The sequence below is a fragment of the Siphateles boraxobius genome, unplaced genomic scaffold (assembly GCF_051911475.1).
Source record: "Siphateles boraxobius isolate OS27281-9 unplaced genomic scaffold, OSU_SipBor_1 13, whole genome shotgun sequence".
In the NCBI taxonomy this organism is placed as follows: domain Eukaryota; kingdom Metazoa; phylum Chordata; class Actinopteri; order Cypriniformes; family Leuciscidae; genus Siphateles; species Siphateles boraxobius.
The window spans coordinates 3,845,882-3,917,970 of NW_027508733.1; the positions used below are offsets into that span (position 1 = coordinate 3,845,882).

A 72,089-nucleotide genomic window follows, 5' to 3' on the forward strand; every position below is an offset into this window, starting at 1 on the left:
TTATCCATCACCATTTTTTATTTTACCCAAACAGTAACTTCTAATTAGACATAGTAAAGAGCTATCAAATGAACAAATTAGACAAAAAAGACACATAACACACAAAGACACACACACCCACACATTAATACAAATGCACCCCCACATTGCCAACATTTGTTAACAGCAACTAATAAGATGTACACCAACTCAGACAAGCCTACTATTATATACATTACTTCTATGGTCATGAAATCATATCATAAGTCATAAATCAAGCCATCCACTTAGTCTTACTATAACCATTTAAACTGATATAATTTAAACCAAAGTACTGAGAACATATACATTATAATTAGAGCTTCAAAAAGCAGGCATAAATATGTCTAAAGATTAGGTTAAAGTCTGTACCAGCGCTTGACCATCAGTGTTCATTCGTTCTTCCTTTGCATCTCAGGTTCGACCATAGTCTTGTAAAATGTAAAACGTAACGTAAACGTAAATGTAAACGTAAAAAACGTATTACGCAAGATACCATGTAATGATCAGTGAGATCGTCACTTTGCGGTATAATATTTATATCAGTTGGATTGGTTCCATATGATATAATTAAATCTAGTGTATGATTTAGACCAGGGGTTCCCAAACTTTTTCATTCTAGGACCCACCTAGACAAGTATATTGAATCTCAAGACCCACCATAAAATGTTTAAATGGAAATATGGGGAAAAAACACATCTTCATTTAGTAGTAGAGAACAGTTTTTATTTTCCTATTAATTTAATTTATTTTCATATGAATGAAATATATAATTGATTGCAATACCAAAATGCTTGAAAGAAATACAGAAAGTTATAACCATTCAGATGTCAAAACAGCAGCCTAATTGTTATGTTAAGGTTATGAGAGGAATAGCTGAGTACTTCTGTTTAACAAAAACATGTACAAATCTCAAGAACTGAAATATTGTGTTTAATAACTACTTCAAGCTTAAGAGTAAGCAAGTGAAATGTATTAGTGTGAAGGGTGTGCCTGCTTCTTTGAACACAACACATCGAATCTAGGAATTATTTTCGACAGACTGACACGCATGTCTTGTGATGGTTGTAGCCGTGATCTGTATTTTGTTTTCATTGCAGTCAGAGCAGAAAATCCACTCTCACATAGGTAAGTGGTAGAAAAGGGTACCAAAACTTTGAGTGCAGCAGCTCCTAATGTGGGGTATTCCTTGGCAACAAACACCCAGAACTGTCCAAGACTCTTTGACTCTCTGAAAAGCAGTTGAAGGCTCCTGTCTGAAGCCACATCTATCAGCTCCTCCTCTGCTCTTCCTGTTAGGACACAGTGCTCTCTTGTCTCACTACAAAAAGGATCCCGTATCCAGTCCCATTCTGTCATATCTACAGATGATTGATTTGATAGAAAAAAATAAAATTACTATTACAATGAAGTCAACTGATAAGAGTGTTTAACATGTATAAAATAATAATAATAATAATAATAGAACTAAATATATATATCTTACCTCTAATATCAGGAAAATACTCGTGGAATTTCTGAATGAGTGCGCCGAGGTGAGAATGTACAGTGTCTCGGATGCGTTCACCGTCATTGGCGCACACTTCGCACAGTGATGGAAACATGTCCCACACTCCTTTTTCCACTCGGGATCTCCACAATTTCAGCTTGCTGGTGAAAGCTGTGATCTTGTCCATATAGGTCAGGACCTTGCATGCTTTCATTCAGTACATTTATATGAGTGAATATGTCCGACAGATAGGCAAGCTTCGCGCACCATTCTTCATCTGACAGATGTACAGCAAGAGGAGAATTAACATTTGCTAAAAACTGCGAGACCTCTTCTCGCAGCTCAAGCAGACGAGTTAACACCTTACCCCGTGATAGCCACCTGACCTCGGCGTGAAGCAGGAGGTGCTGATGTTCTGAGCCCATTTCAGTGCATAACGATATAAAAAGTCGTGAGGAGAGTGCCCCGGCTTTGATAGCATTTACTATTTTGATGGCAGTCTGCAACACATCGTTTAACTCCGGGTGCAGTTTCTTACTGGCAAGGGCTTCTCGATGTAAAAAACAGTGGGTAAAAGTAGCTAATGGGGCCAGCTCCCTTACTCGAGCAACAAGACCACTTTTCTTGCCTGTCATTGCAGCCGCACCGTCCGTGCAGAGGCCCACACAGTTTTCCCACTGGAAGCCCTCGGACATTATGAATCCATTTAAGCAGTCAAAAATATCTGCTCCTGTCGTTCGTTCTTTCAGTTCTTCACAAAACAAGAAGTCCTCAACGATGTCAGTGGAGTCAACGTACCTGACATAAGCCAGTAACTGTGCACATTTTGCAACATCTGTGCTTTGTCCAGTTGTAGAGCAAATGCAACACTACTCCGGATTTTGTCACTTGTCTGTTCGCGTAAATCTGAGGACATTTCCTCAATACGCCGTTGTACTGTGTTATCAGAAATTGGAACTTTAGCGATCTTTCCTGCAGCTTCTTTACCCAGCATTTCCTCAACGATGTCTATGCAGGCTGGCAGCAGAAGCTCCTCTCCTATGGTGTACGGCCTTTTGGATTTTGCGATTCTATATGCAGCTAAAAATGAGGCTCGCATTGCTTTTTCAGGGATGCTGGCTGTACCTTTAATCAGTTTTTGCTGACGAAGATACTCTTCTTTTTTTAGAAGAAAATACGATCGCCCCTTGTTGGCGTATGCAGAGTGTTTTGTTGTGAGGTGCCGTTTAAGTTTTGAGGGTTTCATGATAGCACTGCCCAACCTTTCTAAGCATAAAAGACATTGAGGGACTTCCTCACCGTCTGGACCTCCGCAGGCAATAAAACCAAGATCAAGGTAGGACTGGTCATATTTTCTGCGTGGCTCCTTTTTTGATTTTGTTGTTTCTGACGTCTTCTCACAAGTCTGCGATGCCTTTAGTTTTAAAAACTTTTCCATTTTTTTACATACGCTATGCGGAGTGCGTGGTCATTGAATGCTGTATTTGTACTGATGTAGACACGTGACGTGACGCGCTCGTCACCGTTCAGGATCTCGGGAATCTGTGCAGCGACATCAAGAACACGAGCACCAGGAAAGCAGTGAGTGCGCACCTTACGCTTACCTGAGGTAGCACGGACATGACGGACCATGGAAGTGCCGATGATCACGGCGGCGTCACGTTCTGACTCGCGAAGAGGGGAGAAGCGGTTCCGGGTGGAGATCTCGAAGACTGGGAGGGGCGGGGAAGTCCTTGGTCTGGTCCTGGCTCGTGTCTTCCGCTGTGGGATCACCCAGGGTCCATGGTGTTGCCTCGGTGCCGGAGTGAATGAAGGCAGAGATGATCGCGTCCTCCTGGGCAGAGAAACGCACGGAGTAGACGAAGTCGGAGTCAAAAAGTTACTAACCACTGACTTGTGAGCATCGGCGCGTGACGTTTCAAGCGCTGATCGCCGATCTCGCAGCTCGGCTTGCTTCACCAGCAGAACACGGATCTGCTTCTCCACCGACTCCAGCTCCAATCGTACCGAAAACAGCACGAATGTGTCCTCACCTGCACTCAGAGGTAACGTTAGACACACATCCGATATGTTTTCCATTATAACAGATGAACAGTAAATTAGTAGTGATACTACCAATATCACTACTAATTTAGGACTGAAATGATGGATATAACCCGTATCCTTTCAGTGAAACGGGTGTAAAATGAGAGGGTCGATAGGCGCGAGGCCACGCGTGAAATGCTAGCGGGCTAAAGGATAGTAGCCGAGATTCGGAAAGTTGGATCTAAGTAGCGATATCAAAGCAATCCGATTGTTTCTTATAAGGAATAGTGTCGAGGATAAGTTTACATGATATAAAAATAGAAAGTGCTTGTTTATAAATGAATGGTAAAGAAGAAAATCAGGGATTAATGAATCAATTCGACGGAGCTCCAAACACAAACACAAAGACCGCACGCGCATGCGCATATATATAAAAATATAGCTGCAAGCAGCGATGAAAGGGCCAAAGCCGGCCGCACCGGGGTTGCGGTGCCACTGGCTTGGGCCCGTCATCGCTGCTTGCAGCTATATTTTACTTCTGAACCTTACGGGACACTTTTGAGATTAGAACCTTTGAACAGGATCTACAGGAAGTTTCAACTTAAAGTGACACTCGAATGATGAGTGTTGAATAATCAGTAAACAAACAAACAAACAACGATGGTCACAGATGGGCAGTTATTTTTGCTGACGGTAGTTTCAGATCATTTTACTAAAAATCAGCTCTAACATCAGAGGATCTGTCATTTTATCACTGAAGCAGTTTTGAAGAGTTTGTCTTTTCATATTATTGGACTGAAACCGATGAAGATGTTTCTCTAGTTAGTTTTGCTCTGTTTGTGTTTGTGCATTTGGTTGGTGAGTTTTAAATGTGTTTTTATGACTTCAGTTGTTTCAGTTCTGATACCATGTGATAAATTACTGATTAAATTAGTTTGAGAGGATCAACATTCACTGTTTTTCTCATATAGAAATAATTCAACTGTGATTTTACTGTCAGATCAAGTTTGAATTCAAATATGAATTGATTAAAATAATATAAATATGAAGCTCAGATAATCAACAGCATTAGTTTTAGTGTGACGTTAAACATTAAAGTAAAAGTGTATTTTTTAGTTTTTGTTCAATATATAAATATATTTCTCTTTTCATTCATCATCTTTTGTCTTTGTACTGCTGCAGAATATCATTAATTTCACATTTATTCTGTGTGTGTGTGTGTGTGTGTGTGTGTGTGTGTGTGTGTGTGTGTGTGTGTGTGTGTGTGTGTGTGTGTGTGTGTGTGTCTGTGTGTGTGTGTGTGTGTGTGTGTGTGTGTGTGTGTGTGTGTGTGTGTGTGTGTGTGTGTGTGTGTGTGTTTCAGGACTGGAGTCAGTGATTGAGGGAGATTCAGTCTCTCTAAACTCTGATCTTACTGAAATGAAGGATGATGATGTGATTCAGTGGAGGTTTGGAGATGAAAACACATTAATAGCTGAAATCAATAAACGGGCCGACAGCATCACTGTATATGATGATGTTCTTGATGGGAGATTCAGAGACAGACTGAAGCTGGACGATCAAACTGGATCTCTGACCATCACAAACACCACAACTGAACATAAAGGAGTTTATGAACGACAGATCAACAGTGAGAAACAGAGTTTCATTCTCGCTGTCATTGGTGAGTTCAAAAACGTTTACACCTGTTTTTTAATAAGACAATTTAAATGAATTCATACACAATTTTGTTTTTGTTATTTTATATTGTTTATTTTTAATGTAAATTTTAAACAATTCAATTTAGTAAACCATTATAAAGTTATTTAACAGTATTCATCTCTGACAACCCCTGTTTCTGTTTGTTCTCTGTGTGTTTGACAGATGAAATTAAGTCAGTGTCAGTGATGGAGGGAGATTCAGTCTCTCTAAACTCTAGTCTTACTGAAATGAAGGATTATAATGTGATTCAGTGGAGGTTTGGAAATGAAAACACATTAATAGCTAAAATCAATAAATGGTTCGACAGAATCACTGTATATGATAATGATCTTGATGGGAGATTCAGAGACAGACTGAAGCTGGACAATCAAACTGGATCTCTGACCATCACAAACACCACAACTGAACATACTGGATACTATCTACTACTGATGTTTTCACAACAACGAATAATTTCAAACAGTTTCTCAAAAGCATTCAGAGTTTCTGTCTATGGTGAGTAGAGATCATTTGTCTTCTCCTTCAAATATTCTTATTTACTATTTACATATTGAATTGTTGAATCGTTTATAGTTCGAGATGATAGACCGTATAAAAACTCACTTGGAACCGAATATAATATTGTTGATTAGATTTGGTCATATTTCTGTTTATTCAGAAATATTAGTTAATGTCAGCGCTGATACTAGTGTTTATTGACTGATCTGATCTCAGTTTGATGTGTTTTTTCCTCAGCCTCTGTTCACTGTTGTGGTCCTACTGAAGCTGTGATCCGATTGGTCCTCTCTGCTCTGGTGGGCGTGGCTACTGTCATCATTCTGGTTTATGACATCAGATCCAGAAGAGCTGAACGAGATCAAGCACATATTCACACATCAGGTACATGATTGATGATGTCATTTCTCACAAACTGATTTTGCATATATTATTATTTGTGAGATTTATTTATGGCTTTATATGTTCATCTTTTCCAGGAAGTATTGAAATCTAAAGCAGAACGCTGAACTTTAAAGGTTCTTCAAATTTGATTTTTAATGTGCTTGTGTTTTTGTCATATAAATACTGATGATTATTTCATATTCTGCTCTCTTTCAGCGTCAGTTTTTTAAAAAATCCTATTTGAACAGCTTTGTTTATATTTCTCTTTGATACAAAAAAAAATGCTTAAAAAGAGACACACAGATATCACTTTACTACTGCTGTATATTTGTCATATGTATTTGCTTGCCTTTATCAATAAAGTTTTTCACTTTTCAATAGAGTCTCTCTGTATTTTTTAGCATTCATTATGTTGAGCGCCTCCTGGAGGAATATAGACTTTGTGTACATTTTAAAGAGTTCAGCACTGTGCCAGGCTTAAACTTAACTCAACAAAAACAAATGGGTACAACCACCACTCAAAACCAAAATAAACAGTGTTCCAACCAATCACTGACAGGGGCGGGTGTTGTGAGGTTTTGCGCTCGTGCACGGCTGGACGCGAAATCGGAACAACACCCGCCCCTGTCAGTGATTGGTTGGAACACTGTTTATTTTGGTTTTGAGTGGTGGTTGTACCCATTTGTTTTTGTGTGCAGATCTCAGAGCCTAAGCTGCCTACAGAGACGCGGTTTTTGGACGGCATGCTTATGGGGCGAGCAGCTAGCGGATCGTAAGGAAAGATTAGACATTTATTTTTGGGCCAGAAATCACTGATACAACCTTTAAAGCTGCAGTCCGTAGCTTTTTCCCTTTTTGTCGCCATCTCTGTTCGAAATCTGTAACTGCAGTGATTCGCAGAATTATCATCTTTATGTGGGTTGTAAATCGGCATGAAACAGCGCGAATGAACACAGTGTTTTGAGGCGAGTGCTGCTGTCAATCACCGCGCTGTGTGGATACTGTCATTCAGAATCACAGATTCACTTTTTGAAAGTTTGACCGACATAAGAATTTTCACCGGAAAATGTATTCTGAACAAGTAAGTAACATCCATTTTTGTTCTGATCAACTAAGGGGGGGGGGGGGGAAAGCATTCGACAAGCGATCGTTAGATTTAATCAGCGCGATTTACAGCAACCGTGCAAATCATAGCCTACTTTGTTCTCAAATTGTTCATGTTAACAACATCAGCATTGCGTGACTTAACGTTATTTAATGTGTTTTATGATTACCTGTGTAGTTCAGAATTCATATTCTCCATAATAGCTAAACGAGAAAGGCACAACAAAGGAAACTCCATAACAGTGAGAATTAAGAAAACGTACCGTTACACGATTGAACTGTTGAAATGTCTTACTTGTTCAGCAGAAAAAGCTGTCTCTTCTTCCGTTTCAAACCCCTTCGGGAGTTCACGCACCTTTCAAAACCGATGTGTATCGATGTGTATCCTTGTGTTCGCATGAGACGGTTTCTTTCTCTTTCCACCTTAAATCCGAAGTACAAAGTCTTTTGGGTTTTATAACTGGTTAATCTCCAAATCGCTGCTCCATTTCCTCCAACAGGCAATGATAAAGTCTTTAAATCTCAAGTGTGATTTGTCTCTGTGGTATCGTCTGAGGAGCAACACCTCCATCTAGTGACTCATCCTGAACTGACATGTTATCAGGAGTTATTTACTCAGTCTCTGTAATGAGATCCAGTGATTTGCTCAGTCTCTTCGGTCACTAGCTACGTTTCATGGACACCTTTTGGTTCAATCGGAATGAAATTAATCCGATTGATGAATCCGAACACGGTGTTTACATGAATGATATATAAAGTAATACGGTTGATGTGTGCGTTTATAAGTTTCAAATCGGAATTGATTTTTTAACATGCGCACACTGCACGAATACTGCCGCTGTTCGCGCATAACTATTCTCCATACTTGGCCATCACATGTCACTTTCTTTCACTTTCATATGCACCGTTGTGCCGCTGCTTATATTGATCACGCAGTAAAACCCCGCACCCAAAACCAGAGTCGTTGTGGATGAGAGTCTGAAACAAGGACTGGTGGGACGTTGTCCTGCTCCACTTCACAGACGCCTGCTCCTAACCCTCCTACGCACTTCCGCCTCTGCGACGCTCTTGACTCTCGACGGCGCAGAGGAAAAGGGGTATGAGAAACTGCCCCCCCCTAGAGGAAGCGGTGGTCGTTGGATTGAGGTCTAAAGTGACTCACCCATCCCACTTCAGCTCTCGCCAGCCAAGCCTATGTGTCCGCTGGTCAAGCTACTTCAGCCCTGCACACTATGGTGGTCCTCCAAGTGTTCCAGACGAAACTCCTCCGCTTCATGGACGAGTCTGGACCGGACCCCGCGATGTGCGCAGCGTCACTGACCTGGCCCTGTGCGCCACAAAGAACCACCGCACAGGCCATTGGAAGAAGCATGGCCAGCCTGGTACTACTAGAGCGCCACCTGTGGCTTAATCTCATGGAGATAAAGGACGGAGACAAAACTGTCTTCCTGGACTCCCCAGTTTCTATCACCGGCCTATTCGGTCCCGCGGTGAAGGGCTTCGCTGAGCATTTGTTTTCTGGTGCCAGCTAAGCGCTTCCTGTAACCGAAACGCCAGGGCCCCAGGCCTAGAATGACGCTGGACCCTGAGCCTCGGAAGCCTTCCTAGTCCAAGGACAAAAAGGAAAAGGAAGGTGCTAAGTCTCGCTGCGGCCGGACCACCCCTAAAAAGAGCTTGCATGCTTCTTCCAGACCCATTTTCAGTTCAGGTGGCTGAAAATGTTATAATTGCAGCCAAAGGGCCAGTTCACGCACCCTTGCAAACAAACGCTGTTTCAACAGCGACAAAAATAAAGCACAAAAATTCTCAGAAAAAAAGAGCGCATGTAAAGTACCACTGGTACTTTCTTTTCTACAAGAGCTACTGGACGCGGGCTATATCCCCTCCACACTCAAAGTATACGTGGCGGGCATAGCAGTCCTCCATGCTCCTGTGGCCGGCCAATCCTTAGCAAGGAACGACCTGGTCATACACTTCCTCAAGGGGTCCAGGAGGCTGAACCCGCCTCGTCCTCCCCCTATACCCTTATGGGACCTATCCACAGTCCTCAGGGCCCTTAGGGGACCCCCTTTCGAGTCGCTTCAGTCGGCTGACTTAAAGCCACTTTCGCTCAGGATCGCACTCCTGCTAGCCCTAGCATCGGTCAAGCGAGTGGGCGATTTACAAGCGCTCTCCATGAACGCTTGAGTTTGGGCCCAATGACTCCAAAGTCATCCTCAAACCGAGACATGGCTATGTACCCAAGGTGCTCTCGACTTCGTTCAGAGCCCAGGTCATTTCACTATCTGCCCTTCCCAGGTCGGAAGACGATAGAGCATTAAAGTCTACTCTGCCCCGTCAGGGCTCTCAGAGTTTATTTATAGCGTTCTGCCCCGCTCCGGCAGTCGGAACAGCTCTTTGTATGCTTCAGCAGCCGCACCATAGGGCTCCCGGTCACGAAGCAAAGATTGTCACGATGGATAGTAGATGCCATCTCTTTAGCCAATGACTTAATGGGCCTTCAATGTCCCATAGGCATCAGGGCTCATTCCACAAGGGGCATGGCCTCTTCATGGGCGTTCTCCAGTGGTGTACCAATTGAAGACATTTGTGTGGCGGCCGGCTGGTCTTTGCCGTCCACATTTGTGAGGATTTACAACTTTGAGGTGCCGGATCTGCAGGCACGAGTCCTTTTAAATAATATTCTTCTACCACTACAAACATTATTTTATTCATTATTATTACATTTTTATTTTGTGCCTCTGGCACAAACTGGAGTAAAACATACACATAAACACATCAACAATATATTATTTCCACGTCTTTCCAAAAACAGAGAAAAATATAGAGAGATTGATTAGATTGAGTCAGATGAAAGAAAGATGGTTAATTCAGTCACTCCCTCAGCATCTGTATTAGAAACACCCTCACAGCAGGGTTTACTTGTGCTCTAAGGTAATATAACAATGTATAGTGTCATGATGTGGTACACAAAGTAGGCCTACACAATTATGTGTAAATTAACGATAACGAATGTAGATTGAACTACATGGACAAAAAGCGGAAAAAAACAACAAAAAAACAAAACAAAAACAGAATACAGAATCGCGCACGCACATGTGTCCATATCAGCAGAGGAGCTGTGAAAGACCAGGGGCCTTAAGCAACAAAAATTAAAAGGAAAAGTACAACACTGCCCACCTCTGTATCACTGCTTTATGCAGAGACTCTTCTGTAGGTCTTTCTGTAGATTTGGACTCCTGCAACTCATATTGCATTCAGAAATAATAGGTACTCAAGTGTAAATTGAGTAAAGTTATTTATGCACTTACAGATACTTTCTCCAAAAGACAGTCACCTGAGAGGGTTTCTTCACTGTCCTGTGCATTGGGGGGGAAATGGGCATTACAAAGTGTTGTACTTTCTTCCCTTTTGATGTAAAGTTAGAAAAAGTCCACTTACTGCACATGCTTCAGCCAGCACTTGCTTGGGAACAGGTGAAAGTGTTGGTGTATTGTTTAAAACTGCACAAAAGAGGAAATCACAATTTCATTACAATGAAGTACACTGGGGGGAAATGTGATCAGTAACTCATGGCAACATTTTTTTTTTTACATTAACTACATGTAGTTTCGTCTCGGTTACATGTGTAACCCTCGTTCCCTGAGTAGGGAACGGAGACGTTACGTCGGATGACGACGAATGGGGGTTTCGCCTAGAAAGCCAATCATCTTCGTGTATTATAAAACGAGCCAATGGCGATGAAATGCCATGGGTCTGCGGAATTTGCATAGCGTAACTCCGCCCCACCTCGTGGGTATAAAAGGAGGACGCTCGGCAACATGCAGATATGTCTTCGCTGAGGAGCCGAGACTGAACTCAGGCGTCTACCCAGCGGTACAGCGGAAGTGGCAGGGAGACGTAACGTCTCCGTTCCCTACTCAGGGAATGAGGGTTACACATGTAACCGAGACGTTCCCTTTCGTAGTCACTCCGAGTTACGTCGGATGACGACGAATGGGGGTCCCCGTGAAATCACGCCACCTTCACAGCTGTCTTCCAGTGCCCTGCGAAAGTCTGATCCCCCTGTCGTGATACTGGCACAGACGAAGGAGTCCTACTTAACACAGGAATACCAAGGTACACTGGGAAGCATATCTCAGAGGAGATATGCCGCAGCATGCCTACCCGCAGGGAGGACTTAAGATACGCATATGGCCGGAGGGCTACATATGGAGGAACACTGGAGTGACCAGCCCGAGGGGTGGCAACTTTCAACTCCAGGAGGGCAAGGTGGCTTGCCAAGGGAAAGACACATGCTCAAGGAGGCTTACAGCGGAAATACACATGTGGGGGTTACTGGGGGAGGAACCATGCACACGGAGGCACCTAGCCGACGCCCAGGCAATAGACACTGGCGCCAGCATCAACAGTGCTGGAGGAACTCAGGGCTTCAGAGAGGAAGGCTCACCTGAGGAATAATCGCACGTATCCAGTCCGTGGAGTGGAAAGGCGAGCAAGCGAAGACACCTGAGCGGGTCCAGTACTAGCTGACTGAAGCGAGTACACGAGAGGACACAGGCTCCACTCGGAGATTATAGAATCTGGCGAATGTGTTGGGTGTCGCCCAGCCTGCAGCTCTACAAATGTCTGCCAGCGAGGCGCCATGCGCTAGAGCCCAAGAGGAAGCCACACTCCGGGTGGAGTGGGCTGTCACACCAAGGGGGCACGGTCGGCCTTGCTGTTGGTAAGCCAAAGCAATGGCGTCCACTATACAGTGAGACAACCTCTGCTTTGAGAGAGCCTTTCCCTTCAGTCTCCCACCATAACAGACAAAGAGCTGGTCTGAGGTCCTGAAACACTGCGTTCTGTCTACGTAAGCGCGGAGAGCGCGTACTGGACAGAGCAGTGCCAAGGCTGGGTCTGCCTCCTCCCGGGGCAGCGCTTGCAGGTTCACCACCTGGTCCCGGAAGGGAGTGGTGGGAACCTTGGGCACATATCCAGGCCGGGGTCTCAGGATCACGTGAGAGTGACATGGCCTGAATTCCAGGCACGCTTCGTCAACGGAGAATGCGTGGAGGTCCCCTACCCTCTTGATGGAGGCCAATGCAACCAGGAGCGCTGTCTTCATAGACAGGAACTTAAGCTCCACTGATTGCAGAGGCTCAAAGGGAGCCCTCTGCAGGGCATTTAAGACCACTGAGAGGTCCCAAGAGGGAACGAGAGGAGGACGAGGAGGATTTAGTCTCCTCGCTCCTCTCAGGAACCTGACGATCAGGTCGTGCTTCCCCAGAGACTTACCTTGAACTGCTTCGTGATATGCGGCGATAGCGGCCACATACACCTTCAGGGTGGAGGGAGACAGCCTTCGCTCCAACCCCTCTTGCAGGAAGGAAAGCACGACAGAGATCGAGCATTTCCTGGGGTCTTCTCGACGAGAAGAGCACCAGTTGAAGAAGAGGTTCCACTTCAACGCATAGACATGTCTCGTGGACGATGCTCTAGCGGAAGTGATGGTAGCCGCCACCGCTGGTGGCAGGGTACTCAAACTTGCCTCGTCCCGTCCAGGAGCCACACGTGGAGCCTCCAGAGATCGGGTCGAGGGTGCCAAAGGGTGCCCCGTCTCTGAGAAAGGAGATCCTTCCTCAGAGGAATTGGCCAAGGAGGTGCTGTCGCGAGGAGCACCAGTTCGGAGAACCAGGTCCGGGTGGGCCAATACGGCGCAACCAGAATGAGCTGCTCCTCGTCCTCCTTGATCTTGCACAAGGTCTGTGCGAGAAGGCTCACTGGGGGAAACGCATACTTGCGTAGGCCCCGCGGCCAGCTGTGCGCCAGTGCATCCGTGCCGAGGGAGCCCTCGGTCAGGGAATAGAACAGGGCGCAATGGGTCGAGTCGTGAGAGGCAAACAGATCTATCTGTGCGTCCCCGAACTGGTCCCAAATCAGCTGAACCGACTGGGGATGGAGTCTCCATTCGCCGGAGATGGGCCGAAACCGTGACAGCTCGTCGGCTGCAAAGTTCCGATCTCCCGGAATGTAGATAGCACGAAGGGACCTCAGGTGCTTCTGACTCCATAAGAGGAGGTGGCGTGCGAGTTGCGACATACGGCGGGAGCGTAGACCACCCTGACGGTTGATGTACGCTACAGTCGCGGTATTGTCTGAACGGACTAGTACGTGTTGACCCCAGAGCAACGTGAGGAAACGGTGCAGGGCAAGGCGCACTGCCAGCAACTCGAGGCAATTGACGTGCAAAAGGCGCTGGGGTCCTGTCCAGGAGCCCGCGGCAGCATGTCCGTTGCACATGGCGCCCCAACCCGTGGAAGAGGCATCTGTGGAGACAACAACATGCCTGGAAACTCGTTCTAGGGGAACTCCGGCCCGTAGAAAGCTGAGGTTCCTCCACGGAGTGAAGAACTGACGGCAGGTCGGAGTCACTGGGACTCGGAACGTGCCGTGATGCCATGCCCACCTCGGGACTCGATCGCGAAGCCACAGCTGAAGCGGTCTCATATGAAGCAATCCGAGCGGCGTTGCTGCGGCTGCGGATGCCATATGCCCCAGGAGCCTCTGAAACAATTTCAGTGGGACCGCACTCTTGCCATCGAACTGTCGAAGGCAAGTCAGCAGCGAGTGTGCGCGCTCGCTCGTAAGCTGCGCGGACATGGCGACCGAGTCGATCTCCATACCGAGAAAAGAGATCCTCTGCACGGGGCAGAGTTTGCTCTTCTCCCAGTTGACCCGAAGGCCCAGACGGGCTAGGTGCCGAAGCACAAGATCCCTGTGTTCGCAAACCTGGTCTCGAGAGTGAGCTAGGATCAGCCAGTCGTCGAGATAGTTCAGGATGCGAACCCCGTGTTCCCGAAGGGGAACAAGGGCAGCCTCGACGATCTTCGTGAAGACGCGAGGAGACAGGGCTAGCCCGAAGGGGAGAACCGCGTACTGGTATGCCTGCCCCTCGAAAGCAAACCGTAGGAACGGTCTGTGTCGAGGTAAGATGGAGACATGAAAGTAGGCGTCCTTCAGGTCTATGACTGCAAACCAATCCCGTGGCCGCACACATTCGAAAATGCGTTTGGCCGTGAGCATCTTGAACGGCAGCCTGTGAAGGGAGCGGTTCAAGACGCGCAGATCCAGGATCGGCCGTAACCCACCGGATTTCTTGGGGACAATGAAGTACGGGCTGTAAAACCCTGACTTCATCTCGGCTGGAGGGACAGTCTTGATTGCACCCTTCGCCAGCAGGGTAGCAACCTCCGCTCTCATGATAGGGGCATTGCCACCGACCATAGTGAAGCGAACTCCCCTGAAGCGGGGAGGAGACCGTGCGAACTGAATCGCATAGCCGAGCCTGATAGTTCGGGCGACCCAGCGAGAAAGGCTGGGAAGCTCCAACCAAGCTGTCAGATACTGAACCAGCGGGGTCATACGAACCACAGGCGTCCCCCCGGAGGGGCAGCGAAGCGGAGTGACCTGCCCAGGCGAGGGTGGCAAAGCGGCCCGGAGCGGGGGCGCGGTCATGCTCCGCGTCCTGACAGAGGAGACCAGGGAAGGACCAGCGTTCCACGGGGGTCTGCTCTGCCAGGGGTCTGGCGATAGAGGGGGACGAGAGTGGTGAGGTCCGGAGACGGCACACACTGTCGCCCGCACCCTCCGGGACAGAGGGGGACGGGAGTGGCGAGGCCCGGAGGCGGCACACACTGCGGTCCGAGAACTCTGTGACAGAGGGGGATGAGAGCGGCGAGGCCCGGGGGCGTCGCGCACTGTCAACCGGCTCTGTGTGCTCAGTGATGGGTGTATTGATTCTTTCTTTGACCACAATAGGGTACTGCCCACCCGTGGCTCGGAGAGCGAGGTCAGTGGCGGCACGCAGCTCATTGAAGAGCCCTGGGTCAGTCCCCGCCTCGTGCATATCTCTGAGCAGCTGGGCCTGGTAGACCTGCAAGGTGCTCATCTAATGCAGAGCGGCAGCCGCCTGTCCTGCAGCTCTGTGAGACCTCGCCACTAAGGTGGACGAGAATCTACAGGCCTTGGACGGGTGCTTAGGATTACCACGAGATGAAGCACTCTGAGGACATAGTTGCATGGCAACAGAGCGTTCAACCGGGGGAATCCCAGTGTACCCATGGGCGGCTGCCCCATCGAGGGGAGGAAAAGCGGAGAAAGCTGACGAACGTACACGGGAGGTCAAGGGAGCCTTCCATGATTTCGTCAACTCCTCATGCACCTCCGGGAAGAATGGCATTGGGGTTGGCTGTGGCCGTGAGGCGGCAGCCGCACCCAAAAACCAATCATCCAACCGCGAGCGCTCAGGGCAGGGCGGAGGGTTCCACTCAAGCCCGATGCTCGCGGCGGCCCGGGAGAGCATGGCCGTCATCTCGGGATCTGATACGGGCAACGCTGGAGCTCCAGAAGGAGGCAACGCAGTCGCATCGTCACTTCCCGATGACTCTTGCCCGCCTTGTGATGCCGCGATCGACATCGAGTCTTCCTCTGGAGCGCCGAATGAAACACGCGGGGCATCGAAGGATGAACCCGGTGGAATCACCGCGGCACTCGCGGGTTGCAACACTGTAGAGGGGGGCGTGGTCCGAGGACGCATCGTCGGATTGTCCCACACCGTAACCCTCAGATCACCCTGTCCACCAGCCGAAGTACAGCCTCTCGTGGAGGATGTAGATCGGCGTGTGGATGAGGGGACTCTCTCCCGAATGAGATCATTGAGTCTAGACCTCAGTGTTGCGATGGCCATGTTCCCAAAGAAGGAACATGAGTCATCCACAAGCGCTGCTTTAGCGTGCTCTAAGCCCAAACACGCAAAGCAGCGATTGTGCCCATCAAAGGAAGACAGGAAACGACCGCACCCAGAAGAACACGGGCGAGACATCTTTAAAAAGACGTGCCACGTGCAGCTCTTTTAGAGAAAAAACTCAGCGATGCTGAGGCGACCAGGGAGAAACACACAGACTGGCAGATCACTGCTCAGATCGCAGGCAATGTGAACTCGCTGGGTACCGCCGTCACACCAACACCGGAGAGTTCGCTCGTCACAGAAGATGAAGTCAGGATTGGCTTGTGGAGTGAAGAGAAGCTCTTGGCTCCGAAGCGAAAACATATCTGCATGTTGCCGAGCGTCCTCCTTTTATACCCACGAGGTGGGGCGGAGTTACGCTATGCAAATTCCGCAGACCCATGGCATTTCATCGCCATTGGCTCGTTTTATAATACACGAAGATGATTGGCTTTCTAGGCGAACCCCCATTCGTCGTCATCCGACGTAACTCGGAGTGACTACGAAAGGGAACACATGTTTCACAAGTCAAAGCAGTTCATTACTACTCAAGAGCCCCTTTCACACAGCGCGTTGATCCCGGGAAATTGCCGGGAAATTGCCAGAACACCTTCTGTGTGAACGCAAACACGACCCGGGTGATCTCGGGTTGGGGACCTTTTAACATTGCCGGGATCAGTCCCGGAACGCGCGCTGTGTGAACAAATGCCGTAACCAAATGCCGTGTCGTAATGATGACGCTGAAGTGAAGTGAAAGCAGGCTAGTAAAATGGTACGTAATGTGCTAGTTTATGATCGAATCAGAGAAAAAAAATGCCCAAGCGTGGTTTCTCGAGAGAAATCGCAGCTCATAAGCAAACTATAGACGCTGCTGAGACATTACATGTCACATCGATGTCACGTGTCTTTACGGGATTTTTACGGGTTGTGTGTGAACGCACTCTCTGATTCCGGAAAATCACTGGCAGTGTGAATGAACCAAAATCAAACTAACCCAGGTCAAATCCCGGGTCACTTTATCCGTGTATTTTCCGGAATCTCTGTGTGAAAGGGGCTAAGGTTTAACAGTCGATATGACTGGACCAGCCATTTTGATTATAGGCCTACTTAATTTAATGCAGCAACAAATTATTTTACAGTGTACTAAGATCATTTAAAGTTCATTTACCAGTAATGAAGGTGTTGCTGCTACTGGTCCTGCTGTGTGTCTGAGGAAGAGCTAAACTATGGGTCATTTCACATTCAATCCAAGGGCCAGCTCTTCTGCCTGGGTATACTTGGGGGTGCAGGACCACCACCTCTTTGTTTTTCTTTTCTCAGCCTTTTTCTTGTTTGCTTTTATAAAAAGGCAAACATTTATTAACAGTGCCTTTTTAAAAGAGACTAGTATAAGTAAGTACAAATTACCATTATGTAGAATATTCTAGTACTTCACTTTTACTTGTAGTGGATTGTGACTCTGACATTACAATGAAAAAGTTATTAATTATTTAGAAATTATTAAAATACAAAAATATATACTGTAATAAGTTATAAAAACATCTAACATGGTCACTACAAACTTAATTTGTTTGCTACGTTTTGCCAGCCCTCTCTCCTGGCTTTTGCACACTTTGAGGTTTTCCTGGCGTTTTAACTAAGATTTAAAATTCTGCATATCCTTCAAGCAATAACTCTTGCTCTGATGTGGAGAAAAACTGAGCGCCCTCTTTGGCCACGGTGAGCAACCAATAGCAGCGTTGCTGATCAATGTTTCTACTATCGATACATATCCCGGTTTCACTTTATTTTGATGGTCCCTTTAACACATTCTGTTGTCTATAAGTAAAATTGCACCTTCATGTCTACTAACTCTAGTTAGAGTATTAACCCTCATGCATGAATTATGATAACCTCAGTCAGGATTTTTCTTCCTATGTGTTTTTATATTGCTCTTAGGCATGAAAAACAAGATTTTACTTTTTTTTTTTTCACATATTTTTCAAAGAGATTTTCAGATGTCCGCTTGAGTGGACAGCATGCGTTTATGGTTTAAACTGAAGAGATACTGTATTAAACATAATACAATAATAACACAGCAATATTGTGTGTATTTAACAAACCAATCAATAAAATTGTATAAAATCATGTGAAAACTATAAAATATATACCAAAAATACAAATGCGAAATATTGCAAAGGCAATTGAACTTCATACAAGTTGAACTTCGCATATCTTTGATTTTCAGAACATGAGGATGTAATTCCATCAGAAATCTTTACAGCCTGTCAAGGTACAACTGTGGAAACCATTCAGATGCTCCCTCCAGTGTACCAGAGTATGTCAATTTACCCTTATTAGCTGATAATTCTGATTATGTTCAAGATGGACACATTTCTAACATAGCCCTACTCTGAGAAAACCTAGTGATCAGGTGTTTTCAATCTCATCTGCAATGAGCAGTGTTGGGGGTAACGCATTACAAGTAACATGCATAACGCAATCAGATTACTTTTTGATGTTACTAGTAAAGTAATGCGTTACAAGTAACGTGAATTATGTAATCAGATTTTTTAATGTTACGAGTAAAGTAATGTATTACAAGTAACATGCATTATGTAATCAAATTACTTTTTGATGTTACAAGTAAATAAGCGCATTACAAGTAATGTGCATTATGTAATCAAATTACTTTTTTGATGTTACAAGTAAAGAAACGCATTACAAGTAACGTGCATTACGAAATCAGATTACTTTTTGACCTAACAAGTAATGCATTACAAGCAACATGCATTACTAAACAGATTACTTTTTGATCCAACAAGTAATGCATTTTGCATTACATTTACATTACAGTTACATTTATTTACAGTCGAAAAACAAGTTACTGCAGAAAAAGTATTTTCAAAAACAACATTCACAGTATAAGTACTGTTTGAATTGTAGCTGAAATATAGCCATTGATGCATGAGGTCCACTATAGTGGACAGATGATTAATCAGAATTTTCTCCCAATCTAAAATCAAAACTTGGAAAATTTAACTGTGATATGACTCATTAGATATTGCTTGATGCTACAATATTTTTTTACCTGCAAGAATTTTCTAAGATAGAAGGAATGGGTGGATATTCCGGAGCAACTTGGCAGTTCTGACTGACCATTGGCCATCTTGGTTTGGAGGGGGAAAAAAATTGACACACAACGGCTTGCAACCTGGTGGCAATGTATAGGATGATGCACCAGGATCCTCTGTAGAGATTGACGTGCAAGTATGCCATCAAAACCCGTGTAAATTCAAGAAAATGATATTTTAATAGCTGTCCACTGTAGTGACCTCTATGCATGAAAGGGTAGAGTATTAGTAGACTGGTAGGGTAGGGTTAGAATAAGTTGACATGTAGTTGCAAAGTTACTTATAGTCAGTAGAGTGTCTGTTGGAGGACCATCACAATAAAGTGTTTGCAGATATGAAGCAGACAGTCTACTAATACTCTAATGACAGTTAGTTGGCATGTAGTTGCAAAGTTACTTATAGTGAACAGGACGTTCAAAAAGGACCATCAAAATAAAGTGTTACTGATCAATGTTTCTACTATCGATACATATCCCCTTTTAAACCAGCGCATGAACGCGCAATTATCTCAGATAACTCAATCCAGCTATACTAATTGTAACCGGCAGGAGTGTTCGAAGAACCTAATTAGCCGGCTCAAGATGAGCACAATGATGTTATCTTGGATGTCTCGTTTGATCTCTGATGTTTTAAGCAACGTACGAAGTACGGGCACCAGGGCCAGAATTCATTTGAAAATTTAAGTTCAGCAAAAGTTTGTTGATTTTCGTGATGTTAAAGGAGACGGATGTGTGAGCGGAAACTGACTGAGGTTGGAGGTAGTTGTCGCGTCAGCATCTGCAAACTCAAACATGTGTAAGTACCAATCTTTTATACAGCGATTATAAGGACATGATTGGATAGATGTGAAGGTAATAAATGACTAATAAGTCTTCCTGGCAGAACTTATGCTAAAGCTTTCATATCTGGGAGATGAAGACCTTCTCTGCAGTCATAAACTAGACGGCTATTTAAAACCGCAGCCCGACCCGTGAAAGTGGTGTCTGTCGAGGTAGTCTTGCGACTACAACACAAGTGTGGGACTCGAGGTGATACCAGGGTCTTCCACAGAGAAAGAGTACGAAGCATCTGTGCGCAACCCTTATGTCTCACAGATAGTTGCTCAGAGGGAATTCAAGTCTCTGCTCCTGAGTAACCAGAAATGGCTGCAATATGTCCTGGCCTAAACTGGGTCAGACTGAGGGCGACTCCATACCAGAAAGATTTGCTCCCAAAGCAAACTTGAAAGTCTGTGTCTATAGACTCATCCCCCATATCACTGTAGACTTCTAGGAGGAGAACATTAGGCAAAGGCCTTTGCTCCAAGAAAGAGGCTCTTACCTGATGAGTGCATAATAAAATGAGGTGGACTGATGCCGAACTAAGTCCTATAACTTCATTCCATGACCTGCCGATTCCACAGATATAAAATGGCAGAAGTTACCATTATTCTGAAAGCATTGATCTAGACTTCTACACTTCTACACAAGTCAATTCACCTTTATTTATATAGCATACAAAAGATTGTTTCAAAGCAGCTTTTTAAAAGAGAAAATAATGATTAATGGATGCAAACATAATTAATTTATGTTGTACAGCAGCTCTAAAAAGACAATAGTGCCAATGTTCAGCTGAAGTCAGATCAATGAGTCTCTCTCTACCTCTGGAGGTGGAATATCAGGATAAAAACACCTACAGCTGTGTGCTGAACAATCCCATCAGCAACCAGACCACACATCTGGACATCAACACACTCTGTCACACATGTGCAGGTACGACAGCACTGATGATATTAGTTGATGTCAGCGCTGATATTAGTGTTTATTGACTGATCTGATCTCAGTTTGATGTGTTTATTCGGTAACACTTTACAATAATAGTACATGAATAATCATGTACTAATACCTGAATTAATAATTACTTTACTATGAACTAATGATGAGTTAAGACATGTACTAATGAGGAACTAACCTTAACTACGACATGAGTCATATGAGTTCCTGCATGAATATACCATCTTAACTACACATTAGTACATGCTTGTTAATTAATGCATTAATTAACATTACAGGGTAAACTAAATCAAAGTTGCTCTAGAAAATGGACACATTTTGTGACCCAAAAGAAGAGAACCATAACTGACTAACATCCAACTGCATTATGATACAAAGACAGTAAACCAATCCATAAAATAACCACATAAATAACCATCATCTGTGCTAACACTGATTTTAATTTAGCAAATTGCATCTGTTAATGAATATGTTAGTGTAGGTATTTCACTCTTGATGGCAGCAGTGGAATCACTTAAACAGAATGAGATTAAATTGTTTTTAATGATGAATGCATCATTGTGTGTTCAATGAGTAAGGTTTAATGTAAATATTGCAAGACATCTAGTGTCATTCACTGATGTTTGTGACAGTTGCTGGTGACAAATTTATGAACAATTTTACATTGTGTCCTTTTAGTTCATATTTCTTCTGATCTAGAGCATGTTTGATTTAGCTTACCCTGAAATGTTAATTAATGCATTAATTAACAAGCATGTACTAATGTGTAGTTAAGATGGTATATTCATGCAGGAATTCATATGACTCAGGTCGTAGTTAAGGTTAGTTCCTCATTAGTACATGTCTTAACTCATCATTAGTTCATAGTAAAGTAATTATTAATTCAGGTATTAGTACATGATTATTCATGTATTGTAAAGTGTTACCGTTTATTCCTCAGACAGACTACTGAAGCTGTGATCCGATTGGTCCTCTTTGCTATATATATATATATATATATATATATATATATATATAAACTCCTCCATCTAGTGGCTCACCCTGAACTCACATGTTATCAGGAGTTTTCTTTGTCAGCTCTGACGTCACAGTCTTTAGCAGCGTTTCTGAGCCGTGTGAGAAAGTGTTGCACAGTTTCACAGTGTTTTTGTGTGTGTCTCACTATTATATTTTTCACTCTGAACAAAGTAATCATTTAGAGCATCACAGCAGCATCATAATCCAGAGCTGCTGAATATTAATCATGTGAAGATATCAGAGGACACTTTCATACACACAGTTATAGCAGGCGATCTGTTCCTGCTCCATAAAACCATTAGAGAAACTCTGAGATCAGTCTGAGAGGAGAAACAATCAAGACATTTGATAAGAAATGAAGAACAAATGTCCTGAAGAGAGTTACAGGAGAGAGCAGAGACAAACACTCACAGGATCTCATGACAAGATCAAACTTTTTAACATGTTCCTGGTGAGTTTATTTCGGTTAAAAAATAATGTCATTGACTTTGAAGTTGAGGCGCACTGGAGCTCAAAGTGTGAATGATGAAAGTGTGAATTAATCATCCAAAATAGAGCTAGATGGTCACATGCATTAACACTGAATAAATAGGCAGATATTTTAACTGTGTGCAGAGTTTCACTTCACTTTACTACAGAGCAGCTTCACATCAGCGCGTCTGTCATTTTATTACTGAACCATTTTTGAAGAGTTTGTCTTTTCATATTTGTGGACTGAAACCGATGAAGATGTTTCTCCCTGTTTTGCTCTGCTTGTGTTTCTGGCGTCTGGTTGGTGAGTTTAAATGTGTTTTTATTACTGTTTCTGTTCTGGTAACATGTAATAAATGTCTGGTTAATTTAGTCAGAGAGGATCAACATTCATTGATACAGAACAGTACTGATAGGGGGGAATACAAATTATAAGGGTGAGCAAACGCAAACCGACAGAAAAAATCCAAACTCGGCAGATGACAAAAGTTATTTATACTGTTTATTCAAGAAAATCTTCCAACATGTAATCCTGGAAACAATAATTAAATAAATATACTAAATCCACTACAGACACAGAAAAGAGTCACAGTTGTGTCTAACATATGGAATGTCACTGGGGTGGCTCCAGCCTAAGACGGGGGGAGACACACCGGACAGTTTAACGTTACTATAAAAACTAGACAGAGGCAACATAGTCACACTTAGCCGCTTCACGAGTTAATATTGACGCTCAATCCCATTAAGTAGGCAGGGAGAACACTCAGATCTGCAGATAAACCTGCAGAGCATAGCAATGTGTAAAAGAGAGTAACATTACTAAAATCAACAAAGCTATAATTATACATACCGCGGGATGGTCAATGTAACCAAACCATTCATGGTCGCACACCATGCGGGAATACAGCCACTCCATTAGAAACATAATCGCTGTAAATGACATGCTATAAATATTTCACTGTGAATAAAACGGACAGCAGCTAAACAGGGTCAACACTCATTTATGACACGGCTGAACATACCTGTGACAAGTAGGCAGCGAGCGCACCGCAGACACGAACAGTTTGAACCGTCGGCGGCAACAGATGACGTGACATCACGGCAATACCAAGACGCATATCCGGTCGCCCAAGCCCACTTCTTTTATACTCCATACAAGGGCAGCCAATAAGCCACACGCATGCGCACGATCTCCCAATAGGTGGAGTTATTCCACCTTGCTACGCATACATTTATAACTGTAAAATAAAGAATTATTCAGGGATTGACATGAATGTTCTCAGCTTAAATTGACTTCAATTAATAAATTATGTAAAGTTATAAGTTAAAGGTAAATGATGTCAAGGAGGCAGTTTAACAGATTCTTAACTTTAGTTGGCGTGTGTTAATGTCAATCCCTGGTGTCGTCTGACAAAACAGTTCCCTTTCAGTCGATAACGTCGGACGTAGTCGACGCGACTGAAATGGGATCACGCTAGGGAGCCTGTCTTCTTCGAGTACTATTGAACGAGCCAATGTAATTGGCGTGCGTGATTCGCATCACACACTCCGCCCCGCGGCGCGGGTATAAATACGGAAGTGGATGCACGCACTAGTTGCCTTTCGCTTCGGAGCCGATCGTTTGATGTCTCTGAGAGTGCTGTTGTCTACAACGAGCGAGTGTGTCGGTGTTCTTCAGGAAGACTCTCCCAGTGCTGGTGTTCTACAGCGCGAGTGCAGCGGTGATCGCGAGCTTTGAGCTCTCAACTGCTGTTTTAACAGCAACAAATTTCTAAATGTTTGTGTGTGTTGATGGCTGGTTAGTGGGCGGAAAAGTGAGTGCTTCACTGTTTCAGTTCTCTGTTCAGTGTTGCCGCGGTCATTCCCCTGTGTGCTCCGGCACTGGTGACGGTCCTATTTTCTGAAAGAGCAACACGGGTGCGTTTGCGTCTTTTTCAAGATGTCATTCCGCCCGTGCGTTTCTGGGTGCGGTCGTTCCCTGTCTCTCTCTGATGGTCACAACTGTTGTGTCACGTGTTTGGCTTACAGCACGCTGAGACAGCTTTTGTGGACAGCTCATGTTTTCACTGTGGAAACATGACTGTCGCAGTGTTGAGGGCGAGACTCGCCTTCGTTCGCGGAGAGCGAGTCCCCATTACCATGCCCCACCCTCGGGTGCTGTGTGGGATGGGTGACCGGAGGATAGTGTTGGATGTCCCGCCCGGTAACCATTCCCTGTGGGCTCCTCACTCCTCCCTTCCACTGCAACCACTGGAGCCTCCTGTGTTGTCTGCTGGTCCATCTGTAATGGGTGGGCCAGCGGTTTCACTCGGGGCTCCCCTGGAGGACAGGACGCCGATTGCAGCATCGGAGGGTGAGCTGACTTCTAGAGATGATGACTCGGCTGCATTGTCTCCCTCCGGGAGTTCAATGTTGCCCGAGCCGGATCCAGAATTATCAGCTATGCTGAAACGGGCCGCCGAGGCTGCCGGGCTCGAGTGGAACCTCCACCGTGTCCCGTTCAGTCTCGGTTGGAATCTGGAGTTTGGTATCTTGGGGCGGGCCGCGCTGGTTCTCAGCTCGCCGCCCCAGTGCCTTTCTTTCCCGAAATGCATGGAGAGCTTGTCAGGTGGTGAACAGCATCTTTCTCTGCCAGAAACTGCCTGACTAGCTTTTCCCCCTCATTACCCTTGATGGAGGAACGGTGAAGGGTTGCGAGGTGTCCCTCCATTGGAGCGGTCTGTCGACACAGGTGCACCTGTGTCTGGCGGCCGCTGCCTTTTGGGGGGATCCTCGTCTCCCCCCTAAGGCCTGTGAGTTTCGTCTGCTCCGACGGGCAGAGCTTACAAAGCCTATGGGCAAGCCCCTTCCTCTTGCGTGCCATGGCGTTGCTGCAGGCTAGGGCACCCATGGCATGCACAAGGGTAATCCAGACCGTGCGCTCATAGGTGAGCACCGCACTGCATCCGACCTCACCCTCCGGGGTACGGGTGTCGTAGCGTGCGTGATCGGTCTGGCGATGTCCACCTTGGTGGTCCAGTGGCGCCTTCGTTGGCTCAGCCTGGTTGGTATGGCGGATGCGGACAAGGTTCGGTTCCTGGTCTCCCCAATTTCCCAGGTTGGGCTGGTCGGCGACGCGGGGGAGAACTGCATCAAACAGTTCTCTGCCGCTCAAGCGCAGACGGAGGTCATCCGGCACATCCTGCCCCGGTGGCCAGCTGCTGCTTCCAACCGCCGCCGGTGGCAGCTCCTCCGCCTGCTCGTCGCCGTGGGCGTTCTCCGGCCGCCGCTCCTGCTGGCCCTCCGCAGCAGCCTCCACCCAGGCCTCAGCATGGAGCCGGCCGCAGTTGAGACGCCCAGCCCGCTCCAGGCGCTGCCAAGCCAGGTGGCAAGCGACAGCGAAAGCATTCCGGAGCGGGCCGCCCAGGAATGGATGAGATGCTCTTGGAGTGGCACGATCACTCCCTCCCCCCGGGTGAGGGCCGGGTGGAGCCTTTGTTTGTGTGTGTGTCTGTTCCGCCGCTGGCTCCCTAAAAAAAAAAAAAAAAAAGCGGAGCAAGCGGTACCCACACTTCAAAGAGAGAGCAATTTCATCTGTTCCTGGGTCCCAAGAGGGCCAGTCTGGCGGGTGTGACCCTGTATAGCCTTACACCCCTCAGCTCCCCCTTGGTCGCCAGCAGGCAGCTTGGTGCGTTCGAGGACCCGGTCATCCGCCTTCTCACGCGCCCCCTGCCGCTTGTGGAGACAGGTAAGTGTTGCACAGCACACTAACACCACTCTCTCTACTTTGCTGCCCCACCTCAGGCTCGGCTACCCCGCTCAAGTCAGTGATAGTCATCACATTAGGTGTTGAGCAGACGTGCTCCTGAAAATTCAGTGATATTCATCACACCGAGTGTTGAGCAGTGCTCCTGACTTGTGCGTGCTTATCTTATCCTGCTGGCGAAGGATTTGATATAGCCGCTCCTCCAGCCGGTACGAAGGCCAGTGTAAACTCGTTCTTCGTGCTACTAGGGGGTGGGTCGTGACCATCTTGGCCCAAGATTGGTCTGCAGCTTTGACCTGAAAGACAGGTGCTTCAGATCTCTACCTCCCGCACCGCAGGCCATCCTGTGTGTTGCGTCTAAGGGTGGAGTATCAGTACAGTGTCCTTCCCCTCGAGTGCTCCAGAGCCCGTTGGGTCTTCAGGTCAACTGGAAGAGAGTAATCTCGCCCACGGGCTGAGTATCTCTTTTCTAGTTTTGGAGAGGTACTCGGTCCAACATGTCTCTCCAATGAGAATGTGTTCAGCTGGTGTTGAAGTGAGAAAGGGTCCCACTGAAAGAACTTTCAGAGGCTCCTGGGGTATATGGTAGTCGCAGCCTTTGGCTCCCTCCATATGTGACCGCTTCAGCGCTAGCTTCACGATCGAGTCCCGAGGTGACCGTGGCAGAGCAGCTCACCCTGTGTGACTATAGTTCATCCCGGTCTGCTGCCAAACCCTCTTCAACAGAGGGGCCATGTACAAAGGGCGTGTTTTAACGGGGGCCTGGGCGACCCCCGACTACACGGGCATTCGTGCCTCGAGTTGTTAGACATTGCGACCGTTGCGCAAGGTTCCCCTGCATGTCACAAACTCACCCGTCACCTCCTCCTTGGAGTCAGACGCTTCTGAGGGCGCCTTGTTCCACTCCTCCCGCTTACTCAATCGTGCCGCCATCGAGCCTCACGACAGTTATAGCCAGGGCAAGTGGAGACTCCATCCCCTGGGTCCGGCTGGGTCATGACCATTCCGGGGCCGCTCAGTTGCCCCCCCGGTTTTATTTTTCCGCCAGTGTTTGGGTAAACCGAGCGGACTACCCTTGGACAAACACTGGGACTCAGCTGCCCCAGGGGCCCGCAGAAATGCGTTTAACCCCAGTGAGCCTTCTAAAAGTGACTGCGACTCATGGTCGCCTGGCGCCTGCAAGTCAGTGAAATCATCACTCTTCATGTTGAGCAGAATTGCTCCTGAAACTCAGTGAAGTTCATCGCACTCAGGTGTTGAGCAGCAATGCTCCTGTAGCTCAGTGAGTCCATCACAGGTAGCACAGTGAATTCATCACACGCAGTGCTGAGCAGAAATGCTCCTGGTGCTCAGTGAAGTTCCTCGCACTCAAGTGTTGAGCAGAAATGCTCCTGAAGCTCAGTGAGTTTATCACACTCAGGTGTTGAGCAGTAATGCTCCTGAAGCTCAGTGAACTTGTCACACTCAAGTGCTGAGCAGAAATGCTCCTGTCGCTCAGTGAGGTTCTTCGTACTCAAGTGTTGAGCAGAAATGCTCCTGAAGCTCGGTGAGTTTATCACACTCAGGTGTTGAGCAGGAATGCTCCTGAAGCTCAGTGAACTTGTCACACCCAAGTGCTGAGCAGAAAATGCTCCTGAAGCCCAGTGATCTTCACATGTTGTGTTGAGCAATGCTCCTGTCTTTTGCGCCCGTCACTTGCACCTACGTGCCATGTCAGGAGAGGAACAGGTCTTCATAGTTGCCCCTTATTGGCCCAACTAGACCTGGTTCCCTTCAACAGCCTTCCTGACTTCCCCTGGAAACTCTTTCGGGGACGGGGCACGATGGCACACGCGTTCTTCCCCCGGAGATTCCGGGCGGTCTTACATCTGAACGCGGAGGTTCAGGTGGCTATCACAAGAACATGTGATAGTTACCATCACTTCTGCGAGCACCCCCTAGAATTGGGTAGCGTGCTTACGCCTTTAGAAGTGGAACCTAGTCGTTGAGTGCGTCTTCCCTCCAGAGGAGATCCTGAAAGCTTTCGATCACTTCAGTGCTCTCTTTCCTGCAAAATGGGTTGCAGTAGGCTGTTTTCCTAAATCACCCTCAAAATGATGTTGCCTCGGTGTTTAAACGACGCTCATCGTGTTGCAGAAGTATGCAGAAGCATGTTCTGGTCGTCAGGTTCCTGAGGAGCAAGGTCTTGTAAATCCTTGTGTCCCTCTTTATCCTCTTGGGCCTTGTCCCTGGTGCGACTGCACTGCAGAGACCGCCCCTGAGCCACTGCAGGTAGTGAGTTAAAAATTCTGTTATATCAGTTCTCCTGCTCGCGTGGTCTCTACTAGAGGGTAGGGACTTGCTCGCTTTCGGTCAACGTATTGTGCCTGGAGTCTGGGCCGGCTAACTCTCACAAGCTGAGACCCCGGCTCGGATTGTGCCCAAGGTTCCTACCTCTCCCGTAATAGGAGCAGGTGGTGAGCCTGCAAGCGCTGCCCTGGAGGAGGCAGATCCAGCCCTGGCTTCTCTGTCCGTTCGCTTGGACGTGTACAGAATGCAAGTCATAGACCTCAGACCAGCTCTTCAAATATCTGTTGGAATTCAGCAGAGAGGGAAGGCTGTTTCCATGCAAAGTTGCACTTAGTGCTTGCCTTCATTTCGGCAAAGATCCGAGATGCAACATGTCCACTTAGGTGTTGAGCTCCTCTATGATGAGTGTAAAGTGCTCCGCCTGGGCGTTGACGATATACTTTGCTAAACAGATTCTAGAGTTGGGGGCTGGACGACACCTGGTTGAACCGCTGCTTCCCGTGGGCTCCCTTCTCATGAAGCCAGTTTCACCGTGAGCCCGGTTCAAGTGTCGGCTTGCTGCGCCATTCCCCTCCTATGGACTGGATACGTGCGCCTTTCTACTCCAGTTGAGTTCCCTTAAAATTGAACCCTGTTGAGTTCCTCCACACCCCTCCGACGTCGGACGTGCGGAACGTCTGGTGTTAGGCCTACCACTCGTAAGCAGTGTGGAACCTGTGTTAGGCTGGGTCCATATGTTGCGGTCCCTTCGGTGACCCCATATGTGTATTCTTCCACGATACGGCTCCCTGCGGTGAGCCCGTGTCTTCCCTCGGCAGAGTCTCTCTGCCGTCACTGTCCGGTGTGTCTCCCCCCGTCTTAGGCTGGAGCCACCCCAGTGACATTCCATATGTTAGACTGCCCGGTTTCCGCCCAGTTCATATGTGTATTCTCCACATTACCTCCCTCTGGGTTGGATGTGGCTTCCGCAGCGTCCCTTCCTTCCAACGTACGGGGAACGCTTTCCCAGTGGTCCTGTAGGAACAGCAGTGACTTCCCTGGCCTAAGCCCTGTCCTTCCCCGCCTTAAGTTTGCGGGGGCATCAGGAGGCTTTGGTTTAGGCACTGGAAGGTGGCAGCGTTAGTGGCGTGTTCAATGGTTGATCCCATTTCAGTCGCGTCGACTACGTCCGACGTTATCGACTGAAAGGGAACGTCCTGGTTGCGTATGCAACCCACCGTTCCCTGAAGGAGGGAATGGAGGACGTAGTCCCCTTGCCACTACCGCTGGACCACCGCTGACCCCGGGTTACTCTCGGCTCCTCAGCGAAAAGCAACTAGTGCGTGCATCCACTTCCGTATTTATACCCGCGCCGCGGGGGCGGAGTGTGTGATGCGAATCACGCACGCCAATTACATTGGCTCGTTCAATAGTACTCGAAGAAGACAGGCTCCCTAGCGTGATCCCATTTCAGTCGCGTCGACTACGTCCTCCGTTCCCTCCTTCAGGGAACGGTGGGTTGCATACGCAACCAGGACGTTTCAGTCCCTACAGATTGTCTATACTTCATCAATATTTGTGTATTTATGACAGCATATTTAATTCAATATCTTACATTGACAGAATTACAAATAAATAAAATATAGTAGTTACTCTCACTCTTGAGGCCTGTTTCTTCTAAAGTTTAAAAACTCAGAAGCGAAAACCAGGAGACTCGGGTTGTATCTTAAGCCGGATTCTTTTATTGAGAACACGAGCTGTTGCGTTGCTGTTGTCTTTCCATCCAAGTCTAACTAAAATAAAATACAGACTGTAGTTTATACATTTAAAGGGGGAGGAGTTACATTGAGGGGGAGACACTCTGAAACAAAGCATGTAAATAAGGCATACATGTTTTGGAACCTGCTCTTAGACAGACAGTGTTACCAATCCTACTCTAATCAGCATGACTATTCAAACGCTGAGACACGAGAACAGGACGGGCAGGACTTCTCGTACTGAGACAGGAACTCAAAGACAAAAGGTGATAGTCTCAGTTATATGATTAACTTAACCTTAGACTGAGAGATCAGGACAGTCGGGAATATTCCGCTGGGAACCCCTACCGTTTGCAGAGATTTCCTGATCTCATCATTTATGAACTTCCTCAATATAAAATACTATTGTATTGGAATCTAAATTAAACATTTTAATAAATTTGTAACACTACAGGCCGTGACGCATCAAGCCGATGTAAAAGAACTAGCGGTGATTAAAGCTGACTATGTCATCGCCTCGCAACTGTTAATTACGAGCACTGACTCGTTAACTAAACTGAACAGCCCATCAGACTTTTTTCTCTTCTTGATTAAACATGCTCAATCGGCCAAAAAAAAAAAAAAAAAAAAAAAAACAATGAGTCAGTGTTGCCAATTTAGTGATTTTGTCGCTAGATTTAGTGACTTTCCCACCCCTTTAGCGACTTTTTTCATAAAAACTCACCTAGCGACTTCTTGGACAAACCTTATCTAGTTCCAGAGTCTAGTATGATTTCATCTAGCGACATTTAGCGAGCAGTTTTAGCTACTGTCCATTGAAAGCCGTTCGCAATAGAGCAATGACTGGTGCCGATGGTTCAGAACACACGGCAAAAACAGGCGGACGACACGCTCAACAACGGCCCGATGTTGGTCAACAGCCGAACGTCAGCTTGATGCGTCTCAGGCTTTTTAGCATTTACTTAACCCTTTTACAATGCAATGTGTATCATAACAGAGTGGATGTTTTAAGCTAATATAGCCCATTACTAGCTAGGAAAGAACAACATGCTAGAAGAAGATTAACATTTAGGAAGAGTTGTAATAAATATATCAATTTGATTTAATAAATTAAAATTTTGCATGTCCAGTATAACAGGGTAGACATGTCCCACATGGGTAAGTTGCTTGGGTTTTGCATATGATCCATAGTTGGTCCCACCTAAAGCCCAGTGAAATCCTGCATAAACCGACATGGCACCCGTGGACTGTGGTGAAGTAAATACTACAGAAAAAATACATTAAATTTGTAATGTATGTAATTTGCATGAAAAAGTTAGTTCAGGCAAGAATAAAAATAAAAAAAAGTAAATTATATTAGTACTCAATTGAAACGTGTAGAAATGAAAGTGTAAATATCAACAATATAAAATTAAGTAAAATTACTTATTTTTTTTGACACTGGTGTTCCCATCATGCACTGGGCCTTGAATAATTAATTATTTTAATTGATTTTTCACTGTTTTCCAGCTGTATTTATACTGTTTTATCATTGCTTTTGTTGTTCATTTTCTACTCAAAATGACACATTTACATTAAAAAAAACGATCCATCAAATGTTACCGCCGTTGTGTATTGCCTACCAAATATTGAGGTCTCGGCGTTCACATAACGCATAAACTATGAATTATAAATGTGGTGCCTCACACAATATCTATTGTATTAATTACATATGGCGCTTTTCCACTGCATTGTACGGTATGGCTCGCTTTAAATGGTACCACCTCTGTTGAGGTTCCAAGCGTACCGTATTGATACTAAAATGTGACGTGGAAGCACTGTAGATCACTGATTGGTCAGACAGAATCGTCACTTACAGCGCCTTTGTATTTGCGAGACATCAAACCCGCTAGATTTAAATAGCCAGTAACAGCCATCGCTGTAGCACCTGTTTTAAAACTACTTGCTTGACTTGCTTGAAGTAAAAAGAAATTTCAAAAAAGAAATGGCTGAATCGTGTTCAGTGGACGAAGTGCAGACGTTCCTCTCATTGGTTGCCGAGGAGCGGATAAACTATAACAATCAGTCTATAATCCCACCACTTTGAAGCGGTACTAACTGCAGTGGAAAAGCAAACCGAGCCGTGCCGTGCCGAGCCGAGTCGTACCACACAGAGGAAAAGCGAATTCAATGTTATATTGTTTGTAGTGAAATGTATTGCAAAAGAAACTTCTACTACATTGATATTACTCCACCTTTTATAAGTTAAAATTATTTATTTTCTTTGTTACTTTCACTTAAAATATATGCGTGCAAAAACTTGGCAAAAAAATTAAGTATATTTTACTGATTTACTTTTTCAGTGCACTTACAGCCCATATTTCAGCCCATTTTCTAACATTGTAGAACCACATAAAACCTAAAGCTGGGACCGTGATGGGTCTTGCACATGTTGCTCAGTTGAATCCCACCTGTTGGCAAGAGCAATCCTGAATGAAATCCATGTGGACGATTGGCATTATGGAACCAGCGGACAATCCTATATAGGGACAGTTTATCAGCCCATTTCATACTCATATGGGGTTCTGTTTACGCTATTAGATAAACCTTATAAAATTAGGAAAAGAGATAACCGAGACTGACTGAGACTTAGTTTGTTCATGAAGAAGTTTCCCTCCAAGCAAAAGATGTCACTTCTACCAAGTCATGTGATTTAGGACATATGCTAACGATTTTAAAGGGCAAGTAGGACCAGTGTACCAAGGTGGACTGGAGTTCCCGAGACATAAACTAATTCACTGGTTTTAAACAAAAAATACTTACTTATAAAACAAAATGTATAAATATAAGTACATGCTAATACTCAAAATAACTAATTTAGAAAAATATATGCAAACTTTATTTAAAGTGGAGTTGAGGAAAAATGATTGGAGACATGGGGATTTGTCAGGTGCTTCAAAAAGTATTTATTTTTTAAATTATTCTTTTGTATCAATCATTATGAATTTTTGTTAATGGGGTTCATCTATCCAGGCAAAACCATGTAACATGAAAGTTGAGTAACATTTTATGCAGTATTGTTTCATGGGGACATTAATATCCACCAAACTCTAGGAATGAGCCAGTAGGCGTAACTCGTTTGTAGTTCTGAGGGACGCAGTCTGATACACTTGGAGAAGTTGTGATATGATTGGTTGTCTCTACTCTGGTGGGAGGGGCTTCGACTGCTGTTGTTGTTCTGGTTTATGGCATCAGATCCAGAAGAGCTGGACAGGAGTTTTGATTATTGATTTATAATGTCATTCTATTTTCCTCTTCCTCAAAGAGTGAAGTATGAAGCACCATCAGTTTTAACACAGAACAAGAGACTGAAGGTTGAAACTGAAATTAAAACCATTAAGAAATTAATTTCATGAAATTATTAACTGAAATAAGGTTAAATAACTTTTAATTTCAGCTAGTTGACAATGAAACATTTCTCAATTTAGTCTAACTTCCATCCATCCATCTTCTTCTGCTTATCCGTGGCCGGGTCGCGGGGGCAGCAGTCTAAGCTGAGACGTCCAGACTTCCCTCTCCCTAGACACTTCCTCCAGCTCTTCCGGGGGGACACCGAGGCGTTCCCAGGCCAGCCGGGAGACATAATCCCCCAAGCGTGTCCTAGGTCGTCCACGTGGTGGTACTGGAAGGCATCCAGGAGGCGCCCGGAACAGATGCCCGAGCCGCCTCAGATGGCCCCTCTCGAAGTGGAGGAGCAGCGGCTCTACTCTGATCTCCTCACCCTATCTCTAAGGGTTTCATGAAATAATATAAATATTAACTGAAATAAAGTGAAAAAAAACTTTTTATTTCATCTAGTTGACTAGGGAACATTTCTAATTTTAATGTAGTTTATATTACCAAAATAACTCAGGGTGTCTTCACACCTAATTCGTTTGAGCCCTCCAAACGCTCTCGAGGCGGTTGAGCGTGTAAATGTGAACAAACCAAGTGATCTCAAGGACCCAAAAGTCTGTACTTAGACCACCTCCTGAAGTGAAGGATTCCTGTCCTTTCTACAATGACCTGAATGAAATGTTGAGTGCAACCGCTTGTGCTTGTCTGACAGATGTTGTAAAAGGTGGAAGTGTACACATGCAAAATGCCAGAATCCTGAGATCTGAGTTCTTTTGAGGTTGTGGTGTGAACAAGAAAGGGTTTGAGATCACTTCAATGCTGAAGAGGACCAAAAAAAGAACTGGGTCCTCTTTTGAGTCCACTATATTTTGAACACCAAAAGGACTGAGGTCATTCGGCTGGTTCCCTTTCTGGTTTTAGATATTAGAAATACTAGATGGTCGATAAGGGGTTGCTAAGGTATTCTAATGGTTGCTAGGGTGTTGCTATGTAGTTGCTAAAGCACTCGGGGTGGTTGCTATGCGGTTGCTATGGTACTCGGGGTGGTTGCTATAGTGTTCAGGTGGTTGCTACGTGGCTGCTAGGAGGTTCTGTGTGGTTGTCAGGTGGTTGTGATGTGGTTTCTAGAGGGTTATTGGTGGTTGTCATGAGATAGATAGATAGATAGATAGATAGATAGATAGATAGATAGATAGATAGATAGATAGATAGATAGATAGATAGATAGATAGATAGATAGATAGATAGATAGATAGATAAATAGATAGATAGATAGATAGATAGATAGATAGATAGATAGGAAATATTAGATGATAGATAGATAGATAGATAGATAGATAGATAGATAGATAGATAGATAGATAGATAGATAGATAGATAAGAAATATTAGTTAAAGAATGATTAGTTAGAAAGAAAGATTAGTCAGAAAGAACGATAAGTTAAAAAGAATGAATAATTAATTAGAAAGAAAGAAAATAAGTTAGAAAAAAAGATTAAAAAGCTTAAATAAGTCTCAATGGCTTAAAAATAGTACATAGACAGTGTTTATGTGTGTGACCATCGCCGTTTGTTTGTTTGACATTTTTAACTTTTCGACTTCTCGACAAGGAGAAGTAATGACATATATGACATATAATTAGCAAAAACACATTTATTTAAAGGCACACCGCGGAACTTTTGGCCGCTAGTGGAGCTCAACCTGTAACTTTCACGTCTAGCGTCCCTTGAGGCCACAAGCTCCACAGCACTGTCGCAAAAGTCAACAAACAGTGAACCGGTCAGCCTCCCGTGTCTTTAGATTGTGTGTGCAGACAGTAGTTGACTTGTTGGTTGGAGAGAGATAATCGACTCACTATTGTAGGCTTCAGTTTGTCTGTCCTTTTACACACATACACACATATATGAGCTGAAGCCTAAAAATAACGGCAGTATGTTGTGACTTATATCAGTTTTGTTACACGATTCCCAGACTTCGCAGTAAATATTTCGTTATATATACACTTTTATGCCGATGTTTATTAAATCTTTAAAAAGCCACAAATCTAGTGACTTTTTAGACAAACCTCAGTAACCTCCAGGTGTTGCCAGTACTGTCCTGCGAGCGCGAGGTCTTGCTTTCTCCCTGCCGTTACTTTCTCTAGTTGCGTCTACCTTGTTCAGGGAATGGCTGAGAGGAGGAGCTGCTCGTTCATTTGTTGAGCGCAAGGCAGTTTTTTTTGTTTTTCAACGGACTTATCACTTACCTGCTTCTCTTTTGTTTTATATTTAAAGAATTTAGTTTGACCATTTTAATTTCCTTTCTTTTCTTGTGCTTATTACTTGTAATACTCACTATTACAGAGCTTTCATCCAGTTCCCGAACTCTCTCAATTCAGATAATTTTACACTTATATATATTTTTTTGTCATTCACTATATCATAGTGTAAGGAACTCAGCTTTTTGGAAATATTAATAATCAATAATATCTTGTTATTATTAATTATAAATATTTGGGTCAGTTAATTGGATTAACTTGATGTGGCTGAATTAATATTACAATCAATAAATCAGTTCTTCCAATGAACTCTTTTGATTATTAATTTATTCTAAGAAAAGGGTATCTTCCATGGCCACCGAAGAATAATTATTTCTTCGCCTGTACAGTACTTTGAGCCAGTAGCAAAAACCTTGATCGTAAAGTGACTTGTATTGCAAACAAAACAGAACCAAATACATATTATGTACAAGTTTTATTAACTAAATATAGATATTTATATGAATATAAATAAACTAAACAACATACACACATGAATACATAAATAGGTTAGTGATAGGATGAAATTGGAAACCGGAAGAGGGTCTATGAGAAGAACCATCAGAATTTCATTTTCACATTTCATTGAATTGAATACTTGCATTTGTAATGGGAACAATTCTTGAAGTTGTTGAAAATTGAAGTCGTTGATGGTTCCGGCAGTGTCAAGTGGAAGTTGGTTGAGCGTTCTCTTTCTCCAGGAACGCATGACTGGTTTGGTCAAGGCCTGGGACTCTGTTGAGGCCACGCCGAGCACCCAGGAGAAGTGAGGAAGTCGGAAGGATGGGTGATTGGAGTCGTTGTTGGTTGGAGTCTTTGTTCCAAAACTCTTGAGATTGTCATTGGTTCTTTGTGAGAGAGTCATCTCTCTCCTGCCTGAGCCCATATCTGGTTGGAATCGAGGCCTGCTGGGCCCTGGGGCCCCCGTGGAGGGGGAGGGGGTTCCCCAGTAACACCAGAACAGTGTTGCGGCTGGATGAAAGAACTAAGAGAGCGGGGTCACATGTGGAGTGTATCTAATAAGGCCTGGAAAAGATCCTCCCCTAAGGGTTGAACTCAACCAATCAGAAAGGTGACATGTCTGAGAGGGAATGTGGCTCTTAGTTGATTTACGGATCTTTGTCCCTAGCATGATTATACCTTCATTAATGCTCAGATAGCTATAACACATCCACACTGCATTCTAGAAGAAGGTGATGTACATCAAAGTGTGAGTCATTAAATGAGGATTAATTAGGTAGGAGGCATGATACAGGTGAGGTTACATTGATCGTTAGTTGGTTGTATACCAGGATACATACCATAATATATACCTAATAGTACACGAGACAGTAAACCATTTACACTGTTTCTTTCACAGTTTTATGAATGTTCATTTATAGATCAGTTAGTCTATGATTAATGCAGCAAAGTCTGTTTTAAAGAGGGTTTCTGTTTCATAGTCTCTCTCTTGAGTATGTAGCCACATACAGGAGTTTCATAAACCTTTGTATATAATGAATAATTAGTATGTGTCTGATTGGTCCATACCCTACAGATCCCCCCTTTCGATCGTTGTTGTCCCCCCTCAAGGACAACCACGAGCGAAGTTGGAAGTGCAGAGAGATCAGACACACACTTGTCATAGAAGGCTGGAAGGCCATGGTGGCCTCTGGTTGCTCGTGTCTTCTGGAGCGGTGGTCGTTTCACGGCTGGTGATGTGGACAGTAGCCAAGTCCAGGTCTCTGCAGCAGGTGTTGAGGCAGCAGGTGTTGGGGCATTCTGAAGTTCATTAGTTTTGGGGCAGGTGTTTCCTTGTGGTTGCAGGAAGTGGTTAGGCCTCTATGTAGCATAGAGAGGTTTTCAAGCTGACCTGGTGCTGGTGGCCGGAGGTCAGAAGGTGGTTGTTAGCCTCTCAGTCACAAGAGGTCTGAAGGATTGAAGTGTTGTTCTGTCCTTATGGTGGTGCCGACGCAAGCTTGCCTAAGCTGGGGTGGGCAAGGAGTCGGAAGCTTGTACCTTACAGGACTCCTCGGGTGAGTCCTGTGCAGGGAGCTATTTTGCGTGTGTCAGCGGCTCCAGTAACTCTGAGGCAGGTGCGTCCAGCTGTCCTTGCGGAGCCTCAGATTGACACCTGTGTGAAGGGTATGGAAGAGGATGCTGTCGTTGACAGCCGATGGTCCTCCTGTGGTGTTTGCAGGTTGAGGGTGCTGTACTCCATGGCTTCTCCAAGGGGCTTGGCTGGTACCTGGGTTGTTGCCATGGTGACAGTTCTGTGCTGGTCCTGGGCATGCTCAGTCCAGCTGCATTGAATCTGGTTCGAACCTCAGTCTCTAGCTGGTCTGTAAGGCTTTGGGCACAGGTCCGCTCCTTGTGGGACGCTGTGATCTATTATGTGAGGTTGTTTACCTTCTGTTTTATACCCATAAGGTGGGGTAAGGAGATGAGAATCTTGATCAACCCGGTGTGGCTGTAACTCTGGCTTGGGTCATGGGTCTTTTGTCCTCTTCTCTCATGGTGCAGTTCCGTTGGCTCTGGTGCCGTCGGATGTCAGCAGCCATGGGTGGAACAGTGTTCCTCGCGATGGCTTGTCAGTCTTTTCGGTCTCCTGTGCGGTTAAGGTCAGGTTAAGCAGAGGATCCGCAACATTTTGGCACACTTGTGGAGAGAGATTAATGCATGACCCTAGAAAGTTCAGAGCCACGGTTTAATGGGTTCGCTAGATATGTAGCATAAAGCTAGGTATTTCATGTGTAGCTAGCTAGTGAAGTGTGTATTGTATCCTTATCATCTTAGCTGTGGATGTTAGGAGGCTAAGACTTGTGTGGTTCCGAGAGTATTTCCTGGAAAGGGCATAGCCGAGATGAAATAAATGACTCAAGATGGTTCTTATGACTAAAATATTTCTCTGGACTTAACTGGTGGTTCACTACGGCTTGACGAAGTGAAGAATAGGAGGAAAAAGGACAGCTTTCCTATTCAAATGATGCTTATTATCAATCCTCAGGACTATAGTTATGCCCTAGTAATCGTTGAAATTACTTGTGTTGCAGGGTCATAAAAATTAGTGCTGGATGGATGCTAGGTTAGCTTAGCTTAGCCTAAGCTTGATGGATGCTAGGTTAAGTTAGCTTAGCCCCCTAGGCTGGTTTGTTTACAAAATGACGTCACGAGTTAGCACTTCCTGTGACAAGTCGTTGTCAGGGGAACCAGTGCATGTCAGAACAATTCAACAGTCCATGAAGAATGTCTGCACATTTTAAATGAGTTATGCATGTTTAAACGGGTAAAAAGGGGGCGCCTATACTTTAAGTCTTTCAAGAACTTGATGTTACATTCAGTAAAATGCAAATGTGGTTTGGCATTTGCAAATTTTACTCATGGAACTCTTCTCTTTACTTTACGCAACTTATTCTATTTGTTTACAGAGTAAGGAAATAGATTTGCTGTAAGTCAAAGCTTGTCTAAGCCTATATAGTTACGTCCATCTCGTGCATAAATACTGACTTTTCAGCGAGTAAACACTTTTGATCGCTAGGTAGCTCTCTGCTTGTAGATGCAGCCCAAAATTTAGGTGAATTACATCAATCTAACAATAATTTGTAAGGTCTTTACTTTGTAGAAAGGGGAGCATCACCCAGAGGTTCCTTTGAGGTTCCTTTGTCAGAAATAGATTAAGCAATACTGCAATTTGGATTCCTTCAACCAAAGCAGACTAATAAATACCAGTACAGTTCGCATGCCGCTGAGATGAGATTCCTTTGTCAAACAGACTTACGCTTTAATGCTGAAATTACCGATACCCGTTAAGACCTTTTTTTTATTATTATTATTATTTTAAGTAGAGATGTCAATTCCAGCTATAGTTTTATCTGCATTTAGACAAGCCAGCATCTAGTGATCAAAATGTGTATCGCATATCATGTCCCATTTGGATCGGAATGATCAAATAAGCACTTTTAGGATAACAGTAGTTACGAAGGGGCTCTAGGTCATGCTAGTTTTCCCAGCTTAGGTGGTTTACTTACCATCTGGCATTAGGGTGACGAATGCCCTATTTGGAGTTTGTATTTCCTGTAACAAGTAATTGTCATGGAAACTAATGTGCAGCAGTGTATATTTCAACCAGCGGGTGGCACAATGTCTGTATGTTTCAAAAAGCAGTGCATAGTCTGTTGGCACGTGAGGCTTACACCTGCATTCAAGATTTTCTTTAAATTAGTAAAATTCAAATTTTACTAATGCAAACTCTTGCTTCCTTTTGAGCACACATTTTCATCTACTTTAAAAGTTTTATGTCCTATGCTGACTAGGAACTTTGTAGCAGAGTCGTGCATTGTGGTCATGCCGTGTGTCTTCTGGGTTTTGAAGTTCAGAGTCAAAAGGTTCTTGAAGCTGGTGTCTTCCTCCATCACAGGTTCGTTTCACGTTCCGAGGTAGCTCGCTTGATGTCTGTGGTAGTAGCACAGGGACTTTCAGGGTTACCCTGGTTGGTGTCTGGGACCGCGCCCAGTCTACATTCAGACTCTTAAGTCTGAGAATCCTGTTGTGATGGCTTGTTCCAGCTGCTGGTAGTTAGACTGGATGTTTTCTGGCTGCCGAGCCAGAAAGCGTCGCAACTCTGGGCTGGATGTGATCCAGATCAGATAGAGTCTAGCAAGCTCTGGTGTAAATGCAGGGATATGTCGGGCCATTCGGTTGAGGTCTTTGAGTGTCACTACACGCGTCGTTTCAAGATTCTTCTGAATCAATCCTTTTCCTTCCACGGCTGCAGAAGCTTTAAGGAAATTGTCTGATGACATGTTAAGCAGAGGGGTTTGTCTCCCCCCTCCCTTTTGTGCTGGGCTGGGGAAGCCTACGCTGCTGATGCGAAGTTCAGCAGGGTACATCTTTCTCGTGGGGTCCATTTGCAGTTGGTTGGACTGTTTCAGTTCTATTTGGACCACATCGAGCTGGTCTATAATGTTGCAGCATCGCTGAGTCAGTGTTGGGACTTCAGCTCTGGCTGCAAGCCGATGGCTTCAGCGTCTCTCTCTTTGAGTTCAACCAGTTCCTCTCTCGTCTGTTGGCAGGTGCTCAGCAGCTGTCAGAGCCGCTTGAAAACTGGTGATCTCTTTCAGTTGCTCCACGCTGTCAGGGTCTCTGCATCTGTCCTGTGCCTTCTCCCGTTAAGCAGGGTTCATTCTCTGTGGAGTCCTGTGGCTGGCAGCGTTAGTTCATTTACCTCCTGTTTGAGGCCTGCGGGAGCGTGGCCAAGGAGAAGATAATGCTGGTCAGCTCTTGGTGGCTCAGGCTGGGTGTAAGACGTCTGCTCTCGTTGTTGCCTAACTGTTCCTTCCTCTGCCGTGGCAGGTCGTTGCCTGCTTCAGGCTGAAGGATGTCCATGACACTGCTCTGCCGGGTCTTCAGGTGGTCCTGGTGGCAGGGCCGGGTGTCTGAGGCCTACTGGCACACTTGTGGGAACACGAGAGAGAAATGGCAAAGGCAAATGCAAGTTTCTACAGAGGTGGTGAGCTATCTGTGTGGGAGTATGGCTATGTGGAGCAGCTACAATTTAGTGTTGGTGAGCACACACAACAACAAAAAAAACGTTTTGAGTATCTTAGTTGACGTGCTAAAAAAGTTGCAAGCATCTTAGTTGACGTGCTTACATGTCATAACCTATTACTCAAAAATGCTGATGGTTCTTCTCACATGTTGTGCTACGAGAGTAACAGATAGAGAAAAACCAAAATAAAACAATAGGATGAAACCAGAAAAGAAGAGGAAGAAAGGAGTGTTTTACCTATTTAGGTTTAGCCAGGAGACATAGGTAAACAGGAGTCACTTATGGGTTATGCTGCTGTTAGACTAAGCTACCAGGGACACATCAGACATCTCAAGGTCCAAAAGAAGAAGAAACAATGGGAAGTGTTTCCAGTTCTGTCTGGGGCCTACTGTGCGTTTGTGTTTAGCCATACTTCATGTATTTAGCTTGTTGCTAATGAGTGAGGATGGGTAAAACACAGACAGGAAGTAGGATATTAATGACCTGTGTAACTCGCTATGGAAACAACAGTCGCTAGATATTGTAATCCTATAGAGAGAGAGAAGATGAGGATAGTGACTAGTGATCTAAAATAAGGTAAAGGTAAAGTTAGAACGTCCTTATAGCTCTAAGAAAACTAAAAGGAAAGGGAAGCATATCAAGTAATTTAATTAAATTTCAAATTTAGTTAAGCCCTTTTTTTTCTTTAGCTGAATATAAGAATTCAGGCTGAAACAAAAGTAAATAACTAAATTGAAAAAAAATAAAAAAAAATGTATGTAAACATTGTGTGTTCTCATAGCTCTGGTAACTAGGGGGGAACTTGAATAAGCAAATTGATTAATTAAATTCCCAATTTAATTAAATTCAACTTAACTGAATAGGACGATTCAGGCTCAACAGGTGTAAATACACAAAATAAAATAGGGGTAGATTTAAGTAAAAATAAAAGAAACACAAATAAAAACCCAAAGTATCTGGGTTTCAATCTGAAAATGAAACCAAGAGGAAGGGGTCGAGAGAGAGAAAGAGAGAGAGAAGAGGGTGGTTTAACCCTCTTATGAGACGTGCTTCGTGAAGCTCTGACACCAGGGTGAATCATTCGTCTCAAATCATTCGGAGTGTGTAATGTGTATCACTGCTAAGGTCACGTGATTTTATTAAACTGGGCTTCGTTACACGTCATAGCTGTTTCGAAATTGTTTTAAATTTCAACGGTTCGTGAACCAGTGTGTATCTGGTCTCTATGTGATCTCGTATCACTTTATAGATTTGTACACATTTAATGACGCATTTGATAAAGGGTCTGATTGACTTTCAAGTCAAGCTTTCATAAAACGAGCCCTACAGTTTACTAAGATATTGTGCCTTGAAAGACACCTCATATTAATCGATATTAGGTAGATCGCGGATTGCCATTACCTGATTACACCTTTTGATAAAACCTTTGCTATTGGTTTGTAAAAGGTGTTCCGTTGATTTGAGTTTCCGCTACACTTCCACTGTTTTGACCAGCAGGGGTCGCCAGCGAGGGTGCTTCAAACAAAGAATCATTTGTGATGCAGTTGACTCCTTTGATTCAAAGCCTCGAAGAGCTTTGACTCTCATTACTCGTGTTCACATCACTCAGTTCAAATCACGCAAAATCTATAGTCTTTGGTTTAAGGTTACACTTTACGCTCTAACGTGTCTAAGTTTTTAGGCGGTGCTAAAACTATCACTCGAGGTAGAGGGTTTTACTTGAAAGTTAGGATTGAGGGAGCTATTGGCTACAACTGTCGCTTGTTTACACGAGGGTCTGTGAGATTGGTGCTGTTGTCAGAAAAACTAGATAGGAACGCCTGCTCGCGTTCCCGACGCAATGATAACCAACAACACAGATCAGCCGGAGCAGCGGAAGAGCTGTGCTGACAGTTTGCACTGAGTCTCTCGCTTAGACACGACGTTGCGTGTGAGTGACTCTTTTTAACAAATCAAAACAGCACCGTTCTTTCACAGATAATGGCAAATTACTAGTTAGCTGATTGTTCTAATACGAATTCGACGCGATTGTTTCATATGAGCGCTTCAGCGGTTTAATATGAATACAATGACGTAACGCATAATAAGGCATTAATCGGTGATTGAGGAACATCGCTCAGATCACATTCAAAAATGCTGAAAATGGAGATTTCTTCGTCCATATCAGGTTAATTTGTTCTGGTACCATTTATGCGCGCGGCTAATCTGACATTTCTTCGTCAGAGAAGGCTTATGCTTGATTTATATCTGAAATTAGGCTTTCTTCGCTAAAATCAGGAGTTTCTTATCGTACGATTTAAATATGCATTATAGCATTTGTGAACTTTCTGCCATTCGTAGGAAGGCATATTCAAGCTATAGTTTTGCTGATTTACCCAGAAACTTGTACGTGCATGTATGAGATGTTAATAAAAACTTATGGGACAACATATGATTGATTACTGTCTGCTTGCATACAATGTTTAATACGATGCCTGCATTCTCCACCATATATGTAAGGAACTCAGCTTTTTGGAAATATTAATAATCAATAATATCTTGTTATTATTAATTATAAATATTTGGGTCAGTTAATTGGATTAACTTGATGTGGCTGAATTAATATTACAATCAATAAATCAGTTCTTCCAATGAACTCTTTTGATTATTAATTTATTCTAAGAAAAGGGTATCTTCCATGGCCACCGAAGAATAATTATTTCTTCGCCTGTACAGTACTTTGAGCCAGTAGCAAAAACCGTGATCGTAAAGTGACTTGTATTGCAAACAAAACAGAACCAAATACATATTATGTACAAGTTTTATTAACTAAATATAGATATTTATATGAATATAAATAAACTAAACAACATACACACATGAATACATAAATAGGTTAGTGATAGGATGAAACTGGAAACCGGAAGAGGGTCTATGAGAAGAACCATCAGAATTTCATTTTCACATTTCATTGAATTGAATACTTGCATTTGTAATGGGAACAATTCTTGAAGTTGTTGAAAATTGAAGTCGTTGATGGTTCCGGCAGTGTCAAGTGGAAGTTGGTTGAGCGTTCTCTTTCTCCAGGAACGCATGACTGGTTTGGTCAAGGCCTGGGACTCTGTTGAGGTCACGCCGAGCACCCAGGAGAAGTGAGGAAGTCGGAAGGATGGGTGATTGGAGTCGTTGTTGGTTGGAGTCTTTGTTCCAAAACTCTTGAGATTGTCCTTGGTTCTTTGTTAGAGAGTCATCTCTCTCCTGCCTGAGCCCATATCTGGTTGGAATCGAGGCCTGCTGGGCCCTGGGGCCCCCGTGGAGGGGGAGGGGGTTCCCCAGTAACACCAGAACAGTGTTGCGGCTGGATGAAAGAACTAAGAGAGCGGGGTCACATGTGGAGTGTATCTAATAAGGCCTGGAAAAGATCCTCCCCTAAGGGGTGAACTCGACCAATCAGAAAGGTGACATGTCTGAGAGGGAATGTGGCTCTTAGTTGATTTACGGATCTTTGTCCCTAGCATGATTATACCTTCATTAATGCTCAGATAGCTATAACACATCCACACTGCATTCTAGAAGAAGGTGATGTACATCAAAGTGTGAGTCATTAAATGAGGATTAATTAGGTAGGAGGCATGATACAGGTGAGGTTACATTGATCGTTAGTTGGTTGTATACCAGGATACATACCATAATATATACCTAATAGTACACGAGACAGTAAACCATTTACACTGTTTCTTTCACAGTTTTATGCATGTTCATTTATAGATCAGTTAGTCTATGATTAATGCAGCAAAGTCTGTTTTAAAGAGGGTTTCTGTTTCATAGTCTCTCTCTTGAGTATGTGGCCACATTCCTCAGAGGTTGTAAAATCTCCTTATCATGCCCTGTAACATGACACTGTTTCTGCCCTTGTGTTTGTTCATTTGGGCTGTGTGAGGAGTTGCATAAACCTTTGTATATAATGAATAATTAGTATGTATGTGATTGGTCCATACCCTACAATAGCTACTTGTTTTATTGTCTGACAAAAATAATACAGGAAATGAGAACAGCTTTATTGGACATTCGGCTAATTATATTATATTATATTATATTATATTATATTATATTATATTATATTATATTATATTATATTTTATTATATTATATTATAGTCACGCAACTGCTCAGACACTCGACGGTTAAGATTCAACTGCAGCTTTAATAGGGACAATCCAGACACCTAATCCAATAAATAGGCAAAGGTCAAATACACAGGTAGGTAGTCCAAACGAACAATCAAACAAAACAGGCTGGGGTCAGAGGCAGAAGAATAATCCAAGGAACAGGCAAGAAATCCAGAAACCGGGAGACAGGAAACCAGGGAGAAACACTCGGGAATGCAGTGTAACAACATACCAAACTTCGCAGTGAGTGAATGAGTGAACATGGGGTGCTTCTCAATATCCCTCCTCGTCTCCTCGCTCCTCTGTCCTCCATCCTATGACCCGGAAACCAATCAAGCACAGCCATCTTGAAGGACATCTCAATTCTCTAATTGCACCGCGACGAGTCGAGGAGTGAGGAGTGAGGAGGCTTTCAGAGGAGTCATGAGCGAGGATACATAGCTGTATCCTATGCGGAAGTGTTTTATTGACTAAACATGACGCACGTATACATTCTCCTCCCCCTTCACATCGATCACAATCTTTTTAAATTATAGTTTACCTATGCAGTTTATATAAACCACACATCTCACATATTTTAACAGGGTATCTTGCTTTATTATTATTCATTATGAATTTCTTAAATAAACAAATTTCAACAACATAAGGGCAGATCCTTTGAGCGGTGCTGATGACGCTATGAAGTGACGCTCGAGTGATCAAGTATTCCAATGTATAAAAAAAGCTTTCATTCGATTCCTCCGTCCTCATTTTCTTTCCTTGCGTCCTTCCCTCACAACCTACAGGGGGAGGAGCTGAGGCGCTAGGAAAGGAAGCGAGGAAAGGAAACGAGGATGCACAAATAAGAAATGAGAAGCACCCCATGGTATAAATAGACAGAGACTAACAGGATAGGGCTGGGTACCGAGTTCGGTACTTTTTAGGTACCGACCGAATTGCCTCGATACTACCGAGTATCGAAAAATGTCTTGTTTTTCGGTACCAAGTTTCGGTACCTAAGTGGTTAATCTCGTCAACGTCAGTTAAACAATAAGCATGCAGCATGATTGGCTGTGGCGGAAAAACACTAGTTTACGCGGCTGCCCAGAGATGTGGCTCGTCGCACGTGTGGCTGTAGTGTGTGTGTGTGTGTGTGTGTGTGTGTAAGCGTCCAACCCAGATAGACAGAAAATATGTGGAAATGATCAAAAGTGTACCTATGTACCCGACTCGATGCCATAAGCACACGATGCAATATTTTCGACAAGATAATTGCTGCCAAGACCAGTAACACGGTAAATCTGATAAGGCACTTAAAAGCGGACAGAATACACTTGAGAGTAGAAAGTTTATCCGCCTTCGACTACAAGAACTGGAGCGCGTCACAAATGAACCGAAACTCAGCGTATAGGATACTTGCCTCACAGACATGAGAAATAGTTCTATATATGCTCAAAATATGTCTACTTTTAAACGAAACAATTAGAAATAAATAGTTTGATTACCTAATCCATATAAGCGCGCGCGCGTTCACTACTGCAGGGATAACGAGTCAGCATCGCAAATTCGCAATAATCATCTTTGCAGCCAACATGTTTAGTAAACACTTGTTCATTAATAAACAATTAAAATATCTCCTTACTATCGTTTCCCGACACATCCATAATCATTAGGCTACTTTTGCCAGTGCTTTGCACAAGCTTCATGTGTGCTGAGCGCGAGGCATATGTCCCGCACCCCAGTAGCCTATATTTAATTCAATTCACATTTATTTGTACAGCATTTTTCACAATACATAGCCTATCGTTTCAAAGGAGCTTTACAGAAAATGCATGTGTCTAAATTACAATTTAGAGTGATCTGTTATCAGGGGTGACTGTGTGTAATGCATTTCAATTAATTTTCATTCAGTTTCATTGTTAAACAATGCATTAAGTTAAGGCAGAAACAATGAGCTCATTGAAGTAACGAATACATGTTGTTAAATGATTAGGAAACATAGAAAACTTTAGCATTGGTGCTTTTTTACAGACTCAAAATATGAGTGTAAAAAAGTCAACAAACTGGAAAAATAAGTTTTTTTTTTTAGGTAATGTTATATTGATAAAATTGGTATCGAAAAAAGTATCGTTCAGGAACCGGTATCGAATTCAAGGTATCGGTATCGGTATCGGTATTGAAAATTTTGTTACGATACCCAGCCCTAGTAATGAGACACAGGTGAATGCAATCAGTGATGATGAGTCCGGGCAGTGAGTTATGGGAAATGTAGTTTGTGAGGGCGTGATAATAGTCTGGTGTGGAGTGCCCTCTAGTGGCTCTCAAGAGCACCCCAGCTGGTGACCGTTACAATTATATTATATTATATTATATTATATTATATTATATTATATTATATTATATTATATTATATTATATTATTACATGGCTTGGTAGAATTCCAATGTAGAATGCGGTCTTAGTATAACACACTGTTGCCTTGGATGCAGTTCAGAGACGGAACAAACTATTTTCTTAAAGCTCCCGTCGGCAACAATTTTTTGATCATATTCAGTGAAATCTTCACTATAATCCGACAGAACAACATAAATAAAGTGGTTTTAGAAAAAAGACCGAGCTTCTAACTCCACCTGGAGCGTGTTATTTGTTTTGGAAAAATCCACCCGTCCCGGATCATCGGATCCAATCAGCGCAGGGGGGTGTGAGATCTGACTGTCAATCACAGGTCGTGCACACGCCACCCCTCGCGCACGTTACAATCACATGCACACGCCTGAAGTTCGCGCAGTAATGAAGAGTGATGGCGGAAAAGATTCCAATTCCTTGATTAACCTCAAGAGCTTGGAGGTCAAAAACAACACAGGAAAAGAGAACACCTGCTGAAAATAAAGAAGTAAAGAAAGAAAGTGCGTAAATAAACCAGGATCAACATCGGATCGGCATTTGAAAGGTGGAGAGATTTACGTGATTTAATTGGGTTCAAGCTGGATGCAGAGCTTGCAACATTTCTTCTCCACAGGTAATTGTGCTTTATCAACCAGTTACTTTATTTCTTAGTGTTATGTTAGTAATTCCACAGGTAATTGTGCTTTATCAACCAGTACCTTTATTTCTTAGTGTTATGTTAGTAATCTAAGTATGTTTGCCCAAATGTATTGGTATGGATAGCTAACGTTAGCACTTATTGGGCAGGTTCGTTTGTTTGCACTGAAATCCGTGTGAATGTAACGTTAGGTGGATAAACATGTCCAGATGAAGGGATAAAGTTCGGCTTTTAGGAAGAATCAATGCTACTCTATCTTTCTTACGTGAGTAAGAACAGTAGTAAAGCTACTGTTATTGTATGTGCTATCTTACTAGCTCTGATATATAAGCAGTAGAAAAATGTACAATGACCATGTCTGCCACATACAGCAATAGCGTTTCAGACAGGCGATGGTGTTTATTTACGTTTAATTGGTGGGTAATCCATTTCATAACAATCTACACCAAAATGACAAAACAACAATAACAAAATACTTCATGGTGTTGATGGATGCTGATGAGACGGGCACGTTCACAGAAAATCTGGTGCACTAGCAGTGATGAGCACGAAGCCACGAACTCGGTGGGAGGGTATTCGTTGATAGTGGGGGAGGGGCATGAGAGTTGTAAACATTCAAAATTTTGCATAAGTCCACTCAATCTGCAGACTTGCCGACTGGAGCTTTAAGCGGAAGCAATACAATCGTTTTTAAATCAATAAACTCCTTTTTAAATCAATATTTTGAGTCAAATTATTGATTTATTTGGTAGGTAGCCATGTAATAAGCGGGATAATGTATAGCGAGGCGGTTGTTATAACGAATACCACCCCTTCAGGCTATTTAAGATCCCTCCGCTTCGCGTCGGGCTAGTCAGCCTGTCAGGGTGGTTTTAATTATAACAACCGCCTCGCTATACATTATCCCTTACTTAAAATACAGTATGTGAGCATGAATTTAGAGAGAAAACAAATTAGGCAGGCAGAACGCAAGTACGACGCGATGATGTAATAAATATGCTAAATGACGTATGACGTAATCTAGCGACTTTTAGGGAAGGCGTTATCTACTTTCATTTGAAAATAGTTGGCAACACTGGTGCCAAGAGAAATCTGAATCATTCCCTTCCGAATTCTTGCAGAGACGGAGAGCGTGAGTAGGAGCTGTCCATGAGCTCGTAGCAGGAGCAACTTTACAACTCTCTATGGGCTTCTCCCTTGACTTTATGCCTCCATGTCCCCCCGATTGCCTGCAAGCTTCTCCTCCTGTCTATACGGTAATTTATCTTCTGTGCGACAGAGAGTCACGTGGTTATGACGCAATAGTTAGCCTATTTTTACAAAAACGGCTTCTACGGGGCCATAACGAAAGATACAAAGTAATGGAGCCTTTTATACATTATCGTGTTTCTTTAAAAATAAATAATGGACAAATGGAGTCTTTAAACGCCTCAGATGTAAAGTTATTCGCTGTCAAAGTGACGCCAAAATGAATGGGAGTCAATGGAATGCTAACAGCAGGTGATGGTCTGCTACAATGGCGGCGCCCAGGGAGGCTTCAGTTTCCGCCTGATGGATTACTCATTGTTATTATTAACACAAGTGTTTGTATCCGATTTAAGGGAGCTGAGGTAGGCCTACTGTGAGTGTTCTTCTTTGTTGTTTTACCACAGTTGACATCGGGAAGAAAAACACGGACATTATTTTGGTTGTTGCTAAAGCCATTTCAGAATAAGTGTTTTTTTGTTAGGCTACTGTTGTTTCGAGAAAAATCCTGGCTCGCCATTTTTGTCACATAGTGCTGCTCTGTGGGCGCAAGCGGCATTGAAAACTCTTTGAAATTCTGTTGATTTTATTTTTCTCCCTATTTTAATTATTCAGCCATTGCCCTGGGAATATTCCTTTCTATATTTTCTCTATAGTTTTTTTTTTTTTTAGATTTGAAGTATTTTTTGTTTAAAGACTTTTAAATTCTTTTTGGATGGACACTTGCATGGACTTGTGAACAGACAATTGAGTGAATCCGCATTTCGGGTTCGACTGTCTACCTGGAACGTTTGTGGAAATACAATTTTTCCTCTTTTTAATTTTTCTAAACATCTATTTTCCTGTGTTTGAGAAAGGAAGAGAATTCCTATCTTTAAAGAGGTTCCTGATAGTTGGATACCTGGACAGTCCAACGCCAGCCCAGTTCTGCAGCGAGGTACAATTTAAATCTTGGGTTGTGAATCTCGCTCAGGTATATTGATTGACATGAGGAAACGTATCGGATGTGAAATGTAACATCTGTTATGGTCTTTTGACTGAACTGGTTCTCAGTTGAATATTCTGATGGATTTTTTTAAATGAATAAAATAGTAAACTGTATATCAAACGAATCATAACTCTAACATTCTAACATATAAACCTTACTTTCCCTTTTTAGGCCTAACAATTCTAACACTCTGAAACACAATGTACTAAGATGTTCCGTTCTTTGGCTAAATGTACTGTATGTGGCCCCTTTGGCAAAGGGTTGTGTGAGTCTAAAAATAACAAATGGGAAATGAAACTAGACAGATGTCTAAACATGAAACCTTGTGATTATGAAGTAATCAAGAAAACTGCCTCTACCCAGTAACAAGAGGATTTGCATATGAAGAACCAAGTAAATTGTAGGGAAATTATGTAATGTATCATGTCATTTTTGCCATGCCCCTTTTCTATAAAAACTGTTGTTTGCTGGTGGGATTTTTTTATTTGATTTTATTTGATTTTATTTGATTATTTGATTATTTGATTTATTAGACAGTAAAAAAAATAAATGCATAACAATATGCCATCACAGTGACATTATACATTTATCAGAACTGTTGAGGATAACACAAGAAAGTTACAAACTTATTTCCATTGTGGTCCTTGTTGTAGTCTGAAAAAGATGGCCAGGCAAGCTACAGATGACTAAAAAGTACCTTGTACACTCAACCACATCCAAATACAAAATAAAATAAACACAAATACATACACTACAATAATAAATGTTCATTAAGACTACATAACTAAATCTAATTAACATTTAACAACCATTCACCACATGCTCGATTAAAACAGCGATCTGACTGGCTTAATTTAATCTCAACTGGGATTTTTTATTCCATTCCATTGCTGCCATGTACAAAAATGTGTTTTGCCCAGAACAGCTCTTGGCTCGGTGGACTGCGGGGCAAATGCGCCCTAGACAACACTGTTAGACTGCACTGTTTGTTCTGCTGCCAGTTATACTACTGTATGACCGTTGTAATTGTTTTGACACGCCCCTTTTGATTTGTTTTTCTTTAGTTATTTTACAATCGTAGATGGCGCTATACTAATGCTGGTGACCCAGGTGATGAGTGGCTAGTCTCATAGTTGTCACTATGTGAGAAATACCATTAATGGTATGATTTAGCTCGACCTTTAGCATATTTCCACCAGTAGTTTGTTTGCTTTCTTTGGTCCGTGATTTTCCTAGGCCCTGTGGAAAAGTGAGTAATATTCTGTACCTGAGAATAGCAAATGTTCTTGTCTAAATGTTTTGATTCGAGTATAAGTCCTGGAAGACTTGTAAAGTTTCTGTGTTTCATTTAATTACTTTGGGATGTGTTTTCTGTGATTTTAATGTTCGTCTAATTCGTATTCATTTTGTGTAGTTTGACTTATTTTGTGTGTTTTGTTTATTAGGAGCTGAAGGCCCGTTGTAGGGAAGCTAGCTGTCTGTGCCCTTTTGGTGGTGGTGTTTCCTTCACCGAGTGTTTTGCCTTTGACACCTGCTTTTTCCTCACTTAGTGAGTGTGAGTGTGGTTGTGTGGAGTAGAATTTGGTGAGTGGTGTGGTTTTGGGATACTCTCTGCCCAGCTAGCCGCCCTACTGGTAAGCCTCAGCCTGAAAGTCCTATTTTGTTGTGCTTTCTTCATTTTGTCTGGTACGCACCGTAGCGGTGTAAACTCTTGTCCTCTGAGCCAATAGTTTTATACATTTTAAAGAATTACTGTTGTGAAAAATAAAGTTTTTTCGTGTTTATCCATGCCTCTTGTCCTCTGTGGTAGCGAACCTGTGTGTCTTATGAAGTGTCCCCGTTCACGAAACGGGGTGGCGTTGTCTGCTTTTTATCTTTCTCTATTTTCTGTACGTAAGTGTACACGAGTGTGTGTGTAAGCACTCCACTCCACATAATAATTCTGAAAACGAGTGCTCCGCCCCAAGCCCGCCACACAGGCATGGAAGACTACCAATCATATCCAACTTAATAGTAACAAAACCTAGCTACTGCTCATTGGCACTCCATCCACACGCTTAAAATCCAACCTCTCATTAGTTTCCATTGGGAGGATGTCATACCAGTCTCTAAACAGGTAAAGAGCCTTGGAGTTATTTTGGACAGTACCCTTTCATTTTTCAACCACATCAATAATGTCTGTCGGACGGCTTATTTTCACCTCAGAAACATCTCCAGACTGCGTCCCTCACTTTTGCAACACTCCGCTCAAGTTCTTGTCAACACCCTAGTGACCTCTTGTATCAACTATTGCAATGCGATCCTGCAAGGAATCTCCAATGAATTACTTACTTCAAGTTAATGATTTAAGCGTCAAGAGCCCAACTAAAACAAACACTAATCTCCATAATGGTGACACAAAATTACGGTTTTCTCCTTCAGTGATTCTGCTTGTTAACATCAGGTGTCTTCAATGTTGGCAATAAAAATAAAGACTTCTTACTACTTCTTTGACGTCTGTCTGTTACTCAGATATTTTTGTTTAAAATGCATAGGGATTTTGTATTGAACATAGCTCTAGATCACAGTGTCATAGAGACAAGGGGGCGGGCTCATTTTACTCAGACGACCAATCAGTCTCTCAGTTTACTCATTTGGAAATGGTTAACTTTTAAGGAGTTATTTTGATTAATTATTACTCAATTCTAATGTGTTCCATTTAATTAATAATGTTGCCTGTAATCTGTTGCCACATTTTTAAATGAAACATATATTTTTTAGAATTACTTTTAATTGAATAAAATTAAATTGTTTTAAACAAGGGCAGTACATTTGAAAATTAATAATAATAAAAAAAACAGATAAAAACATGTAACATTTACAAGGGGTCAGAATAATTTTTTTCAGTGTGTCACACCCCTGATGATTCAACTGCACTGGCACCCCATATCACAACGAATAAACTTTAAAATCTTGTTAATGACATTCAAAGTTCTGCACAATCTCGCCCCCTCATATATCACAGAACTACTACAGACTTACATACCCACACGCTCACTCCGTTCATCATCAGCAGGACTACTGGCAACCCCAGAGATCAGACTGTCCACAATGGGAGCAAGGGCCTTCTCCCATGCTGCACCAAAACTCTGGAATTCTCTTCCTCCTCATATTTGTGCCATAGACTCCATTTCACAGTTCAAAACCACTCTCAAAACTCATCTTTTCAAGTCAGCCTATAAACTTTAAGCACCTCCCCTCTCTTCCCCCCCATCAGCATTAGCCTGTTGGATGTTTATATATATATATATATATATATATATATATATATATATATATATATATTTCTCTCTTTCGTAATAGCTAATACTATTTTTACTTCTATTTTTGTTGTAAGGTGACCTTGGGTGGTCTGAAAGGCGCCTAAAATTAAATGTATTATTTATTATTACAGATTGATTAAATAAAATAATATAGATATGAAGCTCAGATACTCAACAGCATTAGTTTTAGTGACATTAAACATTAAAGTAAAAGTGTATTTTTTAGTTGTTGTTATATTTATAAATTATTTCTATTTTCATTCATCATCTTTTCTCTTTGTACTGCTGCAGAATATTATTCATTTCACATTTAAATTATTTTTTAGTGAAGTTTCATCAAACCAACATCAAGTGATTTAAAAGCTTTAATCTTTGAAAAACTCTGTTCTTCAGGAGCGTCTGGTGATGATGTATCAGTGATGGAGGGAGATTCAGTCTCTCTAAACACTCGTCTTACTGAAATGAAGGATGATGATGTGATTCAGTGGAGGTTTAAACACACATTAATAGCTGAAATCCATAAACAGGCCGACAGAATCACTGTATATGATGATGTTCTTGATGGGAGATTCAGAGACAGACTGAAGCTGGACAATCAAACTGGATCTCTGACCATCACAAACACCACAACTGAACATGAAGGACATTATGAACTAAGCAACAGTGCTTTCAATAACTTCTTTCTCAAAGTCTATGGTGAGTTACTGTAAATATCAGTTTCTCCTGTTTTATATTTTAATCAGCACAAATATACAATTAATAATTCAAACCTCATTTTGCTTTTGGTGTTAAATGATGATTATATTCATTTTTTTAAACTATTTTCTTTTATAAACCATAGAGGAAACGTCTTAATCTGTGACAAACCCTGTTTGTTTGTTCTCTGTCTGTGTGTGTGTGTGTGTGTGTGTGTGTGTGTGTGTGTGTGTGTGTGTGTGTGTGTGTGTGTGTGTGTGTGTGTGTGTGTGTGTGTGTGTGTGTGTGTGTGTGTGTGTGTGTGTGTGTGTGTGTGTGGTGATTCAGGACTGAAGTCAGTGATGGAGGGAGATTCAGTCTCTCTAAACTCTGATCTTACTGAAATAAAGAATGATGAAGTGATTCAGTGGTGGTTTGGAAACACATTAATAGCTGAAATCAATAAACGGTTCGACAGATTCACTGTATATGATGATGTTCTTGATGGGAGATTCAGAGACAGACTGAAGCTGGACAATCAAACTGGATCTCTGACCATCACAAACACCACAACTGAACATATTGGAGTTTTACAGATCAACGGCAAGATCTTCTTCAGAAAGAGTTTCATTCTCGTTGTCATTGGTGCGTTAAAAAAAACGTTTACACCTGTTTTTAATGCCAAAATTTAAATTCATTCATACACTATTTTGTTTTGTTGTTTTAAATTCTTTATTTTAATTTTAAACTATTAAATTCAGTAAACCATTATAAAGTGATTTAACAGTATTAATCTCTGACAAACCCTGTTTCTGTTTGTTCTCTGTGTGTTTGACAGATGAAGTGAAGTCAGTGTCAGTGATGGTGGGAGATTCAGTCTCTCTAAACTCTGATCTTACTGAAATAAAGGATGATGATTGGATTCAGTGGAGGTTTGGAAACACTTTAATAGCAGAAATCAGTAGACGGGTCACCAGAATCACTGTATATGATGATGTTCTTGATGGGAGATTCAGAGACAGACTGAAGCTGGACAAACAAACTGGATCTCTGACCATCACAAACACCACAACTGAACATGAAGGACGTTATGAATTAGTGATAATTTCAGGAATATTCATCTCATCAAAATCATTCAGAGTTTCTGTCAATGGTGAGTAGAGATCATTTGTCCTGTACTTCAAATATTCTTATTTTATTAAATAGTTACATATTGAATTGTTAAATCACTTTAGTTTGAAATAAACTCACTTACGTAGAACCGAATATAATATTGTTGATCATATTTCTGTGTATTCATAAATATTAGTTGATGTCAGCGCTGATATTAGTGTTTATTGACTGATCTGATCTCAGTTTGATGTGTTTATTCCTCAGACTCTGTCCACTGTTGTGGTCCTACCGAAGCTGTGATCCGATTGGTCCTCTCTGCTCTGGTGGGCGTGGCTACTGTCATCATTCTGGTTTATGACATCAGATCCAGAAGAGCTGAATGAGATCAAGCACATATTCACACATCAGTACATGATTGATGATGTCATTTCTCACAAACTCAATTTGCATATATTAATATTTGTGAGATTTATTAATTTACAGTTTTATATGTTCAGATTTTTCAGGAAGTGTTGAAATGTAAAGCAGAACGCTGAATTTTAAAGATTCTTCAAGTGTGTTTTTGTTTTTATAGCATTTTTGCATAGTATATACACTATTGATTGAGCTTCTGTTCTCTCTTTCAGTGTCAGATTGTTATGAACTCATTTGTAAAGCTTTGTTAATATTTATCTCTGATATAAAAAAAAGTAAATAAAGAGTCTACAGATCTCATTTTACTGTATATTTGTCACATGTATTTGCTTGTCTTTATCAATAAAGTTTCTCACTCTGAGGTTCAAGAGTCTCGCCATGTTTTATTACATTTATTATGTCGAACTCCTCCTGGATATCAACTTTATATATAGTGTTTTACACTTTTTCTTTGTCGAAGCAGAGACCAGGAGACGTTGGGATTGTCACGGCTCGCAGCAAGGAAGACGGAGATGAAAGAAGTTCAAACACTTTCTTTACAGACACAGACAGGGAAACACAAGTGAGGAATGAAAACAAACTGAGAGTCTATGAACATAATGGTGACAAAGGATATCTTTCAAGCAGAAGTTACTCTTTATTGAGGACTCACTGTGCGTCACTGTAGTCATCCAAGTCTGACTATTGCTCAGCACAGTAGAGTTTATAGCTTTCAATACATAGCGGTTGAGACAATCTAAACAAAGTATCCAAATGCAGTAGCAGCCCGTTACTAGAGTTTCACCAGCCCTCATCTCATCAGCAAAACTGTGTCATTCAAATGCATAGATGCTAATCCAATAAGCCTGACAGACACCTGGGTTGCCTGTCTTAATCTTCTTAGAATCTCATCATCTTTATTTCAAAATGTAAAACACAAGTGTACACAACTTTTTGAGTTTCTATACCATTGGAACCTAGATTTAACATTTTATAAATTACAGTCCAACAGTATTAATATTTAAGCATTGAGCCAAATATAAAGCTTTACATTTTTAATATATTATTTAAAACATTATTTGTAAATGTTTACATTATTATTATTATTATTATTAATTCAATTCAATTCAAATTTATTTGTATAGCGCTTTTCACAATACACATTGTCTCAAAGCAGCTTTACAGAAAGTACATTTCGGAAATGTACATAGAAAAATACAGTTAGTTAATCATGTATTAATTTATGGCATAACATATCGCCGGCTTTGAGTCGTCTCTTCACAGGCGTCGAGTCGTCTCTTCACAGGCGTTGGGGCATCTGAAGTCTCCGTGAGAGGCTGGATACAAACTGGAGCTGACGAACGCTATTTACCTCGGGACTAGCGTCCCGAGATAACAGCAGAAAGACAGATGGGAAATAATTAGCATAGCTGATGTTCATAATGTTAATGCATTCGAACTGATTCAGCAGTAGTATTAAAGGTTAAGCATTAAGTGAATGCTTGGTTAAAGAGATGCGTCTTTAATCTAGTTTTAAACTGGGACAGCGAGTCTGAGTCTCGAACAATATCAGGAAGGCTATTCCAGAGTTTAGGAGCTAAATGCGAGAACGCCCTTCCTCCTTTAGTGGACTTAGATATCCTAGGAATGACCAGAAGCCTCGAATTTAGTGATCTTAAAGAGCGCGATGGATTGTATGGCGATAGAAGGTCTGTTAAATACACAGGAGCTAAACCATTTAGGGCTTTATAGGTCAGTAGGAATACTTTGTAATTGATACGGAACTTAATAGGTAACCAGTGTAGAGATGATAAAATAGGTGTTATATGATCATATTTTCTTGATCTAGTAAGAACTCTAGCGGCTGCATTTTGCACTAACTGTAGCTTGTTGATTGAGGATGCAGGACAGCCAGCTAATAAAGCATTACAGTAATCTAGTCTCAAGGTCATGAATGCATGAACTAACTTTTCTGCATCAGAAACAGATAGCATGTTACGTAGCTTAGCAATGTTTCTAAGGTAGAAAAAGGCTGTTCTTGTAACATATGAAATATGATTTTCGAAAGTCAAGTTGCGGTCTAGTATAACACCCAGGTCTTTTACTGTAGTGGATAAAGTAACAGGACATCCTTCTAAATTAAAGTTGTATTGTAAGGGATTTTGTGGGTAGTTTTTTGGACCAATAAGTAGTATCTCCGTTTTATCTGAATTTAATAGCAGGAAATTACACGTCATCCAGCATTTTATATCATTTAGACACTCTGTCAATTTAGATAAGTTAGTGTTTTCATCTGGTCGTGATGAGATATATAATTGAGTGTCATCAGCATAACAGTGGAAATTAATTCCATGTTTTCTTATAATATTACCAAGTGGCAGCATGTATATTGAGAATAGCAGAGGGCTAATTTTAGCTAATTAATTTTCTACTTTTCTTGATTTGGGACACATTAGTATACTTTGAGATCACAGTGAAATACATAAACACAACATATGGATCCTCCATTTCCTCCAACAGGCAATGAAAAAGTCTTTAAATCTCTAGTGTGATTCTCGTCTCGTCTCGTTCTCTCTGTGGTCTCGTCTGAGGAGCAACTCCTCCATCTAGTGACTCACCCTGAACTGACATGTTATCAGGAGTTATTTACTCAGTCTCTGTAATGAGATCCAGTGATTGTGTCTGTTACTCAGAAAACCACTAGATGGCGCTGTGTTCAGTATTATGTAAATAATGCATTGCAATGAATAATGAAGAATACAACCACATGTTTTAGTGTTCGAGAGAAAATGTTGAAACTGCACTGAGAAATATTTTATTCAAATCACTGAACAAAACATGGTCCAGGAGTGAACTCAAACTAAAAACAGCTTGTTGTAAAAGCAACATAATGGAGACCTTGAAACCGGCAGAGAATTTGAAGCTCACAGGAATGTTGACAGCGACTGCCACAGTTTCAGGCAGCAATTTGAGTTACACATAATTATTTTGTTCATGTCACTTTGCTGCTGACCACAAACTGGCGCGAAGCACTGGTGTTTTTGACGTTGCGTTACGTAAAAAAAAAAATAGCCTGCTCAGACCATTTTCAGGTGAGGGGTGTTTCATTATGACACAGGCTACATTTTACTCAAGCAGCATTAAATAAAATGCTTTTTTTTTTCTCACTTTTTCAAAAATGAATGGTGCTTTTTTGGTTCAAAATAAAATATGGTAACCTGTTTATATTTAGAATGAACATAATTATTGCTGGACTGCATGGGCGGCTGGGCCCCAGAAAACGTTCCCCTTTATCCCCCCGTATGGACGGCCCTGATAAACGGTATATTGCCTCATTCCATATCGTGGGGAAAAAAAATATCGATATATTGTACAAACTCGATATACCACCCAGCCCTAATATATATATATATATATATATATATATATATATATATATATTTTGTTTTTTATGGGGGGGGGGGGGGGGGGGGGGGGGGGGGGGCTAGCAAGTGTAGCAAGTCTGAAAAGTGATTCATGTTCTGTCAGGTATAATCTAAGAGAAAAGGCCCATATGGAACAAGTTGCACAAACTATTGTCCAAAAAGAGAAATTCTGTGTTCACAATATAAAGAAATGCCAGGTTTGTGAAGAAGTTCTTTAGTGAGAAAGCAAACGACACTCCAACTGAACAGCAAAACCAATCAGACAGAGCTAGTCGAGCCAGAGACTGAGTAAATACTGCAATGCTCTTCTAGCTGGACTTCCATCATGTGTTAATTTTTTCCTTATCCTAGCAACGAAGAACCGCGCTAAAGTCTAATGAGAGAAGTAAACACTCACAGACTGATGTCCTCTCCTGTTGCCCGACTACTTCTTCATTGTCTTGTCCATTAATAAAAAGGCTAAAACCCATGTGAGTCTTATCATTTCTTTCAATCGCTACAATATGAACAAGCTAGTGTTGATGGGGATGCTGCTTTCTGAAAAAGAGATTAACCCGAATACTGAAAGGGTTCATGCTGTGGTTGAGGCCAGAGAACCAGAGAAACAGAAGTTTAAGTGCCTTATAACAGAAGTTGGCCTAAGGGCAGATTCACAGTTTGAGGTGAACAAGACCTGGAAGAACAAGAAAATACCAACAAACTCCATTCAGCCATAAACTATTGTGTCCAAAAAGAGAAATTCTGTGTTCACAATATAAAAGAAATACCATGTTCATGAAGAGATACTTTAGTGAGAAAGCAAACAAACCTCCAGCTGAACAGCAAAACCAATCAGACAGAACTAGTCGAGTCAGAGACAGAAGAGACTTGAATAAATAACTCCTGATAACATGTCAGTTCAGGATGAGTCACTAGATGGAGGTGTTGCTCCTCAGATGAGACCACAGAGACAAATCACACTAGAGATTTAAAGACTTTATCATTGCCTGTTGGAGGAAATGGAGCATCGATATGTTGTGTTTATGTATTTCAATGTGATCTCAAAGTATATTATAATGTTTCTCAAATCAGTATTTTCTCAGGTTAAAGGAGATGCTGGGGAAGTTGTTTATTTATTATTGTGGATAAAAAAACAAACAAAAAGAAAATTACTGTGCTAATAATAATGTATACATTTACAAATAATGTTTTAAATAATGTTTTAATAATGTAAAACTATAAATGTGGCACACTGCTAAACTCTTTAAAATGTATATAAAGTTTGTATTCCTCCAGGAGGCGCTCAACACAATAAATTTATTAAAACATGGAGAGACTCTTGTGTGAGTGTGAGAAACTCGCCTCACAGTGAGAAACTTTATTCATAAAAGCAAAGCAAATACACATCAAATCTACAGCAGTAGTAAAGTGAGATCTGTCTTTATTCACTTTTTTGTATCTAAGAGAAATACATATAAAGCCGTTCAAATAGGATTTTAAAAATCTGACACTGAAAGAGAGCAGAAGCTCAAATAATCATCAGTATTTATCATGACAAAAAACACTAGAAGAACAAAAAACACTTGAAGAACCTTTAAAGTTCAGCGTTCTGCTTTAGACTTCAATATTCATATCAATTCATTTCACATTTATTGGTATAGTGCTTTTCACAATACACATCGTTTCAAAGCAGCTTTACAGAAAATGCATTAATCCACATTCTGCTATCAGAGTTAACTGTCTAAGTTATGTATTTCAGAAATGTACATATACCAAATCACAGTTAGCTAAAAAATGTATTAATTTAAGGCAGGAACAATTAGTTAACAAACGATTATGACATTTAGAAAAAAGTAGCACTGGTGCATGTTGATTCAGAGCTTGCATCATCTGAAATCTTCATAATAGGCTGGAGTTCAATCTAAACTGGAGCTGACACACTCTAGTTACCTCAGGATGGGCATCACGAGATAAAACAGAGAAGCAAATAGAAAATAATTAGCATAGCTACTGTTCATAACATCAAGCAAGAATAACCATGTGTATTTGATCTGATATAACTGTATAAGGTTATGAGATACACTATATGAATGCTAGGCTAAAGAGATGCGTCTTTAATCTAGATTTAAACTGGGACAGCGAGTCTGAGCCCCGGACATTATCAGGAAGGCTATTCCAGAGTTTAGGAGCCAAATATGAAAACGCTCTCCCTCCTTTAGTGGACTTACATATTCTAGGTACTATCAAAAGCCCAGAGTTTTGTGACCTTAAAGAGCGTGATGGATTGTAAGGCGATAGAAAATGTGTTAAATAGACATGAGCTGAATCAATTAGGGCCTTATAGGTCATACTTTGTAATTGATACGGAAGTTAATAGTTAACCAGTGAAGAGACGCTAAAAGTTATATGATCATATTTTCTTGACCTGGTAAGAACTCTAGCAGCTGCACTTTGGACTAACTGTATGTTTATTGAGGATACAGGACAACAAGCTAGTAATGCATTACAGTAATCTAGTCTAGAAGTCATGAAAGCATGAACTAACTTTTCTGCATCAGAAACCAATAGCATATTCCGGAGCTTAGCGATGTTTCTGAGGTGGAAGAAGGCTGTTTTTGTAACATTGGAAATATGATTTTCGAAAGACAAGTCGCTGTCTAAATATAAAACCCAGCTCTTTAAGTTCAAGTTCAAGTTCAAGTTAATTTTATTTATATAGCACATTTTATAACAGCCACCGACTGACCAAAGTGCTTTACAGAACTATAAAAATTAAAAGACAATAATACCATGCATAACAGCACAGCACATATAAGTACAGTAAAGCTAAGAACAGCCTTAAACTCACCATCCAGACGCCAGAAACACAAGCAGAGCAAAACATGGAGAAACATCTTCAACGGTTTCAGTCCACAAATATGAAAAGACAAACTCTTCAAAACTGCAGTAATACAATGACAGACGCGCTGATGTGAAGCTGCTCTGTAGTAAAGTGAAGTGCAACTCTACAATCAAATAAAATCTTTCTTTCGAATTGATTCACATTCTCCAGACGTCAAACTTCCTGTAGATCAATGGTGTCATTTTAACATCAAACTGACCTATTACATGCTTGAGAAGTTAAAAATGTCTTAAAGCAAAGAATATTTGTTTATTTTAAAAATAGAATAAATGTTTATTTTGGAATAGAATTAAACATCTTAATGTTGAGATTCAAACTAACAGCATTCAGTCTCTTTTTCCATAGAGCACTTGATGTCAGATTTCACTCTTTGAGGAAGTGGAATATAGAAATACATTAAAAATCAGTCATCAAAAATCTTGCAGGGCTGAATTTCCCAAAACCTTCTACCTTAAGCTGTAGGCTGGGGAGACCGGGGACAGTTGCAACACTTTTTTGCATTTGGCTCTGTTACTCAGAGACGGTTTGGATTAGACAAACCAATTGTTTATAGAATAAACTTACATCTGTATGTTAATAGTCTAAACCATTTAAAGATAATTACAGAATCTACATTTTTCACAATTTGCATTTGAATGTGAGGAGTCAGATGTTGCGGGGACAGTTGCAACATTGTTTGGGGATAGTTGCAACATGTTACGAATACAATATATTACAATATATGTCAGTGTTAGCAAAATGATTATTAGCAAAAATGTAAGTTATAATAATATTACAGTGTTATTTATTCATCAGCTTTGATTAGATGACAATTATAGATTTGTCTAGATGAGTAGGCCTTATGTGCAGATGTCAAATATTCAAATTGATATAAAATACTGTAGGCTTTTAGTGACAGGAAGAATGGAACAATTTGTAAGGCAATTAACTTTTATTTAGATTATTGTCATGTAAAATATTTTTTTAAACTACATTTTATATTATATATATATATATATATATATATATACAACTAAAAAATACTACTATGTGGTCTGTTTTTATGCATTGTACAGGACTGTTGCAACTGTCCCCGTTCCTGTCAGCCATGATAAAACCAAATGTGCTAGCTAAACAATTGACCTTGATACATGCTAATCATACTAGCTTAAAGTTAACATATCACTCATTTAAAACATATAAGTTTGAGCTGAATCACAAAAACAGTGACAACAGTTTAACAAAAACAAAGCTCAATAAAAAAAAATACTTTCATACTCTAAAAACAGTTTTTCTTCAATGAATCCTGGAGAAGCTGCAGGAATCTCCTTGATTTTTCTCTGCAAGGGGGGCATCCAATTGAGCATGTGCACTGTGAGTGTCATTACTCTAGCTTGTTTCTGGTTGGAGAAAAATGACATGTTGCAACCATCCCCTGTTGCAACTGTCCCCGGTCTCCCCTACCTTATCGTTAATATGTGTCTCCCGAAACATTCTTAGTTAAGTATAGGCTTCTGTGAGGTCACAGTTCATACATTCGGAAAGTTGTTCTGAATCACTCTCAGCTGTAGCCTACCTATGACCCTTCACAGCATGTTTTACTCTTCAAAGTGTACACTTGCAGGGGTTGATTATAATGAATTTACCATTAGTTAGATCCATAAATAATAATAAGGATAAACAATATTTAAAAAGTATATTATCTAACATCTGATCTGACTAATTAAAAATTAACACAATACGTAACATGTAGCCTAGTATAAAAAAATTAATTGTCAAAACTCGTCTCGCAGTTGCTGAATGTCAACATGAACAATTCTACACAATATTGCGAGCAAGACAGCGACGCTTCCGTATAGAAATGCAACATGCCACAGACTTACATGTGTTTACCTGAAAATATGAAACCGAAAATCTCCAAACACCAGACGCGCAGCCGGTCAGTCAGATGATCAGAAACAGACACGATGGAGCAATTGATGAAATCCGGATCATCTTTATTAAACTTACAACTGTATAGAGATACGAAGAACAATTTCAAAATAATTCTGTTTTTATTACTCTTAAATGGTGAGAGCTTCATTTATTTGTTTGAATAATTTCGGTTTCACTTTAGTCTATAGCTACGTTTTTTTTTGAATGTGACATAATAATAACAATTTGTTTTACATGAAATTGTAATTCATTATATTTTAAATTAATGTTGAACTTGGTGTATTTTTGATCCACTTAAGTAGGGCTTAAATAGGCTACATTTGTGTATGAAATGTTATAATTATTATAGTGCACAAATAATAGCCTATACTTATTATTAAAATAAACCTTGATAAGCTTCATTTACGTAAACCTTTATTCAAAGCCTCATTCCAAGGTTAGTGTTATACGATATATTTTTAAAAACGCTACACAGGCTATCTCACAAATCATACCTGTCATTTGGCATATAATTTAACAAAGCATATAAGATAATTTATAAATAAAAATTAGGCTAAAAATTACAAAGATTAAATACATATATTTTTATGTATGTATATATATATATATATATATATTAGTGCTGTCAAACGATTAAAATATTTAATCGCGATTAATCGCATTAATGCCATAGTTAACTCGCGATTAATCGCACATTTTTATCTAATCTAAATGTCTCTTGATTTCTATTTGTCTCATTATTTTTTCTAATTTTAATGCTCTTATCAACATGGAAAAGTGGATCAGCATTAAGTTTGTTCTTAGCTGTGGTATCCATGTGCTTCTGTCTGAAGTCATCCATTGTAGAGCTTAGATCGGGCCCAAAAAAATCAAGCCCGACCCGAGCCCGTGCGCATTGTGTCCGAGCCCGGCCCGACACATAAACTGTAATTATGAGCACAAGCCCGATTTAAACCGGTCAATTTTTTTCATACGTGGGTCGTTATAACTGACGTTCTCAACTATTTTCTATGTTACTTTCTCCCGCCCGCAACATTTTTGTCCCGCTCCCGCACGCAAATACACTCTTTTTTTTGTAGGCTACCTCCAAATACTTTCGCCTACGTGTCGCCACCATACACATCAGCATAAATGCTCCTGATAAATTATTTGTTATTAAAGCATTAACACACAAACCACTGTTATAACATAAAAGCAAGCAGGCTACTGAGTGCATGGTTTGGCATGACTGAATGCGCGCAAAGTGTGCTCCCTTAATAATTCCTAAAAAGCTGACATTAGTTCATCGCAATCTCACACATCTGTTATTATCAGTGAAGCTGACTGCACAATGCATCTTTCATAATATATACACTTTGTTTGTTATAATTTGAGGATTTGCCAGCTTACAGAATTCAGCACTGAACAAAAAGTCTGTTTTGAGCGGTGAGGGGAGTCTATTTTAAATGCTTCTGATGCTTCTTCATATGTCTGTGATTGGCTACATCCCTCAACGCTGCAAACATGTTATAAAAAGAAACTCTGGCCTGTAAATCGTTTCTATTTTGTTTTAGTTGTTCTTGTTGCTTTTCTGCAACATATGAATAAAAATGTATTAGTTTTTATGTTTTATTCATAGATATTTCTAGTTTGCGGGAGTCCCGCGAATCGTTTTATTCTCCCGTATCCGCACACAGAGTGAGTGCATTACCGCTCGAGCCCGCCCTCGCACTCGGCCATCAAATCTAGTCCCGCGCCGCACTCTATTGCGTTGGGAGTGCACGTCTCTAGATCGGCGTCTCGCGCTCGCGCCATCCACTCAAAACGTACCGTCAGCCTACTACTCTTTGGCCGGCGCGCAAGCCCAAACAAGTACGTGCGGCGTGCCTGTTGTTTTGTTTCCGTCTAGCTATCCGGTGTGGTGTTGTTTGCTAGGCCAAAAAGAGCGTTAATCTCGCGATAAAAAAATTGACGCCGTTAAAATGTGTTTGCGTTAACGCCGTTAATAACGCGTTTAACGCACAGCACTAATATATATATATAGGCCTAATACACACACTGGCATAAATATATATATATATATATATATATATATATATATATATATGAACCGCATTAAAATAAATATAGCCTATTTGTAGATGTAGTCTACCAACAGATCGACTATAAAATAATTTTACGTGTTGACCTTGATATCTAAGGTTGTTGTTTTTCGGAATCGATAAGTAGGATCGGAATCGGAATTGGAATCATTAAAATTCAAACGATACCCAGCCCTACACCTGACAGAACATGAAACACTCTTCAGGCTCGTTACACTGCCTCCCTCCACAAAGTTCCTCCACCTCGAGGGAACAAAATCCCTGAACCGTCTCGGCGGACTCCTGACTCTGAGGTCACGGCTGCCCTTCATGTGTTACTGTAGCAGGGCTTACAAAACACAAAGCTTGCAGCTTAACTGTAGGTCACTAAAATGATGACTCTCTGTGGTCATTAAAAATCCCAGGATGTCCTTCAGAAAAAGAGAAGGGGTGTAACTCAGGCAACCTGGCTAAATCTGTCCATCATGCAGACCTGCCAACCTGTACGCATTTTGACCTCAAAGTACGGTGGTATCTGTCACTCTGAACTACGCAAAAACCTGGTGACGCTTCTGTGCACGCACAGCAACAGCAAAAGAAGCGGAGTTCGACCAATCATAGCGCTGGGTTCATTCCCCAAATATCAAGCGGGGATGATTGACAGATGCGTTAGGCCTATCATTAAAAAGAAACTGAAAATCGACAGCAATAAAGAATCCCGCTCAGTCCTCTTCCACTCCCGCGGCCCGCAGTCTGACTGAGTTCATAAGCGAGGACAGTAGGCTACAGTAGCTGTTAGCCACAGCACTTCTGACTCCTGAAGGTAAACGGGCTGGGGTGGATGTGGAAAGTTGAAATATTGTTTTTAGTTAACTTAATCTGGATTCGATGATCACACGGGAGTGATCACATGGATTATTTTAAAATACTCGTCATTCATGGTCACTCAGATAAGAGGAAAACATCATTCAGTCATGCAAATTATAAAATGCTTAAGTATTGATGAACAATAAATCTAAATAAAATTAAAATCGCTGTGGCTTAGTGATTATGAAAGTTCTGTGATTTGTGGATTACTGATAAACGTGAGTCTGGAGAAACAGGAGAAACATGCGTTTATTTATTCATTCTCAGTGTTGAGAAACGTAGTCTGCATGTGTTACGTTATTGTGTTAATAATAACTAAAGTACCTAATTATGTTACATAATTATTTTGTATGAAAACTAGCGCATTAGTTACTTATGGATTAACCGTTGTATCAGTGCTGCGCGAGCTCTCTCTCACAAACACAGTCCGCGCGCACAGAGAGAGAGAAGATTTGTAAATTGATGGGTTTAAATTTTAAGTTTAAATTTTGTTTTGGTTGTGTTTTTTTCTGTCAAAATGTCAGAAAGCATTTTGTATTATCCATCCGTGTTTTTAAAATTCGTTAAACGACAGACTTTTAGGGGGCTTTCACACTGGCAGTTTAGTTCGGAACGGTTTGTATGAAAAATTGCTAATGTGAACGCTGTCATGGGACCCGGGTGCGCACTGGGGTACCGAACCCGAGACGACCTGGAGGAGGTGGTCTAAGGGGGCTTTCAGGGGACTTTCACACTGGCAGTTTAGTTCGGAACGGGGCACGGTTCGCATGAAAAATCGCTAATGTGAACGCTGTCATGGGACCCGGGTGCGCACTGGGGTATCGAACTCGAGACTGCCTGGAGGAGGTGGGCTGAGTTCGGTTGCTCCCGAACCGTGCTGCGATTCACGTGTCGGTGAAAACAACACGGACTCGGATGGGCACTTGTTCAGGAAGTAAAGTATCCTGCGCATGCGTTTTAGCCGATTATGATGTATTTAGTTAAATAAAACACACGTAAGGGATGACGATTTACAGTGGATACGAGCAAGAGTGAGTCTGCAGTGTATTCGCCAACCTGATCTCACAGAATTCCGTGAAATGAACACGGACCCTTAGCTCAAAATCCGTGGAAGTTTCACGGAATCGCCGAAAATTCCGTGATGTGCCCACGGAAGTGATGCCTATGTAAGTCAATGACAGGCAGCATCCGTGGTCCACACACGGACAGTTACAACACACGCGCTCCCCCAATTGACATCGTTTTATAATTTGTAAATGTATCGCTTTAAATATTCTGAGTTTACTTAAAGTACTTTACTTTAAATATTTAGTTTAAAAGTGATTTTAACTTGATATTGCATTGTTCTGCCGTCGTTTGATCGCTAGGATAACGTCTGGTCACCCTGAATTCCGTGACCGTACCACGGAATATTCAGTGGTCGTCACAGATTTTTTCACCTTCACTGGACGAGATTGCCTATTGCTGATTTTGACACTTTCAGTAGGCTATTCAAGTTGTCTGTGTTTGTGATGCATGTAGCCTAATTAAACTGTGAACCTCTTATCTCCCCTGACCCGTTTCTATAGCCTTTTGCTTATTGACAAATTATGTGATGGCACCACGGAATTCTTCCGTGACCATACCACGGAATATTCAGTGGTCGCCACAGATTGTTTCACCTTCACTGGACGATATAGCCTATAGCTGATTTTGACACTTTAGGCTATTAAGTTGTCTGTGTTTGCGATGTTGCCTAATTAAACTGTGAACATATTATCTCCCCCGATCAGTTTGTAACAGTTTTTACTTATTGTCAAATTCTGTGATGGCACCACGGATTCTTCCGTGACGGGACCACGGAATTCTTCCGTGACCGTACCACGGAATATTCAGTGGTCGCCACAGATTGTTTCACCTTCACTGGACGATATAGCCTATTGCTGATTTTGACACTTTAGGCTATTAAGTTGTCTGTGTTTGCGATGTTGCCTAATTAAACTGTGAACATATTATCTCCCCCGATCAGTTTGTAACAGTTTTCCTTATTGTCAAATTCTGTGACGGGACCACGGAATTCTTCCGTGACGGGACCACGGAATATTCAGTCGTCGCCACAGATTTTTTTTCACCTTCACTGGACGAGATTGCCTATTGCTGATTTTGACACTTTCAGTAGGCTATTCAAGTTGTCTGTTTGTGCATGCATGTAGACTAATTAAACTGTGAACATATTATCTCCCCTGACCAGTTTCTATAGCCTTTTGCTTATTGACAAATTCTGTGATGGCACCACGGATTCTTCCGTGACGGGACACACGGATAACCGGATAACTAGAGGCAGGCTTGATCAATCAAACTCCCCATCCATCATCTTGTGTAAATAATATTTGGACTAATTTACAATTTTTTTTATGTTTACTCAATTGAAAGATAGGCATATACAGACAACGAAAAAAAAATGATAAAGACTAATTATAAATTAATGTTAAATCGGACGAGTCTGTTGCCATGACGGCGACCCCACTTTCGCGGTTTTTCCGTCATTGCGAGGATCCCCTCTACAAATCGGTATGTATCTCAGACCTGCTACTTATTTACTATCTATAAATGTTGAATTAAACGTTTTAATGCGTTTTAGATGGCTTGTATTGTTGATTGCTAAATAGTTGACATGATATCGTGTCTGTAACGTTAGTGGTTTTTCTCTAAAAAAAGTATGCATTTTTACATTACAAATATTTAATGTTTTCTCAAAATGAGTTTATTTTTTTTCATCCATCCAGTAACGTTACCAACATCTCATCCTATGTAGCACCATCATGTACACCAAAAAATATAGAGGAAATCGATTTTTTTTCTCCAGTATTATTTCCTAAGTAATGAAAGCATATAGCTAGGCCCTATCCTGAAATCCGTCTGATATTGTTTCAAATCATCTTGTGTGTAAACAAAATGAAAAAAATAATTTTATCATATGCATATGTTCAGATTTTTGTTACCGAAAATATATATGCAAAATTGCGCTTATTTAATGAGATAATGCCTACTTTGCATAATTAAACATACACATTTCAAAAACTTATAATACACTGTTTTTATATACTTAATTGTGTAATTAATCAACTGAGGAAGTTTCATGGTGATATCTATTATTTTAAAAGTTTACCCTATTCACCTATAGTGTCTCGCATTAATGTGGACATTATATTTTTTTCTCAGAGATACTGTATATCTAATTATGCTTTCTTGTCTGTTCTACAGATTATTTGCTTTTTACATATTATCTCCATTGCTCTATCTCTATCGTTTAAAAAAACAAAGGCACTTTTAAGAGCCACTCTTTCAATATCTCTCGCTCACTCTGTTTCTCTCTTAAGTCTCTCACACTTTCTGTCTCTCTCTCTCTCTCTCTCTCTCTCTCTCTCTCTCTCTCTCTCTCTCTCTCTCTCTCTCTCTCTCCACCCCCTCCTCTCTCTCTCACTCACACACACACACACACACACACACACACACACTCATCTTCATATCTGTATTGTGTGTCTATTCTCTGTATTTTTGTATTGTATCTGTGCATGCACCATGTCGGAAAACCACCCAGGATTCTTTGAAGATCCCAATGAGGTCAGGGGCCATATGGCTGCTGAAATTAGCAAGGCTCTTCTCCATGAGGCCAGGGTGAGAAGTTTTGATAAACTTACACCCATGTCTCTGAAAATCACTATTTACATATTGTTTGTTTGTTGTAGTTGCTGTTGAGGTATGATGTTCTAGACATTTAATGGACATTGGAGTAGTGTAGTATTTTATATCTTGTAGTTTTAGTTTTGCGTTTTTTATTGTTAGTTACTTTGGAAAAAAGCGTCCATCAAACATAACCATAAGTCTGATATTCTATCAGAAAACATTAATATTTTATTTTCATATAGGCTGCAATGGCAATGGGAAGCCATGTCCCTCAAAAAAGAAAGAGGACTATGAGAGGGAAAGCAGTCGCAAGCGCAGCGGCCACAAGTAACAGACGTAAGAAACGTCAAAAAGCAGAACGTCGTGCATTAGGTTCGTTGTTTATAGCACTGTTATAGTTTAATAATGATAATTATCTAAATGTTGGTGAGTGAAAAGATGGTTTGAGCTCACTGAGCCAGATGTATGATGGAATATTGTTAATTTTCTGGACTAAAATATATGATGCTTTACAGTAAGACCCTGATAGAATAGATTACCTATTGTATTGGCCTTTGCAGCTTCTGAAGTTCAAGTGAACACAGTGTCTGAGGAAGTCCCTCAGATCGAAGAAGAGATTACTGCAAGTCTTGGTGAGTATGTTTGTATAATCCCTATAACTACATTTCCTATTCCTCCATATCAACAACTTTTCTAATGACCCTGTAAACTTTTCCTCGATTCATTGTTGTTGATGTCTCACGCTTCTTCTCCACGCAACTACATTAAAAGTGGTTTGTGTTTGTATTTTGTTGTTGTAGACAGAACATGTGCATTATATTCTATTTTTTTACAATTCTGCACTCATTGTTTTTGCATAGCTTGCTTTTAGAAATTCTTGCCTATTTTGGGAAGTGATAGACACTCCAACTCTTCATTTCAAACTGGTCTATTATCGGAAGCATATTACACGGTTTGTGAGACCATTGTGATACAATGGTTTGTGATACCATGATCCAGTCCATATACAGTACATTAAACCAACATTGAATGGACACTGTCGTGAATGGCTTGGTCAAAGTCAG

General features: G+C 41.9%; 2 protein-coding genes and 1 long non-coding RNA gene across 3 annotated transcripts in view; 2 read left to right on the forward strand and 1 right to left on the reverse strand.

Moving 5' to 3' along the window:
- The window catches only part of LOC143736357 (uncharacterized), a 23,817-nt gene extending 17,469 nt beyond the window's left edge, over positions 1–6,348 (forward strand). The window contains exons 5-8 of the mRNA XM_077227094.1: positions 4,890–5,195; positions 5,396–5,728; positions 5,969–6,112; positions 6,208–6,348. Of these exons, the coding sequence (XP_077083209.1) occupies positions 4,890–5,195; positions 5,396–5,728; positions 5,969–6,112; positions 6,208–6,224 (800 nt within the window). The 3' untranslated portion in view covers positions 6,225–6,348. The remainder of the gene's footprint in view (positions 1–4,889; positions 5,196–5,395; positions 5,729–5,968; positions 6,113–6,207) is intronic.
- A 4,077-nt stretch (positions 6,349–10,425) lies between these two features.
- On the reverse strand, positions 10,426–17,183 carry LOC143735547 (uncharacterized). Its single transcript, XR_013203215.1, has 3 exons — positions 17,155–17,183; positions 10,658–10,719; positions 10,426–10,575 (listed from the first exon to the last, which is right to left on the reverse strand). It is a non-coding gene; the product is annotated as an uncharacterized LOC143735547 (long non-coding RNA).
- Positions 17,184–22,520: 5,337 nt separating this feature from the next.
- Positions 22,521–56,598, forward strand: LOC143735225 (uncharacterized). The gene is made up of 5 exons (XM_077225321.1): positions 22,521–22,663; positions 54,425–54,727; positions 55,055–55,351; positions 55,545–55,859; positions 56,084–56,598. The coding sequence occupies exons 1-5, from the start codon at positions 22,612–22,614 to the stop codon at positions 56,200–56,202; spliced, it is 1,086 nt and encodes a 361-aa protein (XP_077081436.1). The 5' UTR covers positions 22,521–22,611; the 3' UTR covers positions 56,203–56,598.
- The last annotated feature ends 15,491 nt before the right edge of the window (positions 56,599–72,089 follow it).

Excerpts from the sequence above, each read along its gene's own strand:
- LOC143735225 (XM_077225321.1), top strand. The coding sequence starts at position 22,612 with ATGAAGATGTTTCTCCCTGTTTTGCTCTGCTTGTGTTTCTGGCGTCTG. Across the intron at positions 22,664-54,424 it reads GTGTTTCTGGCGTCTGGTTG|GAGCGTCTGGTGATGATGTA; the intron begins GTGAGTTTAAAT and ends TCTGTTCTTCAG. Across the intron at positions 55,352-55,544 it reads TTTCATTCTCGTTGTCATTG|ATGAAGTGAAGTCAGTGTCA; the intron begins GTGCGTTAAAAA and ends TGTGTTTGACAG.